Source organism: Strigops habroptila, chromosome W, assembly GCF_004027225.2.
Source record: "Strigops habroptila isolate Jane chromosome W, bStrHab1.2.pri, whole genome shotgun sequence".
Lineage (NCBI taxonomy): Eukaryota > Metazoa > Chordata > Aves > Psittaciformes > Psittacidae > Strigops > Strigops habroptila.
This window is the reverse complement of record NC_044301.2, coordinates 37,272,986-37,336,845: the sequence shown is the minus strand read 5'-3', so window position 1 is coordinate 37,336,845 and position 63,860 is coordinate 37,272,986. Positions and strand designations below refer to the sequence as shown.

At 42.6% G+C, this 63,860-nt stretch overlaps 1 protein-coding gene across 6 annotated transcripts; it reads left to right on the top strand.

Moving 5' to 3' along the window:
• Positions 1-8,500: 8,500 nt before the first annotated feature.
• LOC115619122 (mesoderm induction early response protein 3-like) lies at positions 8,501-31,534 on the top strand. 6 transcript variants are annotated; one of them, XM_030511168.1, is made up of 13 exons: positions 8,501-8,604; positions 9,329-9,353; positions 11,565-11,724; positions 14,098-14,232; positions 15,551-15,671; positions 16,862-16,947; positions 17,133-17,205; positions 20,584-20,735; positions 21,182-21,263; positions 23,672-23,766; positions 24,461-24,588; positions 24,773-24,915; positions 29,811-31,534. In XM_030511168.1, the coding sequence occupies exons 3-13, from the start codon at positions 11,626-11,628 to the stop codon at positions 30,263-30,265; spliced, it is 1,569 nt and encodes a 522-aa protein (XP_030367028.1). In that variant the 5' UTR covers positions 8,501-8,604; positions 9,329-9,353; positions 11,565-11,625; the 3' UTR covers positions 30,266-31,534. The 6 variants fall into 6 exon arrangements, with proteins under 6 accessions (XP_030367028.1, XP_030367025.1, XP_030367027.1 ...); XM_030511165.1 differs by having other exon boundaries at positions 8,514-8,604; positions 11,579-11,724; XM_030511164.1 differs by lacking the exon at positions 8,501-8,604 and adding an exon at positions 9,108-9,145 and having other exon boundaries at positions 11,579-11,724; positions 23,675-23,766.
• The last annotated feature ends 32,326 nt before the right edge of the window (positions 31,535-63,860 follow it).

Sequence of the window (63,860 nt, the reverse complement as noted above, 5' to 3'; positions counted from 1 at the left end):
ACATCGGGATTTCCGCAGCTCATCTCTATTATACATTGCTTGTATGCAAGCTGCTTTCTGTACAGCCTCAGCTAGATCAGTGTAGCTTGTGGTTTGGATCGATAGTGGTTCCCCTCTCTCCCGTGGGTCCATACCACCTGCCCAGTATGCAACTCGAGCAGTTAGGGAATAATGATGATCCCCTGGCAAGGAAGTTAAAAATACTCCGGGCCCCCAAAAACCTCCTGCTTCTTCCTCATTTAACATAACCATATCTCCTCCCTGCAGGGAGACTCGCCATAGATACTCCGTCTCAGACTCTCCTGCCCGTCTTGAGTATTTTTCCTTTAATTTCAGTAATTCTGTTGGTGACCATGGAGTGGTACGCACAATAGTGTGGACCTCCTCATCACTATCAACAGCAGTTTCAGTTTTAATCAGAGGTCGTAAGGGAATCAATTGAAAAGCAAGGCTCCCTTCCACCTCATCATCATCACTGTCAGACCAGAAATCTTCTGTCTGAGCTGGGCAACGCATTAACCTACGAATCTGCTGGACCGGAGCAGAAGGTTGCATTTTATCCAACAGTCCATTCACCTTTTCCAGTAGTAATTTAAGTTGATAATTTTGATTCATTAATCGATCAACTCGGGATCCTAAGATCTTATTTTCAACCCCGAATCGATCAGCTTGTGATATAAGTTCATCATTTCGAGCTTCTAGTTTTTCATTTTTGCTTGCAAGCTGATCATTTTGAGTTTTTAATTTTTCATTTTCACTTGCAAGTTGATTATTTCGAGTTTCTAATTTTTCATTGTTGCTTGCAAGTTCATCATTTCGAGCCTCTAGTTTTTCTCCTGTCTCCTTATGAAAAGCTAATGATGACTTCAGCACCTCATTTTCTGATTTCAGAGCTGTATATTCTACAGCAGAAATCAGATTAGGAGCAGGGGCATTTTTAGCTGCTTCTTGTGCACAAGATAAACAGGCACCTAACACTGCACAAATAACATTTTTAGCTTTTCCCACTCTGATCTTTTGTAAAGCCTGACATTGTTCAATACGTTCTACCACTTTCTCTTCATCTTTCCAAAATTTTTGGGCGCACTCCTTCCCAGCCAGGGAAGGGGCACAATCATATTTTTGCAGCAGTTTATCCATGGCAATCCGGCCGACTACGCCAATTTTCTGTTGCGTGAAAAAGGGTAAAATAATTTGGCAGAAAATAAACCCCCTTGCTTTCCAGCTGATCCTCAGATATTAGAGGGGCTGGGTGCGGCTGGGCTTAGATTCTGAGTGATGCCCAATTTGCCACTATCAGTCCGGTCGCATTCAATATGTTGAATAATCACGATTCCGGATGCACTAATAGTGCACTGCACCTTCAGTCTAATCGTGCTCACGAACTAGCACGGCCACACTGAGGGAGCTGGTCGCGTTCAGTGAGAGATTTACGATTAGCTACTTAAACAGTGCAGTTTATTAAAGCAACAGATACAGGTTCTTGTGGATTGCCGGTGATAAATACACTGTCTGCAAAAGCACGTGCAAATAATAAAGTATACAACCGCGCGACAAAGTTATGAATAATACAGCCTGGCTTTAAAGTATAAAAGTAAAAAGTAACTCTATATAGAGATTCCTAATTTTCCCGGGGAAGCACTAGATACAGTGCAAGTCTTACCCAAAGGCGTCCCTATGGGGGGGAAGAAAGGTCCAGCCCGTCGACCGGTCCCGGGAGTCGAGAGTAGTCTGCTGATGGGGTCTTCCTTGGCTCGTCCACAATGATGTCTTCCCTAAAGCCCCCCACTTTTTGGGTCATTTTATAGTACTTTTCACTTTCAAGGTGGAGCTCGAGTGACTCTAGTCATACATACCTTTATTGTTATTGGTGTAAATTTTCCTCGCTTTGCTTTTAAAGGTATATGCCACAAAAAATTCAAAGAGCATGCTCAAAGAGGGGTGGTCTCACTTTGGAGGTGGGTAGCATTGGAGGTGGAGGTGTGTTTTCATATTAAAATGCATTATAATGAAGCAAAGTTCACACAAAGGACAGCATTTTGTCAAAAGATGACAGGCCGTTGGCTCAGGGCATCAAGTATGCAGCTTATCAGTTTAAGTACCACCTAGTTCCCACCTCTGCTGGTGTTGGGACAGAGTTTGGCCGCAGAATCTCCACTTTGCTCCATCCTCCGTCAAGCAATGTTGCCACGGGAACCGCTGTGGAGTGAATTCCTGGCATACCACGTGCAGCTGCAGCTTACCCTGAAAGTCCGTTTTTCCTTTATGTGTGAGCAATGCTACATTTTTAAATATAAGTTTAATTTCTAAATCATATTCAGTAATTATCCCACAGCGCCCTACTGCTCGAGAAAGAAAATATAGGAGGTACACGCCATGGGCCACCCTATGGTTTTACCTGCGGGATCACGGAGAAGACATGAGAAAGTGGGATGGAAAACCTACCTCAGATCTGGAGCAACGGGTGCGTGAACTGAAGAGGAGAACAATGGTCAAGGATGATCCTCCCAGGAAAGCTGCTGCTCCAGTCTCTGGTGAGCAGTTTCCCAGATGGAGTGAAAGAGCTGATTTTACTCCAGCTCCTGTGATAAGGAATACTAATCCCTTTCTACAAGACATAAGTGGACAATCTTATGATCACTATTAGAGGGGCCCTGCCTCCAGCCAGGTGGAGGAGAGGGATAATCGGGTTTACTGGACTGTGTGGATCAGATGGCCTGGCACATCAGTCCCACAGAAGTATAAGGCTCTAGTAGATACCGGTGCACAGTGTACTCTGATGCCATCAAGGTATCAAGGGGTGGAACCCATTTATATTTCTGGAGTGACAGGAGGGTCCCAAGCGTTAACTATGCTGGAAGCTGAAATCAGCCTGACTGGGAGGAAGTGGCAAAAGCACCCCATTGTGACTGGTCCAGGGGCTCCATGCATCCTTGGCATAGACTATCTCAGGAGAGGGTACTTCAAAGACCCAAAAGGGTATAGATGGGCTTTTGGTATCGCTGCCTTGGAGACAGAGGAAATTAAGCAGCTGTCCACCTTACCCGGTCTCTCAGAGGATCCTTCTGTTGTGGGGTTGCTGAAGGTCGAAGAACAACAAGTGCCAATTGCGACCACAACAGTGCACCGGCGGCAATATCGCACCAACCGAGACTCCTTGATTCCCATCCATAAGCTGATCCGCAGACTGGAGAGCCAAGGAGTGATCAGCAGGACCCACTTCCCACTTAATAACCCCATATGGCCGCTGCAAAAGTCTAATGGAGAGGGGAGATTAACAGTAGACTATCATGGCCTGAACGAAGTCACACCACCATTGAGTGCTGCCGTACCGGACATGCTAGAACTTCAGTATGAACTGGAGTCAAAGGCAGCCAAGTGGGATGCCACAATTGACATTGCCAATGCATTTTTCTCAATCCCTTTGGCAGCAGAGTGCAGGCCACAGTTTGCTTTCACTTGGAGGGGTGCCCAGTACACTTGGAACCAACTGCCCCAGGGGTGGAAACACAGCCCTACCATCTGCCATGGATTGATCCAGACTGCACTGGAACAGGGGCAAGCTCCAGAACACCTGCAATACATTGATGACATCATCGTGTGGGGTGATACAGCGGAAGAAGTTTTTGAGAAAGGGAGGAAGATAATCCAAATCCTGCTGAAGGCCGGTTTTGCCATAAAACGGAATAAGGTCAAGGGACCTGCACAGGAGATTCAATTTTTGGGAATAAAATGGCAAGATGGACGCCGCCAGATCCCCACAGACGTGATCAACAAGATAACAGCAATGTCTCCACCAACTAACAAGAAAGAAACACAAGCTTTCTTAGGTGTTGTGGGGTTCTGGAGAATGCACATCCCAAATTACAGTCTGATTGTAAGCCCTCTCTATCATGTGACCTGGAAGAAGAATGATTTCAAATGGGGCCCTGAGCAACAACAAGCCTTTGAACAAATTAAATGAGAAATAGTTCATGCAGTAGCCCTTGGACCAGTCCGGGCCGGGCAAGGTGTGAAACATGCTCTATACTGCAGCTGGGGAGAATGGTCCTACCTGGAGCCTCTGGCAGAAAGCTCCAGGGGAGACTTGAGGTCGACCCCTTGGCTTTTGGAGTCGGGGATATAAAGGATCCGAGGCCAGCTATACTCCCACTGAAAAAGAGATACTGGCAGCCTATGAAGGGGTTTGAGCTGCCTCAGAAGTGATTGGAACTGAAGCGCAGCTCCTCCTGGCACCCCGGTTGCCTGTGCTGGGCTGGATGTTCAAAGGCAGGGTCTCCTCTACACATCATGCAACTGATGCTACATGGAGTAAGTGGGCCGCACTAATTACACAACGAGCTCGAATAGGAAATCCCAGTCGTCCAGGAATTCTAGAAGTCATCATGGACTGGCCAGAGGGCAAAGATTTTGGGATGTCACCAGAAGAGGAGGTGACGCGTGCTGAAGAGGCCCCACCATATAATGAACTGTCAGAGAGTGAAAAGCAATATGCCTTGTTTACTGATGGGTCCTGCTGTATTGTGGGAAAGCATCGGAGATGGAAGGCAGCTGTGTGGAGTCCCCTGCATCAAGTTGCAGAAAGTGCTGAAGGAGAGGGTGAATCGAGTCAGTTTGCAGAGGTGAAAGCCATCCAGCTGGCCTTGGACGTTGCTGAATGAGAAAAATGGCCGGTACTTTATCTCTATACTGACTCATGGATGGTGGCAAATGCCCTGTGGGGGTGGTTGCAGCAATGGAAGCAGAGCAACTGGCAACGCAGAAGTAAACCCATCTGGGCTGCTGCATTGTGGCAAGATATCGCTGCTCGGGTGCAGAACCTGGTGGTGAAGGTACGCCACGTAGATGCTCATGTACCCAAGAGTCGGGCCACTGAAGAACATCAGAATAACCAGCAAGTGGATAAAGCTGCTAAGATTAAAGTGGCTCAGATGGACTTGGATTGGCAACATAAGGGTGAATTATTTTTAGCCCGGTGGGCCCATGACACCTCAGGCCATCAAGGCAGAGATGCAACATATAGATGGGCTCGTGATCGAGGGGTGGACTTAACGATGGACACTATTGCCCAGGTTATTCACGAATGTGAAACATGTGCTGCAATTAAGCAAGCCAAGCGGTTAAAGCCTCTCTGGTATGGAGGACGATGGCTGAAGTACAAATATGGGGAGGCCTGGCAGATTGACTATATCACACTCCCACCAACCCGCCAAGGCAAGCGCCATGTGCTTACCATGGTGGAAGCAACCACTGCATGGCTGGAAACATACGCTGTGTCCCATGCCACTGCCCGGAACACTATCCTGGGCCTTGAGAAACAAGTCTTGTGGCGACACGGCACCCCAGAGAGAATTGAGTCAGACAATGGGACTCATTTCCGGAACAACCTTATAGACACTGGGCCAAAGAGCATGGCATTGAGTGGGTATATCACATCCCCTACCATGCACCAGCCTCTGGGAAAATCGAACGGTACAATGGGCTGTTAAAAACTACCCTGAGAGCAATGGGTGGTGGGACTTTCAAACACTGGGATACACATTTACCAAAAGCCACCTGGTTGGTCAACAGTAGGGGATCTGCCAACAGGGCTGGCCCAGCCCAATCAGAACTTTTATGTACTGTAGAGGGGGATAAAGTTCCTGTGGTGCACATAAAGAATTTGTTGGGGAAGACAGTCTGGGTTATTCCTGCTTCAGGTAAAGGCAAACCCACTCGTGGGGTTGCTTTTGCTCAGGGACCTGGATATACTTGGTGGGTAATGCGGGAAGATGGGGAAGTGCGATGTGTACCTCAAGGGGATTTGATTTTGGGGGAAAACAGCCAATGAACTCAATTGTCCGCTGTTGCCTGCTCTATAACACTTTTATAGCCCACCAGCTAGATATCTTCAGGTCACCAGCCGTTGACCCTGACTTCCCTCCGATCATCACCTCAACAAAGAATGAATTTTGAGGAAACCAGACGAGCTCAGCAGTGACCAGACGAGTTTGGCGGTATCATCAGCAGGCAACAACCCAACACTACATACCGTCCCTCCTGCCCTGAAAGACTATTACAAGAGATGGAGCCTGACATCATGGACTGGATGAGTTCAGCAATTTTACAGGGATTGGTCCATGGACTAGGGAATGATATCTTTCTCTGTGTGTGGGTGTGGGTGTATATATATGTGTATATATGGGACAGGGGTGATGGTGTGTTGAGAGATGTGGGATCTGAGCATGACATGAATGGTATGGAATAAGGGGTGGATACTGTCCTGGGTTCAGCTATAGCAGTCATTTTTCTCCTTCTTAGTAGCTGGTGCAGTGCTGTGTTTTTTAACTTTCAGCCTGGGAACAACGCTGATAACACCGATGGTTTTAGTTGTTGCTAAGTAATGTTTATTCCAACCAAGGACTTCCTCAGTCTCATGCTCTGCCAGGGAGGAGGGGAAGCCGGGAGGAAGCAGAGACAGGACACCTGACCCAAACTAGCCAAAGGGGTATTCCATACCACAGCACGTCATGCCCAGTATATAAACCGGGGGGAGTTACCCGGAAGGCCCAGATCACTGCTCGGGTCGGGCTGGGTATCGGTCGGCGGGTTGTGAGCAATTGTATCCTCTCCCCTTGTTATTTCACTAATCATTATTATCATTGGTGGTAGCAGTAGTGGTTTTGTGTTATACCTTAGTTGCGGGACTGCTCTTATCTCAACCCGTGGGAGTTACATTCTTCCCATTCTCCTCCCCATCCCTCCGGGAGCGGGGGGAGGAAGGGGGGGAGTGAGCGAGCGGCTGCGTAGTTCTGAGTTACCGGCTGGGCTCAAACCACGACACTGGGCCTTGAGAAACAAGTCTTGTGGCGACACGGCACCCCAGAGAGAATTGAGTCAGACAATGGGACTCATTTCCGGAACAACCTCATAGACACTTGGGCCAAAGAGCATGGCATTGAGTGGGTATATCACATCCCCTACCATGCACCAGCCTCTGGGAAAATCGAACGGTACAATGGGCTGTTAAAAACTACCCTGAGAGCAATGGGTGGTGGGACTTTCAAACACTGGGATACACATTTACCAAAAGCCACCTGGTTGGTCAACACGAGGGGATCTGCCAACAGGGCTGGCCCAGCCCAATCAGAACTTTTACGTACTGTAGAGGGGGATAAAGTTCCTGTGGTGCACATAAAGAATTTGTTGAAAGAATGTAACTCCCACAGATTGAGGTAAGAACAGTCCAGTAACTAAGGTATAATACAAAACTACTACTGCTACCACCAATAATAATAATGATAAGGGAAATAACAAGGGGAGAGGATACAATTGCTCACCACCCGCCGACCGATACCCAGCCCGACCCGAGCAGTGATCTGGGCCTTCCGGGTAACTCCCCCCGGTTTATATACTGGGCATGACGTGCTGTGGTATGGAATACCCCTTTGGCTAGTTTGGGTCAGGTGTCCTGTCTCTGCTTCCTCCCGGCTTCCCCTCCTCCCTGGCAAAGCATGAGACTGAGGAAGTCCTTGGTTGGAATAAACATTACTTAGCAACAACTAAAAACATCGGTGTTATCAGCGTTGTTCCCAGACTAAAGTCAAAAACACAGCACTGCACCAGCTACTAAGAAGGAGAAAAATGACTGCTAGTGCTGAACCCAGAACAATTTGATATAGCAAGCATGGCCAGAAGCAGAAACATGTAATTCCAAAGTTAAAAGCATGAGTCTTTATAGCCTGGAATCAAGCTGAAAACTGCCAGATTCCCACTTCCCTTGTACTGGGACAAAAACTATCACTAAAAATATTGAACAGATATTAAATTATTTCGTACATAAAAAACCTCAAGTTTTAGATAGAATAACCACTGCAACGTAAATTTCACTTTCTCTGTTTAACCCACAGCAGACAATCAACAGCAGCAAGGTTTGAAGGCTTTGGCATTTTGTTTCTGGCTTCAGACACTTAGGATGTAAGGCGTTAGCATAACTGCTAGCCCTCCTGCACACCAGCACCTAGGAAGGGCCTCGATACAAATTGAAGAGCAGGTCACACAAGCAAGTACCACTCTCGACCGTGGAGTAACGTTTCCGCAGAGTATTCCTGGTCCCGGAACAAGACTGCAAGTCGCGGCAGTCACAGACAAGCTGATTAAGACGGGCGCGGCATGGCGCTGAAACTAGGGGGTGTCCGAGTTATCTGGGCTCCAGCCAGCCTCAGGTCCCCTGAGGCAGCACAGCGAGGGCCCCAGCGACTCTCGCTCGCCTCGCCCCGGGACGGGCAGCCTCCGCTGGCCGAGGCTTTCCCGGGCGGGCGGCTGGGCGCGCGCCACTTAGGCCTGGGCTCCGCGGCTGGCGCCGAGCGCCCTCTCCGGGCGAAGCAGGCCACCTTCATCAACCGGGGCGGGAAGCTGCGGCGCCGGTGGGGTGGGGTGGGGTGGGGTGGGGTGGGGTGGGGTGCCGCGCCGCCTCCGCCGCCCCCGCCCCCGCCCGGGGTCTCTTTTTTCCTCCCTCCCTGGCTGACTCTGGTTGGCGTTCAGTGGCTGCCATTGGTTTAGTGGCTCCATCCGGGCACTTGGTGCAGCGTTGTCGCTCAACCCGATCGTCCCAATATGGCGGAGGTAAGTGGGGAAAGGGAGCTGGGGCGTTGGGGTTCAATTAGCTCCATGCGCGGCTCTGCCGCCGTCACGCTCCCCTGCACACTCCTCACCATCCCCATAAAGCGCTTCTGGGGCGGCTCGGCGGTTGGCAGCGCTGGCCTTAGCGGGGGAGCCTGCGTGACTAGGCCGTGCAGCGCGGGTGCTGGGATCGCAGTCTGCGAGCGGCCGACAAGCAGCGGCCGGACGCGGAGGGGGGGAACGGCCGTCGCGCCAGGTCCCGAGAGGGCGCGGGACGAACTGGCCGTGGCGCCGGAGCGCGGACGATGGAGAAACGTCTGGCGGTAGGGAGGAGGAGTGAGCTGGGAATGGGGAAGAGGGGGCTGGTCCGTCTCCCTTTGCCTGTCCCCGTCATGTCCCGCCGGGGCCGGACGGAGTGGGAGCGTCGGGCCGGGCGCGGCTCCTGGGCGGCTTCTGCTAGGGGAGAAGGAGGAAAAGAGAGCGGTGAGCGGGGAGCGAGCGAGCGAGAGAAGGAGGGATGGGAGAGAGTGAACGGGATGCAGCGGTGAGCAGAGCAAGGGACGGGGACGAGGCCGGTGGGGAGCGTGGAGCGGCGGAAAGGGGGGGGCGGTGGGGGAAGGGGGTAGCTGGGGGGACGGGGGGGGCGGGGACGTGAAATAGAGGCCCCCAACCTGCTGCTGGGCTGGAGGGAGCCTGTGTCTCACCTCGTTCTGTCCTCTCCCCGCAGGCTTCCTTTGGGAGTTCGAGCCCAGGTTCGTCCTTATCCATTTCCTGTCCCAGCACCTAGTCTGCTGCTCACATGCCGCTCTCTCCTTCCCGCTTCTTCTCAAAGTTGCCTCCTGTTGCCTCGTAGCTTTCCTAACACTTCATGTAACTAACCACCTGTCCGATTTTTTTAAGAGAAGATGTGCGCTGTGGAGTTCTTCCTTTAATTCTGGTCGCAGTTAGTAATTGGCTGCCTGGAACCCAAAATTAAAAAGTTTTGTAGCATTTTTAAGTCAGCATCTCAGTAAAAGCCATGTAGCCTGGAGAGAGACTGCTTCTGTTGTTGCTCATAACTGCAGGCTTGTGTAAATTTTTGACATCTTGATAATATCAGAAAACGCTTAAAATCATAATGATACATAATTGTTAAGGCTTATCTGCTGTTAAGGTTCTTTGGAATACTTTACACAAGCAAGCATATTAAACATTAGCAGGGCTACCCATGAAGAAGTATTTGGGGAATGCATTTGCTTCTGTGTAACTGCTTTCAGCATTGGCTGTTTTTAACTTGGGGGGAAAAAATTATCGAGCTTGCATTATTTTAATGTGGTTTTAAATATTTTAAATGAGATATTGAGTGCTCAGAGTTACTAAAGAAGTGGGACTTTTATCTCAAGTCTGTGAGTGGACTAGAACTTTCACTTGAGTTAAACATAAAATGAATTAGAACAGTGATTGGAAGCAGTAATCTTGAGCATACGTATATATATGTAAGTATATATTAAGGCAGTTGACAGTTCTTTAAAAGCCATAGGATCAGGATGCAATGGTCAACAGTAGAAAAATTCAACATGTGATGTCATAATTTGAGTAGTATTATCAGCTATCCTGAGACCATAATGAGTAGCATGTGAATAAAAAGCATTTTTGGCCTGAATGTTTCCCTGTGGTATGATTAATTGTCACAGTATTGTCTTAAGCTAGCTAAATAGACAAAGCTTACTTTAATTACCTGCATAGAAGGAATGAACACTTAGCATAATTGCTGAAAAATTAATTAGATGTTTTAAGACTCAGAAGTGTTAGTATATACAACTGTCTCCTTGAAGTCCTTGAAGGCTAGAAGCAGTGCAGAGAGTTACTGCTGCTTTTTTTTTTTTCCTCTTTTTTTTTTTTTTTTTAGCATTGGAAATTTGTAGTTATTTCATTCAAAACTTCTAAAGAATTCTTATGTGGAAATAATTCTTAATAAACCTTTTCTGCTTGTAAGCCAAGAATTGCAACAGAGCACAAGTATGTAAGAACTAGAAGGGGAAACCAGAAGTGAAAGAGAAATATCCTAGTCTGTTTCTTCATCCTGAAAGACTTTCTTAAGTCTTTCTTAAGTGAACATTAAAGAATGAAGTAACCCTGTATTTTAGTAATGTTCACTTAAGAACACCGACTTTGTGGTGCAGAATATTTGCATCTTTAAAACTTGTTGAGTCTAATGATAACCTTTCTAACAGTTGACAAAATGCACTTAATAGTACTTTTTTGATTACTTATGAGTATCCTCTTGAGTAATGCAAAAGTGTGTGTTGGACCACAGAGCTGTCACAATGACTTGTTAGTTTATGTGATCCATCAGAAGTGTTATTTCTGCTATATTTTCCTCTATATTTCTTGAAACTCTATGTTCTTCCTTAGATCAAGGGCTAAGAATTAAATTAGCTTTAATAAAAGATCTCATCTGTGAGGCTAAACTAATCTGAAGTGAGTCTTGCTGCTTATTTTGCTGTTAGTAGGAAGCTGATTTGTAACTTAAGTTAGCTGTTTATCAGTGAAAAACTATGCTAGTTACCATATAAATCATATAAATAGAATCAGTCTATAAATCAGTCTCTTGCAGCATCTGAAATCTTGTGACATGTGGATTTTATACGTTAACGATGGTTTCAAGGATGTTTTGTACAATCTTTTATTTAGTAAAATATTAAGTTGGGATTGTACTTTCTGAAACTTTGTTTCAGTAGTTTAGATACTTCTCCCAAGTACTCTATGCTGCAAGAGAGAAAAGTGAACCTATTACTTACAAGTACAAAAAGGAAAGGTCAGCTAAAATAGATGAATTTGTCAGGTAGTTAGGAATTTGTTCCAGTTATTCCATTGAGAGTTCTGACCCTGTATGTAAAAATTCATGCAACCTTATTTTTTTTCTGTGATGTAATTTCAACATAGTTGGTGTATATATAAAAAAGAAAAATTACTCAAATCAGGGTTGTTTTGATAGTTGGCTCTTTATCGTCTGAGGATCATGACTTTGACCCTTCTGCTGAAATGCTGGTACATGATTGTGATGATGAGCGAACTCTTGAAGAAGAGGAAATGATGGAAGAAAACAAAAATTTCAGCTCTGAAATTGAAGATTTGGAAAAGGTAAGAGTGACTTGCTCTCCTAAATGTCCACATATGTTGTACCTCTTAGTGAAAAGATATTAGTGTTATTTTAAGTTCAGATTCTTCTTTTTCATTTAATAATCCTTTCACTTTGGAAGAGAAATTACTGAATTGGGTTTTAGAGTCCTATCATCTAATTTTACTTCTAAGCTTAATAAGATGAAATTATACATTTTGCATACTATTAAGTGACAGCTAGCTGTGTTTCATTCTGTTGGTTGGATTTTGTTTTTCCAATCTGGAAATACAGTCCTGTTCTGGACATGATGGGTCACATCCATTTGCTACATAAATTGTAGTTCTGTGTCTGTTCACCAGTTTGGCATTTGGTGGATTTGAGATAACAGATTTAACCAGAGTGTATTAGAAGGAATTTATATCTGTTAACCATTGCTGGTCATGATATTGATTTATCTGTTCTCAATATTAGTTTCCGATATATGTCATGTTACTTTTGTTGCTGCTGTTAAAGACTGGTTTTAGTGTTTGTTGTGCTCTGTAGCACTTAGGAGCTTTTTTTTTTTTTTTGCCTGGGAGATTTATTAAAACACTGGTCTTGAGCTTAATCAAGTGTTTGGGCTCTGTACTGAAGACATTACTGTACTTTGGGTACCATCACATGAAGACAAGTAACAATTATACTTAACAATTATACTTCTTCCTCTGAGATGTTTCTTGAGAAGGAAATACAGAATGGCACCTTCACCACCTTCTGATGTTTTCTCCCTCATTACAATAATTTTTCAGTATCTTGAACATCCTTGTGTAGTCAAAATAGTTCTATTGGTATTTCTCAGGAATATTGTTTTGGCTTATTCCTCAATAGCTTGTTAACCTTAGAAAATGACCCAGGCCCCATGGCAGTATGGTCATGGGTGGCAAGGCATGTGGGAGAATATGGGCAGGTATCTAGAAAGCTTTTCATCTCAGGGGGTCTGGAACTTCACTCTCAAATGATGAAGTGATAGAATGTTGGGGGGGGGGGGGGGAGGACAGGACACCCTGGGTGTTCCAAAGAGGCACAACTTATAGCACCATGCTAGGGCCTGGCCTGTACTTACCAAACACTGTTTGATATTATGCAGCACCCTCGAAGAGAGGGTCTCTGGATCTGAAAACATACCAACAGACACTGTGGCTAAACCAGAGACCCAGTCTTCAACTATATCAGTCACCCCTATAACTAAAAAGAAATGGAAGCAGAAGTCAACTTGTTTAGTAAGGGATGAAGAAGCCTCTCCTAAGAGGGTGCAGGAGAGAGAATCAGAAGAGGCAGCCTGTTCTGCAGCAGAGCAGTCACAAGAACAGGAGGAGGAAGGGACTGAAATCATAAATGAGACAGAAACTACCTGATTCCTATCCCTAAGTGAGGTGTGAGATATGCAAAAAGATTCCAGCAATCAACCAGGTGAGCAAATTCTCACTGGGGATCATTAGTCAGGAATTAGAGGGTAAGGAAGCTGCCCAGCAGCTGGGATCTCTTTCTAGGGATGAAGCCATTGACAAAGGGATTGGAAAAAGGGCAGGAGTCTCTGGTGGTGACAGGTATCCCTTCAAGGAAGAACTTGCAAATTCCTGAAGCAAATTGGTGGTGGTCCATTGGTGGTGGGGGTGATCTATAACAACCTGGTTGACAGCCAGGTATCCGAAGACCTGGATGATATCCAGTGCATGCGGTCCATGTGGTGAAAGTTTGTATGAAGTGCACTGATGGTGTATGCCAACACCCTGGCAATAATGAGCTGGACAGACATGGAGGCGCTAACTATGAATGGATTGGCCAGACAACTCTGAGAATACAAAGATAATCTCACTTCCCTACAGGCCTGTGTCAGCTGTGGAGAAACTGACCAAAACTGGTTTACTGTTGTGGTGTTTTGCATACTTGTAGCTTGTAACTATATAGGACTAAAGTCTTCAAGTTTTTCTGCATTGCTTTCTTGTAGAGGAATTGTTAGTGTTTCTAGTATATCTTCTGTATTAAAGAAATATAGGCAAATCATGGTCTACAGTATGAATCAGATAGATAAAGAGCAAATTTTTAACTACTCCTTAGTTTAATCTAGTTGTCGTGGTTTCAGCCCAGCCGGTAACTTGGAACCACGCAGCTTGATGGAACTTCATTATATGCTAAGAGACATGGCTATGAATTATTTCAGTCCTGTACCTGAAAATATTTTAGATCTTTAATCAAGATTCCTGCTTTCAATTAAGTTGTTTTTTGGTTGGGGTGGTTTTTTTTTTTTTGCTTGTTTTTACTTAAGTTTTTAAAAATGTCTTATTCTTTTAGGCCTTAACTGCTTACAAGTATTTGGCAATATGTTGAAATGTTTGTAAATCCTTCTGTATTAGGAAGGAAACATGCCACTGGAAGATTTACTGGCATTCTATGGCTGTGAACCTGCAATTCCAGTTATAGCTGGTTCCAGTGCGAATAGCTCTCCAAGTGAACTTGCAGATGAACTTCCAGATATGACTCTAGATAAAGTAAGTCAGAACTGGTTTCCTCATATTATGGTTTAAGAGCAGAAATCCACGTGACCTTAAATTATATTTTGCTACCTCCTGATGTTACAAAATGCATATCTTTGTCAATTTCAATATACAATTAAGAGTTACTGTACTAGTGGAGGACTTGACAGTGTTAGGCTTACGATTGGACTCAATGATCTTAAAGGTATTTTCCAACCTAAATGATTCTATGATTCTGTGATTCTACTCTGAATTCATTCTTTTTCAAGGATGTTGAGGTTCTGAATCTAATTATAATTATTGCACACATGCATAGCAACTTTAGTGTCACTATATTACTACAAATGAGAAATTAATAAGGTAATAGTTCTTCTAAGGCACATCCAGAGAACTTTAAATAGATTTTGTTGTTGTTGTTGCTGCATAGGAGTAGGGTTTTTCTGTAGATCTGTATTTTATTTTAATGTATGCAATGTTCAGAAATAGGCATATGCAACTAGTAGTTGTTTTATAAAATCTGTAGGTAGTAATATGTCTTTTTTCTCCCCCCCCCTTTTCCTTTTTTATGCTTCCTGTAATTATAATGAAATTATAGACTCCAGAAAGTAGGGTATAATGCTGGCTCTACACATCTGATTCTCATTAGGAGTCATGATTGTGTTGAGGCTACAGAAATGTAGTTGGCTTGTTGTCCAATACAGTTCTTTCTCTCCCTAATCTCCATACAGAGGGGTTCAAACATGTCTGCTAGTGGAGGAAGTGTGCTTTTTCTGTCTTCCTTTTTTAATTTTTTTATTTAACCTACAGAAACTTTTTTGTGTGTGTGATTTGGGAAGATAATGGGTTGTCTATTATCTGTAACTCTTCTCAGCAAAATTTTACAAAAGTGCCTGGGGCTGTTCTATTTATTTCACCCCTCCCACCCCCCCCCAAGTTTAAGAGGTAACAGCCTGTTAAAGCTTTAGTATATCTGTGATGCAAAGAATGACAGAATTATAAAGATTTCTACTGGCCTTTTCCTTTGGAAGCAGTTGGAGGAACATTTGAGATTGATGCTTGCAGAGGTTAATACTTGTGCATTTATTTTAATAGAAGACAAGGGGGAAATTGAACCTTTGTGTTCAACTCTAAATAGTTATATTCTGATATTTAGGAGTGAGCTAGCTTTTTAATTGAGAGGATAGTTTGCTAAAATTACTTATGGTAAAATAATTTTAATTAATGTGACCTACAATTTGTTGAATCTAAATGCTCACCAGTCTATACTTAATTGTTGATCTGAGGTTTTATTTTTTTTTTATTTTTTTTTTTTTTTTTTATTTTAATGATACAGGAGGAAATTGCTAAAGACCTCTTATCGGGTGATGATGAAGAAACACAGTCCTCTGCTGATGACTTGACACCATCAGTTACTTCACATGAGGCTACCGACTTCTTTCCTCGGCCATTAAGATGTGGGAAACCTAATTTTAGAATAGTACTTAAAAGTCTTAGCATTTTTTATACATATATATGTATGTATGTATCTTCCTAGTTTAAAATATCAGAATTGCACGGCAGTGCTGACTTTATTGGGAATTGAGAAACAGTGCTTTGCAGGATGTTGTATGTGAATGTTGTTCTTGGTTGGTATTACCGATTACCTAAAAGACCTATGTTTAGTACTGTGCTCAAAGCACAAATACAATTAATTTTTCTACAAATACAGTAACTTTTCATAATTATAGTTAACATGTTGAGGAACACTCTTTGTGATTTTAAATATGTTAGTGAATGACATGAATATGTAACTCCTTTTAAATCAGTGTTTCTCTACTAAAACTTCCTGCTCCTTTAAGCCAGCGACTCCTCCATTCAGCCTGTGGATGTGAACTGGGATGTGATTTCTTTGTGATTGTTTCCCTTCACACATTCAACAGTTTTCCATAGGGCTTCATGAGTCAAAGTGGTTTTATATGGGATGGGGCCTATGAACCCATGATCACCAAAATTTCTCTACCCATGGAGCTATTATGGGAAAGATCCAAGAACCAGTGGTTCAGTTATCCAACCTGGACAAGATATTCTTCATTGCTCCAACTCTAGTACACCAGTGAATAAATGAACTACAATAGGCAACGTGGAGGATTTTTATCACTATTTTAATTTGATGAGTATCTTGAGCTTTTTCTGTGGGGTTTCATCCCTCTAGAGAAGGAGGATGATAAAGGGGATGTGCTGTTGTCCCCCCCTCCTCCTCCTTGAGAAGACTTGCCTTCAAAGACTTGCCTTCAACTTTACTTTCTTTGTGATTAACCTGGGGCTGAATCATAGCCCTGGAAGTTTTCTGGTTTTCTCATACCTTTTCTATAAGGTATAAAATTCATTGAAAATTCATGAAGAAAAATTATCTCATTTCCTTTCGAGTGTTAGAAACATAGCAGATTCTCTCAGTTGCAATAATAATAAATGTTTCAGTTCTGCAATATACAAGTACTAGTGCTTTCTGACTTCATGCTAGTTTGATAGAAACATAGATCAACAGATCTATGATGAGTGTCTCCCAGAATAAAATCGGGGGCTCCTTTCAAAAGTAAAGTATATATTGTAGTTCTTTGAACTGAAAATTCTTCCTAGCTAAAACCAAACTTCTTTGTGTCTGAAGCAAACACTATGTGTGATGGAGATAAGGAATCGGATGGTGAAGGCGTAGAGGCAGACAACGGTAATTCATCTGAAGAGTTGAGAAAGGTAATAACTATATCTTTAAAAAACAAGTTAAGAAAAACTTTGCTATTAAGAAAAATGCATTAAGATATTTTATAGTACCTTAATTCTGGAATTCTTTGCGAAATGCCATGTTAATGGAATTTATAATGCTTCCATACACAGAATATTTAGCTAATACCATTCTCTTGTGACTTTTGTTACATCAGGAAATAATGGTTGGTTTGCAATATCAAGCTGAAATTCCACCTTACCTTGGCAGATACCATGATAATGAAAGGGGTAAGTTCTGACTGTTTTACTTTTTATCTTATGTTTATACATACCAGTTGATGGAAAAATGTTGCTTAAATTTATAAGATAAATTATTATAATATAAATTAAATGGCTTAGTTAAAGTCTTGGAGACCTTTAAAAAAAGAATAAAAAAATCCCACAAAAAACCCCAAAGCCCTAAAAACCCAACCCCCCCAAAACAGAGAAACAAAAAAAACCCCAAACCCACCAAACAAACAAAACAAAACAAACCCTAGATGACTGAAGTAACACAACCACATAATTGTATCTCAGAACTGTGATTCTGCAACTTTGAGAGGAAATTCTCAAGAAGACCTAGGAGGATGGATTACAGTGTTAATTCTGAAGTATCTAGTAATATTAGGAGGCAACAAACTGTTTCAAGAAGGAAATAACTGGGCTATGCAATTTAGCTTACATTGAAGATCTTCAAAACAGTATTTTTCTTTGCTTGTTTTTTGGCAAGCATAACAGCATGGGTCACAAAATGAATATGAAAAACAAAGCAATAAACTATTTTAAATTTTCATAGAATGAGTAGATGATGTAGGTCCTGATATACCTTATCTTTTAAAAATAATATGATGATTTAAGTATGATGTTCTTCCTGTGTAAATTTAGTTTAAAAACTGTAATTGTGCTACAGTAGGAAAAAAAAAAAATATTAAATAGTTTTATTTAGTATCTTTAGAAACCTTCGTTGTGAGAAAAGTATAGCACACATAGCTGTGGAATTAAAAAAGTAAATATTGAAAGAAACTTCCTCATGGGTGAAACAGCTGTGAAATCAAGGAACGGTTTGGGGGGGATATGTTAATAAATGAAGGCCTTCTGTTTTTTCTTCTGCAAGTTAATTGTGTTCAAACTGTAAAATTTTGTGGGAATATAATTCTAGTGAAGTATATCAAGTCTTTTCACCATTACTGACTGCTTTTTTGAAGAATGATCCTTTGCAATAGAGAAGAACGTTTAGCATGGATGGATCTGGAAGCATTAGCAAGTGAACATAGAATCATAGAATGGTTTGGGTTGGAAAGGACCTTAAGATCATCTAGTTCCACCCTCCCTGCCATGGGCAGGGATGCCTCACACTAGACAATGTCACCCAAGGCTCTGTCTAATCTGTCCTTGAACACTGCTAGGGATGGAGCATTCACCAGTTCTTTGGGCAACCTGTTCTAGTGCCCCACCATCCTCACAGTAAAGAACTTCTTCCTTATATCTAATCTGAACTTCCTCTGTTTAAGTTTAAACCCATTACCCCTTGTCCTGTCGCTACAGTCCCTGATGAAGAGTCTGTCTCTGGCATCCTTGTAGGCCCCCTTCGGATACTAGAAGGTTGCTATGAAGTCTCCATGCAGCCTTCTCTTCTCCAGTCTGAACAGCCCCAATTTTCTTAGTCTGTCTTTGTATGGGAGGTGCTCCAGCCCCCTTATTGTCCTCGTGGCCCTCCTCTGGACTTGCTCCAACAGCTCCATGTCCTTCTTATGTTGAGGATGCCAGAACTGCACACGGTACTCCAAGTAGGGTCTCACAAGAGCAGAGTAGAAGGGCAGGATCACCTCCTTCAACCTGCTGGTCATGCTTCTTTTTTTGATATGGTGCTGTGAGCGCACACTGCTGTCTCATGTTCAGTTTCTCATTGACCAACACCCCCAAGTCTTTTTCCACAGGGCTGCTTTGAATCACTTCGCCCAACCTGTAGCTGTGCCTGGGATTGACCTGACCCAGGTGTAGGACCTTGTGCTTTGCTTTGTTGAACTTCAAGAGATTGCATTGGCCCACCTCTCAAGTGTGTCAAGGTCCCTCTGGATGGCATCTCTTGTGTTGCATAGGAGACCTAGGGAAGTTTCCCATTTTCTAGGATTCAAGTGTGTTGCTTACTGGTTGTAAGAAATGGAGGAGTAAGAACCAGATTTAACTGGGTAGTCCTTTTACTATTTACACATCTTGACTTCTCCTTGGCTGAGGACTAGAGAAGGGCCAATATCCAGAGAATGATCAGAAAGGTGTTAATCTGACAACTTTCTCTGAAATGGACTGGTGCTAGAGAGAACTGGTGAGAGTATTGTCTGCTGGCATGGTCAAGAGCAAAGAGAGAGTTCCCAGATGGGAGAACTTGAGGAGCTCCTCTTGAGAATATTGGGCATGGACTCCAGCAGGAAGTGCTGGATTGTCTTGGTTGATAAGAGGTTGAAGCTGAGTGTCAGCAGTGTTTGGAGAGGTTGGACCTGGCTGTATGGGTGGAAGTTTCTGTGAAAGCCTCTTCTGTGCTCCCTGAAGAGCTTGTGATGACAAACAGGGGTTTATATTTCTGCTATGTAGTCCCAGCTACCAGAATTGTGCTAGAAGGCAGTTGTGCTCTTCTATAAACCTTACACTTGTAATGTGTGTGTTTAAAAGCTTTCCATGTTCTTAAGTCATAACAGAACTTTCAAAGGAGATGCAATTTTATTCCTTACCTTAATAATCTTTCCTGCAGATTTATGAGAGGTTTGAGAATATTCATCCCTTCTACTGTAACTGCCATTATATTTGTGTGTATTAGAACTTAACTCTAATTTTGTATTGCCAAGAGAGTACATGAAGCATTATGTGTAATGTTAATCACATCTACTGATCAGAGTAAAGGATTTATAGCTTAATCTAGAATTTAAATGTGTGCACAGACAAAGGTTCAGGCCAACTCTTGAATGTTTCCAATATATTGTCTTTCAAATAAGCTATTTAAGAGGTGCACATACAATTTCAGTATACTATGAAGGAGGACTCTATATCCTGATTGCTTGTAAAATATAGAATGTACAGGTTGCATTTGGTTGTTAGTGAGCAAAAAAAGAAATTACGATGTTGAGACCTAGATTTCCATTCTGTGAAGTAAGTTTTGGTGAATTTCAGTTGAAAATGACCAGTTAGTATATATATTTAAAAAAAAAAGTAGCTATTTGAAATATTAAACTAATATCCTGCACTCTTTTATCGTAAACTATAGTTTATTTGTTGAAAACAGCTGAATATAACAGAGTGGTTTTGCTAGTTTATTTATATGAAGATGATGAATACATATGCATAAATTGACTTGATTCATCTAGTTGTCAACAAGCTGCTCCTCCTCCGTAAAGACTCTTTTGAGTTCAGTCTCTTATTCTCATGGAACCTGAATCTCTTTGCCATACCACACTACAGAGTCTGTCTCTTAACTGAGGCTTTTGGGGGAAAAAGTGAGTTGCCAATTTAAAAATGGCATGATGGTGCTTGATTTGATTATTTCTATATTCCTGTTCCTTGTCTTTGTGAAATAGCTTTTTATTGTCGTACCTTAAAAATGTCACACCTGACATTGATGTATTTCTGGTTTAACAGCCTATGAAAATGAAGACCATTTACTTTGGAAACCTGATGTGATCTCAGAAAGTAAAGTTAAAGAATACCTGTTTGAAACCTCCTTAAGAACAGGAAATGAAAACATGATATGCAGAATTCCTGAAGGACTACATACACGGGACAACGAACAAGTATGTTTTATATTGTGTTCTGTTTGTGATACATTGCTTTGTAATTGATGTGTGTTCTTTCTCTGCCTTGTGTTATAAAGCTAGCAGTATTCAATTCCTCTCTCTCTCTCTCTTTTTTTTTTTTTTTTTTAACATTAGATGTTATTGGGGTTGTTAAGCACATACTTAAAATTATGGGTATTTGAATGTTGGCAGTGTTGTGATGTTTGATTGCCATGCTGTTGACAAATCCAGCTTTTCTAATAATTTAATGTTTTACATTTGCTTAATTAAACCTTGCCTCACTTTTGGATGGTTTTGCTTTTGGTTGTTTTCAAATTTTTATCCTGTATAAAGATAAATCCTCTTTTTTACATTAGATATGCTCACTGAAAGGCTAGTTTCAGAAGTTTAGATTGGATATTGGCAAACTTTGACTCTTTCTAAAGATGACTTCTATTTTGTAGGCACTGTACGAACTTCTCAAAAGTAGCCATAATGTTAAAGAAGCAATTGAGAGATACTGCTCAAATGGAAAGGCATCTCAGGGTAAGAGAGAGTAACTGCTTTTTTAAGAAATGTGCATTTGGAGGGGAAAAAAAAGTGTAGGAAAACCTTGAATAAGATTAAGATTGACAAGCACATATCTTTCAATGATGTCTTTAGCACAGATTAGGTATAATCTGACTGTTGGACAGACAGAAACTTCTGCTAGAGAACTTTGCAACTTGTCTAAAGGTTGTAGGATCAGCTTTTTACATCTTTTCTTCCCTTTTCCTCCATTGCCGTCTTAAGAACGGCCCAGACTGAGAAGGATGGGGGGAGTTATGATTTTGCTCCCATAAGGCAGTTAACACCCACATTACAGTATCTTTTTGAGATCATGATCAATTGTAATCTTGTTACCGTAAAAGTCGGTTGGAGAAACTCTCTAAGACTCAATTTGGAGTTTTAGAAAGCAGGCATTCTTTGTTGCAGCACTGGGTGCACACGCAAATCGTTTCACAAAGGTGAGCGCACCCATTACTTGCCGGCAGCAGCTATATGTTTAGCGTACTCATGCATATTCATAGCTTTTCCAGGAACTAATTAGAATATTTGCATTCTAATTACGCATGTGTGTTTTTGCTGAGTGGGGGTCTCTGGTGGTTGTAGATAGTCTTCTTCACTGTGTTTACTGAATGACCTCAGTGCTTGCGCACGCTTGCAAGGTCCTAGTGCTGAGTTAGCAGTTGGCATGTCCTTGCTTCTGTTCTGTTCCACGTTGGGTGCCACTCTGCTATCTCGAAGGCTAGCATCCTTGGTCTTATTTACTGTCTCCTTAGTTGTTATCAGTCCCGTGATGTTCCTTCCCCCATCAGCCAAACATTCCTTTCTCTGTACATGTTAGCAAGTTAGAACAGTTTGCTGTATTTTACTATGTTAGTTTAAAGGCACACACACTATTGTTAGTTTAAGCCTACAATCTGATTACTTTTATACCAGAATTAGGAGAACATAGCTGGCTACGTAAGTGAGCCCCACTCTTCATCACTGTGCTAACATTGTGCTATGTCAACCCTAAGCTGGTTCTACTGTATAGTTCTATAGGTCCTTAGTAGGGTGTGGAGAGATTTGTTCAAGTTTACAGTGGAAAATGAGTTTCCATCTTGTTAGTCCCTAACTTTATTATTCCCTTTAAAAATTAGAGTTTATAATTTAGCAAAGATGATTCTTTGTCCTGTATTTTAACACGTGCTGCATAAAGCAGAAATGGCCTATGAGCCCTGGTATAAGTTGGTATTTTACGCAGAACTGGATCCAAAGGGAATTTGATTGTTTACAAGTTAGGCACTGTGAAAACTAAGTATCTAAGGTAAAGCTGAAGGGAACATTAAGAAATATCAGAGCAGTGCTTCAGAAAAAGCTCTTCTACAAGAGATTGTGTAGAGCTAAACAATAAGGAAGTATCAGTTGCAGGGCTGTATCCTAAGCCCCATACCCCTCTAGGATTTAGTTTCTTGTTTTAGGATTGAAAAATACCTCTGCCCCAAATTCTGTCCTAAGGACTAGTACTCACTACCACCACCACCCCCTGCCCCAAGTCAGGTGGGATTTATACCCTCATTAAAAATGGTAAAGGATGATAATATTGTTAGGGCCTGTTTCTTAGAGTAACCATTGTGCTATGATCTACTCTACCCACTGAAGTTCACTGACTTTACATGGGGATCTTCTCTTCTCTTTGAAACTTGAGATATCTGTAGTAAGGAGTGAAAAATTAATGGGGTGAGAAAGGAAATAGCCTTGTAGTGGAATGATTATCACCTTCACCTGGGAACAGAAAAGTCTTTGTTCTAGTGTCTGCTTCCAGAGATGTTTTGAAATGTGTTTGTTGGTGGTTTTTTATTGTTCTTTTTTTTTCATTTATTTTCTCTATCAGCTTTAAATGATAGCTGAACAGATCACTATTATGAATGCAAGATGCCTAAAATATCCCTTCTTTGAGATATATATATAGACACAAAGCCATAATCAAGATAGTATAGCAACAATACTTGAGACAGAACTGACCTACTCAAAAAGTTCGAGCTACTTTGGTTTAAAACTCTTATTCTTAGTGACTTTTTTGATTTTGTTTTGATTTGTAAAACTAAAATTCAGTTTTATCTTAAAGAGATTGTTCTTTCACTCTTTTTTTCAACAGCCACTGTTCTTTGTATCTGGTGCAAGAAGAAATAGTCAGAAAAATAATCTTGCTGCCTTTTTTTTTTTTTTTTTATTGGTCGTTATAAACAAGAACATTAGATTTCGGGTAGGATATCTACAGTAGAAGAAAGAACATGGACCTAAGTAACTGAACTATTAAGGTTTATTTAGAGCGCATTTGGATATTCATACATTAGCAACACAAATTTTCTCTGTAAAAGGTTAGTGAATGAAAATAAGTTTATCATGCTACTTTTGCAATTGTCTAGAAGAGATGACAGCATGGACAGAAGAAGAATGCAGAAGTTTTGAACATGCACTCCTGATTTATGGAAAAGACTTTCATCTCATACAGAAAAACAAGGTTAGTATTTTACAGTTAAATGGAAGAATTGATAGATGATAATGATGCTGAAAATGTGTAAAAGCAATACTTTTTTCAGAAGCCATGCAGAAGAGTGAAATAAGAACCAACATTAAAACCAGCTTGGCATTTCTTGTGTTAATTTTTCCTTTATCATTGGAAAAGCTAGGTTTTGCAAGATGAGTCAATATATTATCTCTGAAATTGACTCCTGTTGATATTACTTCCTTTTATGTATTTATATTATGATTTAGTTTAAATGTCTTCCTCTCCTAGAAGTATAGTATTTCCATAGCATTCCAAACAACAATAATGCATACAATACAACAAATGTAATACTTAGAATATTTCAGTTGGAAGGGACCTACAACAGTCATCTAGTCCAACTGCCTCACCACTTTAGGGTTGACCAAGTGTTAAAGCATGTTATTAAGGGCATTGTCCAAATGCCTCTTAACCACTGACAGGCTTGGGGCATCAACCACATCTCTAGGAAGCCTGTTCTAATGTTTGACCACATGCTTGGTAAAGAAATTTGAAACTATAGATCTCTTTCTAAGTCTCCTGATTTAATTGGTTTGTTCCAGATACTAGAACACTAAAACTAACAATATTGCAAGAATAGGGGGGTTTGGGAGAGTACAAAACATACTTTTTTGCATTAATCTTGTCAATTCTTCTTGCCTCCTTTTAGGTAAGAACCAGAACAGTTGCTGAGTGTGTGGCTTTCTATTACATGTGGAAAAAGTCAGAACGTTATGATTACTTTGCTCAGCAAACAAGATTTGGAAAGAAGAGATATAACCATCATCCAGGAGTTACGTAAGTAAAACATTCTTGGAATATGTTTTCTGTTGCAAATGGTAAATGTAGAAGATATAGTTTTTAATTCCCGTCATTGCAATGTAATGCTGTAGTGCCTATTACAAATGAAATTAAATCCATCATAATTTTTAGGCCTTGTTTTTCTGTTAAATAACTCATTATGAATGCCATATTCTTTAAGGGACTACATGGATCGTTTGGTAGATGAAGCAGAAGCCCTTGGAGAAGTACATTCTTCAGCCTTAACATCTCATACTCGAACAGAAACCATTCCTGATCAACAGCTAAGCATTCTGAACTCTATTACTGCTAATGAGCTGACAGGTAAAGCAAGGGGAAAAAACCAAACCACCCCCCACAAAACCTTTCTGTTTGTCCTGGTTTAAACCTAGCCAGCAACTAAGTACCATGCAGCCACTTGCTTGCTCCCCCCTACCTTCCCCCCTGGGTGGGATGAGGAGGTGAATCGGAAGAATGTATAACCTGTGGGTTGTGATAAGAACGGTTTAATAATTAGGTAAAATGATAATAGAAATAATACCAACAATAACAATAATGGGGAACAACAACAAAAAAAAAAAAGAGAAAATGAAAGTGATGCACAATATAGTTGCTCACCACTCATTGACCAATACCCAGCCTGTACTGAGCAGCGATAAGTCCCTTCAGGGTAATTCCCCCCAAGTTTATATACTGGGCATGATGTGCTGTGGTATGGAATGCCCCTTTGGCTAGTTTGGGTCATGTATCCTGTCTCTGCTCCCTCCTGGCTTCTTGTACCCCTCCTCACTGGCAGAGCATGAGAGACTGAAAAGTCCTTGATCAGGGTAAGTGCTACTTAGTAACAACTAAAACATCGGTGTGTCACCAGCATTATTCCCAGACTAAAGCCCCAAAACACAGCACTGCACCAGCTACTAGGAAGAAAATTAACTCTATTCCAGCCAAAACCAGGACAGTATCCACCCCTTATTCCATACCATTTATGTCATGCTCAGGTCCCCCACTTTATACCATCACCTTTTCTGTCTCATTATTTATTTTTTTTTTTTACATATATATATATATATATATATATACACACATACAGATATCATTCCCTTAGCCTACAGACTATCCCTATAAAAGTTTGCTGAGTTCATTCAGTCAATGATGTTAGGCTTCATCTGTTGTAACAGTCTTTCAGGGCAGGAGAGATGGTGTATGGTGCTGGATTGTTGTCTGCTGAAGCCAGTTCTGATTTCATCACCACTGTGCTCATCCGGCTTCATTAAAGTTCATTCTTCGTTAGTGATGATCGAAAGGGAGTTGGGTTCAGGCCCCAATGTCCGCAGTGCTGGAGGTGACTTCTAACTGCTATAGAAAACTTCTAGCGCTATATAAGACTTCAAACTGCTATGGAAGTGTTATATAGCAGTCAACAGCATAAAATCGAGTTAATTGGTGATATTTACCCAAAATCAAATTCCCTTGAGGTACACACTGGATTTCCCCATTTCCTGCATTGCCCACCAAGTGCACACAGGTCCTGGAGCAAAAGCAATCCCACAACTGGGTTTCCCTTTGCCTGCAGCAGGAATAACCCAGACTCTTTTCCCCAGCATATTCTTTATGTGCACCATAGGAACATTATCCTCTTCTAGAGTATGTAAAAGTTTTGATTGGGCCAGGCCAGCCTGATTGGCAGATGTTGACTAACAAGGTGGCTTCTGCTAAATGTGTGTCCCAGTGTTTGAAAGTACCACCACCCATTGCTCTCAGTGTAATCTTCAACAGTCCGTTGTACTGTTTGATTTTCCCAGAGGCTGGTGCATGATAGGGGATGTAATATACTGACTCAGTGCTGTGCTCTTTGGCCCAAGTTGTTCTGGAAATGAGTCCCGTTCTCTGACTTAATTCTTTCTGGGGTGCTGTGTCGCCACAAGTATTGTATTCCAAGATCCAGGAAGGTGTTCCTGGCAGTGGTATGGGGTACAGAGTATGTTTCGAGCCATCTGGTGGTTGCTTCCATCAATGTAAGCAACTTGCTGCTTGCTGGGGCAGGTTGGTGGGAATGTAATATAGTCAGTCTGCCAGACCTCCCCATATTTGTACTTCACCCATCATCCTCCATATCAGAGAGGCTTTAACCACTTGGCTTGCTTAATTGCAGCACATGTTTTGCATTTATGAATAACCTGGGTGATAGTATCCATGGTCAAGTCCACCCCTAAATTACAAGCTCCTCTATATGTTGCATGGCTTGAAGTATCATGGACCCATTGGGCTACAAATAATTCACCCTTATGTTGCCAGTCTAGATCCACCTGAGCCACTTCAGTCTTAGCAGCCTGATACATGTGTTGGTTATTCTGATGTTCTTCAGTGGCCCAACTCTTGGGTACATGAGCACATATGTGGCGTACCTTCACCACCAGGTTCTGCACCCGAGCAGCGATATCTTGCCACAATGCAGCAGCCCAGATGGGTTTACTTCTGCGTTGCCAGTTGCTCTGCTTCCATTGCTGCAACCACCCCCATGGGGCATTTGCCACCATCCATGAGTCAGTATAGAGATAAAGTACTGGCCATTTTTCTCGTTCAGCAATGTCCAAGGCCAGCTGGATGGCTTTCACCTCTGCAAACTGACTCGATCCACCCTCTCCTTCAGCACTTTCTGCAACTTGTCACAGGGGACTCCACACAGCTGCCTTCCATCTCCGATGCTTTCCCACAATACAGCAGGACCCATCAGTAAACAAGGCATATTGCTTTTCACTCTCTGACAGTTCATTATATGGTGGGGCCTCTTCAGCACGCATCACCTCCTCTTCTGGTGACATCCCAAAATCTTTGCCCTCTGGCCAGTCCATGATGACTTCTAGAATTCCTGGACGACTGGGATTTCCTATTCGAGCTCGTTGTGTAATTAGTGCGGCCCACTTACTCCATGTAGCATCAGTTGCATGATGTGTAGAGGAGACCCTGCCTTTGAACATCCAGCCCAGCACAGGCAACCGGGGTGCCAGGAGGAGCTGCGCTTCAGTTCCGATCACTTCTGAGGCAGCTCGAACCCCTTCATAGGCTGCCAGTATCTCTTTTTCAGTGGGAGTGTAGCTGGCCTCGGATCCTTTATATCCCCGACTCCAAAAGCCAAGGGGTCGACCTCGAGTCTCCCCTGGAGCTTTCTGCCAGAGGCTCCAGGTAGGACCATTCTCCCCAGCTGCGGTGTAGAGCACATTTTTCACATCTGGCCCGGCCCGGACTGGTCCAAGGGCTACTGCATGAACTATTTCTCGTTTAATTTGTTCCAAGGCTTGTTGTTGCTCAGGGCCCCATTTGAAATCATTCTTCTTCCGGGTCACGTGATAGAGAGGGCTTACAATCGAACTGTGATCTGGGATGTGCATTCTCCAGAACCCCACAACACCTAAGAAAGCTTGTGTTTCTTTCTTGTTAGTTGGTGGAGACGTTGCTATTACTTTGTTTGTCACATCTATTGGGTTCTGACAGTGTCCGTCTTGCTATTTTATTCCCAAAAAGTGGATCTCCTGTGCAGGTCCCTTGACCTTACTTTGTTTTATGGCAAAACCAGCCTTTAGAAGGACTTGGATTATTTTTTTCTCTTTCTAAAACCTACTTCTGTTGTATTGCTTCACACAATGATGTCATCAATGTATTGTAGGTGTTCCAGAGCTTCACCCCATTACAGTACATTCTGCATAAGTTTGTGACAGATGATAGGGCTGTGTTTCTACCTCTGGGGCAGTCAGTTCCAAGTGTACTGGACTGCAGTGTTATGGGGATGAAAATAGCTGTGCTGCCAATTGCTGGAGTTTGTGTAGCCATGGTACTGGTCATCAGAGTTTGTGCTTCTTGTGGAAATTGAAGTGGCTCTAATGCTTGTCGCTAGGGTGTGAGTTGCCATAGTTCTTGCAATTGGGATTTGAGTAGCTATAGTGTGTGTTGCAGGGGTTGAAGTAGCCACAGTCCTTGTCGCTGGAGTTTGAGTAGCCACGGTGCCTGTCACTGGATTCTGAGTCCCTCTTTTTCTCCTTCAAGCCACAGTGCTGCTTACAGTGGTTGGAGTAGCCACGTCTTGCTGTTTTAACCCTAAGCAAGATCTGAGCCATATTCAACAACGTGCTGGTTCCTAGCAAAAGAACCATGCTGGTTTCAAGGCTATACAAAGGATATTCAAAATATTTAAAATATACGGGTACTGCTGTAATTATCCCGGAGGAGGATATAGGAAGCTGAAGGAAGATGTTTCTGTTACCAGTTGGCTTTCAGGGGAGAAAAGGCCAAAGGTGTAATCATTAGTAGTTCCCACCAGATGGCTCCCGAGGGACAAGGGTGATGACAATACTGAGTGCACATACCACATTAGTCTCATGACCAGCAATCCTGTCATCATAACCCAGCACTACAGAGTATAACAGAATTATAACCTAAGACCAAGCCCCATGAATAAACATTACCACAGGGACCACATATGACAAGAGCAGTATTACATAGCAAACCAGTGAGCATGAACTCTGAGAACAAATGAAGCAACATTGCGACCAATGACTATTACAATACAATGAATGCTTATAACAAATTTGTTTTAACACACTCTGGTCGTATCCATCTTTATCTCAACCCTTTGAGCCCCATGTTGGGCACCAAGAAGGACTGTCATAGTTGAAACCCAGCTGCTAACTTAAGTACCAGGCAGCTGCTTGCTCTCTCACACACACCCCTTTCCCTCCTCCCTGGGCGGGACGGGGAGGAGAATTGGAAGAATGTAAAACTTGCAGGTTGAGATAAGAACTGCTTAGTAATTGAAATTGAGTAAAATATAATGATAATAGAAATAATACCAACAATAACAATGCTGATAATAATGATAGGGAACTCCCCTCCCCAGTTTTATATAAACTGGGCGTGACATGCTATAGTATGGAATACCTGTTTGGCTAGTTTGGGTCAGGTGTCCTGTCTCTGCTCCCTCCCGGCTTCTTGTGCTCCTCCTCACTGGCAGAGCATGAGAGACTGAGAAGTCCTTGATCAGGGTAAGTGCTACTTAGGAACAACTAAAACATCGGTGTGTTACTAGCATTATTCCCAGACTGAAGCTAAAACACAGCACTGTACCAGCTACTAGGAAGGAAATTAACTATCCCAGCTGAAACCAGGACATTGTTGTAACTCTATAAACAACTATCTTGTTTACATTTTGTGTTCATCTTTTCTAGCATTGACAAGCAGTGTAGCTACAGTCTGCCATGATTCAGATGTGAATTGCCTGGATGATGCCTTTCCTCCTATGGACAGCTTACCCCGAGCACCAGTTAATCATGTGCCTGTTGGAACAGAGGAATTGCTAAACTTGCCTAGCAGTGGTGAAAGCGATTGTTTTAATTTATTTGAGACTGGCTTTTATCATTCAGAGTTAAACCAAATGAACACATGTAGTGAGGAGACAGAAAGACCTGCGAAGAGATTGAAAATGGGAATTGCTGTCCCAGAATCTTTCATGAATGATGTCTCTGTAAATAATCTTGGTGTGGACTTTGATAACCATACACACCATATTACCAGTGCCAAAATGGCTGTTTCAGTGGCCGACTTCAGTTTATCTGCAGATGAGACAAATGGTTTTATCAGCACCCATGCTCTTCACCAACATACTGCCCTTCACTCAGAATGACTGTGGAAAACTAAACAAACAGTGGGTGCTTTATGCAGTAGTAGTAAACTTAATGGGAGCTATCAGGTTTGCTTAGTCTTTCACTGGAAGTTTGAATTTTGACATCAGTGATGTCTCTTTATGTATAGAACTATATCTTGATTTATCAAGAGTAATTTCTTTTTTCAGTCCATAAATGTGGAAATGTTCAGCAGAATTTGGGACTGTAGAGAGAGGCCACCATTTCAAAACCAGCACAGAAGTTCTGAACTGATTGGAGTGGCTTTTTAGTCTAAGTTACTTTTGCCCTAACAGATGCAGTGTAACAACATTTACAGGTACAGATCCTAATATCTGCTCAATGTAGCTCCCACCCTCTTATAAAGGCAGGGATGGGTTTCTCTAACTTAAACTGCACAAACATACAAGGATGTTTTTTTTAAATGGAACCTTCTCTCATGTGATACTAGAGTACTTCAGTTTAAAACCCAGCAAGTTCATCTTGGTGGAAGCTAGCACAAGGGACTTAACATAAGTATGAAGACCTATACTTGGATGCTGTTGCAAAGTTATAGGCCATGGCTACCTTACACAGAAGTAATTATGCTGCCAGTTATCTGTGTACTTTAAGCTTACTAGCTTAAACAGATGCATCTTAGGCTATTGTATTCAGATGGGGTTTGTCCGCAACTTTAAAGATTAATGCACCTGTATAACTTAACTTTCCTAAGGCAGCTGATGTATAAAAGCTACAGTCTGCACAGACTAGGATTTTTAAACAAACAGTCTACGTTTTGGAAGACATCTTAAATGGTTTGGAACACTGCAGTTCAAAGTGTTACAGTTTTGAGGGACTATCTCATTTTTATAAAAATAGTAGAACATTGAAGTATGTATCCAAGTTTTTCTTCAGAGTGGGTTGCATCTATTTGTTTTGGCAAGTCACTGGCTCAAAAATGGCACTTCACTACATTGGTCAAATAGGAAAGGATGAGTAAAAATGTTTCCCATAAAAGCAACTATTTAACTTGAGTAATCTTTTACTTTAAACATTGAGTGCAATTTAGCCATCCACAAAGTTTGTCTTGCAAGTGTTTTTTCCAATTCTTGTGGGAGAACATTAATTCAGTAGGATGACCTCTTTCCCTCCATACTTTTTCTTTGCACTGTTTGTATTACAAATTTAATTGCTACTAACTTGTTTTCATTACTGAAATGATTAAGTTTGTGTTGGTGATATTTGCAATAGTTGCTTCAAGGTTATGCTGAGTAATTAGAAAGTAGTGACTTTAATATTTGGAAGGGAAGAGGGTATTTATTATGCGTACTGTGAACTGTATTGACATCCTGAGTTTCAGATGCAACATATGGAGCTTTCTTTACAGCACTGTAATGAAGATTGCCTTGAAGCATTTATGCAATAGCACACTTACCATGTTAAAACAAATTAGTTTAGCACAGAGGACATAAATAATTTTGTAATCACTTCTTAGCATATACATCTGAAATATGTAATTCCAGTAAGTACACAGTAAATAATGGGTAGCCTTGGCCCTGTGTTGTACTCTTGACATTTTTAGCCAAGTTGTCAGCTTCTTGTTGCTGTGTTTTGTGCTGAACTGCATAACTTGTTTCTTTTGTTTATGAATCAACGCATTTTATGTAATTTTGTAAAATACTGGCCATAATCCTTCATTGTTATACATTCAAATTTATGGGTTTACAGCAAGTGGCTGGTCTATATAAAAATCATTATACAAAGATGACTGAATGCTTATACCAGTTGCGCTTAAATGAACATGCCCATTCTCATTAGCTGATGCAGTAATATATTCAATTTATCATCTATGCATTGCTGGGCTCTTAATGTAGATGGAGACTTGTTTAAGGTTTGGGTTGTCAGCAAGTTGAATGGACACTTTAGTTATTAAATACTTTTGACCAAAATTCAGAAAATGAGAGAAAAATGAATTCCAGCTAGTCTAATAGATTTTTAGATGCTGATCATATTTAGCCTGTTGGCTAGCTAGCTGATATTGTTTACTTTTAATTCCTTGTTAAAATGAGGCAATAATTTGCAAGATTTTGTAAATATGTAAATTCTTCTTCTCTTTTTAGATACCTGTTTCAATATTTTCCGACTACTTCTGTGTATAGTAGCATTTTTGTGTGTGCTTGATGTGACATTCATAAATTTGTACCACTATGACTTTATCCATGTAAAATAGCTATTTATTGAGTTTTTCTTTCAGAAGCTGGACTTAATTATTTTTCTCTCAGTTTAAACATTTAAAATGGAGAACTTGTTGCTGTTTATTAAAAGAATTGTGTTTTGAAAGTCAGCATGAAGATAAATGAATTGCAACCATATGAAGAAATTATATTGCCTTGGTTCTCTGATGGTGAAGCACAATTCTTATAACAAACTGTGATGAATTCTTTGTCCTCTGCCATACTTTTTCTTTATACAAACAAACCAAAAATCCATAATGGGCAATTGCAGCGTTGGTAAATATATCCTTTTTATATACAGGGAATCTGAAGAGGATAGTTGATTAAAAGTGTAACTTGATGTTTTGATTATAGCAATACTTTTACTTTGGTTACATGTATGTCATCTTTTCATGCTAGGTTTTTAAATGTTAAGTTTTCCTCTTGTTATGGTCAAACTGCTGAATTTACTTGAAGGATACTAAATTGTGTACTATTAGGTCAATGAATTGTGCAATTGTTTCCTGGTTTGAATTTTTAAAACTGAGGGTCAAAAATGTAGTAGTGATACTACTAATTTAACCAAAGTTTTTAGGTGAATATTTCAACTTTGAATGTAAACTAATAGATAAACTGACCAACAGGGACACTATTTGCCCAGCACTACAAGCACATTGTCTACAGATGGGGAAACTAAATACAGTAATTTATAAAATAATGACAAGGTTACTATACTATTTTCTTTTTTTTTCCCTTTTTTATTCCTAGTTTTCATTGGAAGAAGGAAAATACTATCAATTGTAAAATACAGTAGGTATGGTTATAGTCCTCTTAATAAAACAGAAATTCCAGTTATTCAAAGTACATACCCTGTGCATAACATCTTTAGTGACAATCGGAACATGTTTTTAATATCAGATGTTCAAGAGGAAGTCACTGTTGTTGCATTGGTTTTAATATTTGAACATAAACACTGATTTTTTTTTTATTTTTTTTTTTTAAAGCATTATTTTGTATTTGTTGTGTTTTAATACCTGGTGTACAATTCCAGAAATAAATGTCTGGAAACCTTTCTTTACTTGTAAAGCCTTTCATGCATCTGCATTATGTCTGCTACTTCCTTTTCAGATTTATTTAGCAATAACTGAACATGTTTTAAGATACTTGTGTACTGTTGAAGTGCGCGCTACCACTTGACCTAATGTACAGATGAAATATTCTATAAGCAGCTGGGAGAAGTTTCATGATTGCTAGCACTTGTTCTTGAAGGGGACTTCAATTTTCAAGATGTCTGCTGGAAATGCAATACAGCAGAGAGGAGAACAGTCTAGGAGGTTCCTGGAGTGTAAGATAACTTTCTGACCCATCTGGTGAGTGCCCCGCTGGACCTGTTGTTTGTGAACAGAGAAGGACTTGTGGGTGATGTGATGGTTGGAGGCTGTCTTGAGTACAGCAATTATGAAATGATAAAGTTTTTGATTCCCAGAGAAGTAAGGAGGGGGGGTTAGCAGAACTTGGACTTCTGGAATGCAGGCTTTGGCCTGTTTAGAGGCCTGGTTGTAAGAGTCCTTTGGGAGGCAGTCCTCAAGGACAAAGGAGTCCAGGAAGGCTGGACATTCTTCAAGAAGGAAATCTTAAAGGTGCAGGAGCAGGCTCTCCCCATGTTGCCAAAAGACAAGACAGCATGGAAGATGACCAGCCTGACTGAACTGAGAGCTTTGGCTCGAAGTTGGGGGGAAAAAAATAAAGAGTTTATAACCTTTAGAAGAAGGGGCAGGAAACTCAGGAGGACTACAAGGATGTTGTGAGGTTATGCAGGGAGAAAATTAGAAGGGCAAAAGCCCAACTCGAACTTAATCTGGCTACTGCCATAAAAGGCAATAAAAAATGTTTCTATAAATACATTAGCAACAAAAGGAGGGCAAAGGAGAATCTCCCTCCTTTATTGGATGTGGGGGAAAACAATGACAAAGGCTGAGGAAAAGGCTGAGGTACTTAATGCTGCCTTTGCCTCAGTCTTTAAGACTGGTTGTTTTCAGGGTACCCAGGCCCCTGAGCTGGAAGACAGGGGCACGGAGCAGAATGAAGCCCCCATAGTCCATGGAGAAATGGTTAGCGAACTGCTACACCACTTAGACACACACAAGTCTATGGGGCCAGATGGGATCCACCTAAGAGTACTGAGGGAGCTGGTGGAAGTATAGGATGAGCAGGTGATCAGGCCCAGTCAGAATGGGTTTATGAAAGGCAGGTCCTGTCTGACTAACCTGATCTCTTCCTATGACAAGGTGACCTGCTTAGTGGCTGAGGGAAAGGCAGTAGATGTTGTCTACCTGGACTTTGTAAAGCCTTTGACACCATTTCCCACAGCATTCTCCTGGAGAAACTGGCTGCTCATGGCTTTGACAGGTATTCTCTTTGCTGGGTAAAAGACTGGCTGGATGGCTGGGCCCAAAGAGTGGTGGTAAATGGAGTTAAATCCAGTTGACAGCTGGTCACAAGTAGTGTTCCCCAGGGCTCAGTATTGGGGCCAGTTCTGTTTGATATCTTTATCAATGATCTCAATGAGGGGATTGAGTATATCCTCAGTGAGTTTGCAGATGACACCAAGTTAAGTGGGAGTGTTGATCTGCTTGAGGGGAGAAGGGCTCTACAGAAGAATCTGGACAGGCTGGATCCGTGGGCCAAGGCCAATTGTATGAGGTTCAACAAGGCTAAATACCAGGTCTCACACTTGGGTCACAATAACCCCATGCAATGCTACAGGCTTGGGGAAGAGTGGCTGGAAAGCTGCCTGGCAGAAAAAGACCAGGGGGTATTGGTTGACAGATGTCTGAATATGAGCTGGCAGTGTGGCCAAGAAGGCCAACAGCATCCTGGCTTGTATCAGAAATAGTGTGGACAGCGGGACTAGGGAAGTGATTGTTTCACTTTACTTGGCACGGGTGAGGCCGCACCTCGCGTACTGTGTTCAGTTTTGGGCACATCACTGCAAGAAATGCATTGAGGTGCTGGAGTGTGTCCAATGAAGAGCAATGAAGCTGGTGAAGGGTCTAGAGAACAAGTCTTATGGGGAGTGGCTGAGGGAACTGGGGTTGTTTAGCTTGGGGAAAAGGAGTCTGAGGGAAGACCTCGCTCTCTACAACTACCTGAAAGGTGGGTGTCAGTCTCTTCACCCAAATAACAAGTGATATGACAAGAGAAAATGGCATCAGGTTTTGCCAGGGGAGGTTTAGATTGGATATTAGGAAAAATTTCTTCACTGAAAGGCTTGTCAAGCATTGGAACAGGCTGCCCAGGGAAGTGGTGGAGTCACCATCCCTGGAGGTATTTAAAAGATGTGTAGACATGGTGCTTATGGGCATGGTTTAGTGGTGGACTTGGCAGTGTTAGGTTAATGGTTAGACTTGATCTTAAAGGTCTTTTATAACCTAAATGATTCTATGAATGGGAAAAGTGAAAATGTAACATACAGAGATGCAGGTAAAGTAGTAAGAATTTCTCTCAAGCACTAAACCATTATGTCTTTAGCATAGCAAAATCTTAGATGGGACTTAAATGTAGCTCCAGAGTAACGGATCACAGCAGTATAACCCAATTTTCAAACTACATCATAAACTCTGGAGAATACATTCCTGTTCTTTTGTGTAAGAAAACCTGCTCAAATCCTTAAATCCATTTCAGATTAGACTATTCGAAATGCATTGTTTGGTGGTTTTTCTTTTCCTCCTTCAAGAAAATTGCCACTAATCTTGGACCCTGAAAAGCACTGTATTATTTCTAAGATCTTACATACCACTTCTGTCAAAGGACAGAACTATTTACTTCTATGGTTTCCTAGGCTAAGCATGCTTGTTTTTGCAATGACTGGCACAATAACTCTTCATGGAAATTATTTATTTGTTAAAGAGATAGGAGGGCAAGCTGATATAAATCAGAACAAGAAAGCAGTAATTTGCCAACTAATTAAAATGAACTTTGCTTCCCTTTTTTCAGGAGCTAAGATGAAGAGATGCAAGCTAAGTGTCTTCAATGATGATTGATACAAGATGCAAAACAAAATACCTATCCAAAATACCTACACCTCCCTTTTTCCAGTTGTTTAGCATAAAGATCAATCAAAACAAATCATAATGACTAACCCTAGCTAGTCCTTTCTTGTTTTGAAGCAATTAATTGTTAGCCATGCAATTCTGGAGTCATAAAAATGGTTTTAGTATATTAAGATATATATATATATACACACAATGTAAACTTCTGCAAAGATTTTTAGTTCATCTCTTGATCATTCAAACACCTGTTTTCCTGCTATCCCAAATCAACAGGGATTCCAGTTAACAACTTCCTGGAGAATTACAATTGACTTGTGCCAGCAGCTTTGCCATTTGAGCTAAAAAGTCAAAAGTCAGAGCGTTGCAGACCAATTTTCTTTAGAAAAGCCTGGTGAGAGCAGCTGAATGTCTCTTGATGCAATATCATTTATGCAAAAATCTGATTTCACTATCTGAACAGCAGCAGGCCCTCACGGTTTCCAAATTGATACTGTAGTGTGAAAGGCTCCATCCTCCTGCTGAGGAGCACATGGATTCAGCCCAACCTGCTAAACTTCTCAGCCTCTCACACCCCCACAAGTTGGCAAGCTGCATGAGGATGATAAAGGGGCTGGAGCACCTCCCATACAAAGACAGGCTGAGAAAATTGGGGCTGTTCAGCCTGGAGAAGAGAAGGCTGCGTGGAGACCCCATAGCAGCCTTCCAGTATCTGAAGGGGGCCTACAAGGATGCTGGGGAGGGACTCTTCATCAGGGACTGTAGTGATAGGTCAAGGGGTAATGGGTTTCAACTGAAACGGGGGAAGTTCAGGTTAGATAGAAGGAAGAAGTTCTTTACTGTGAGGGTGGTGAGGTACTGGAACAGGTTGCCCGAAGAAGTGGTAAATGCTCCATCCCTGGCAGTGTTCAAGGGGTGACATAGTCTAGGGTGAGGCATCCCTGTGCATGGCTGGGGGGCTGGAACTAGATGATCTTAAGGTCCTTTCCATCCCTAACCATTCTATGATTCTATGCAATCAGGGGACTCCCTCACTGGCAGCACCAGGACTGCCAGGACATTTACCACAGGGGCGAGGAGTGAGTTTGGACAAATCCAGGAAAAATAAGCCTAAAACTCTCCATGCAGTAGCGAGTCTTTCCCTTTTCCCCCACATGCTCCTGTTTTTGCTTTTATGTTGGTGAATCCTCACTGAGGATCCAAGCCGGTACATCACAACTGACAACATATTTAAAAATATGAATTGGCTCCTGAATTAGTACAATTTTTTAACACGTGCAGACTATAGGAGAAGGGCTTTACAGACCTGGCCTATAACTAGGCCTATAAGTTGAAACTACCTACGTTTTAGTTTGCTTTTCCTTCTTCTACCACTAAGTGTACAGGCATATAGAGGTAGAGTTAGCCAATGAAGTCCCTAATTTTAGGGAATGAAAATTACCCAGGCAAATCATCTTTTAAGAGAAAGATTGTAATGAATAGTTTATTATTATTAACAAACAATAAATAGATTGTATGGGTGTCGTGGTTTAAATCTAGCCACTTACTTAGTACCACGCAGCCACCCTTTGGCTAGTTTGGATCAGGTGTCCTGTCTCTGCTCCTTCACAGCTTCTTGTGCCCCTCCTCACTGCCAGAGGATGAGACACTGAAAAGTCCTTGATCAGGGTAAGTGCTACTGAGCAACAACTAAAACATCGGTGTGTTATCAGCATTATTCCCAGACTAAAGCCAAAACACAGCACTCGTACCAGCTGCTAGGAAGAAAAATAACTGTTACAGCTGAACCAGGACAGCAGGTATTTTTACTGGGGCATTAATTAGATTGCACATTTCATCTGAAATAGTCAGAATGAGTCCTCCTCTTAGACACTGGTGGTGTCTGTTTGGTGGTAAGGAACGAACACCCAGGGAATTAGAATGACTTTCAGCTTTAACATAGAAACAAGAATCTAAAGACAACAAGGAAAAGTCTGATATACCTGAAGCTATTTCCGTAGGCACTTTACTGGGACCATTATTTCCACTCTTCCATTTTCCTCTCTCCTGCTTAGTCACCATGTTGTGCTGCTTCTTGCTCAGAAGTACTACCTGACTGTACTGCCTCCTCCTGACGGTGGTGTGTGTGGTTTTTTTGGGTTTTTTTTTTTTTTTTTTTTTTTTTTTTTGCTTTCTATAGCCACCAGCAGACCAAAAAAAAAAAAAACAAACAATTGCTGTTGCCAGTTGCAGGCCAGGTCTTGCGTTCCCTCATGTATGAGCAGTCTCTGAAGCAAGTTGTCAGGTTTCAGTATTTCAGCAAGGAGAAACCAGTCTGTGTGTCCTCTTAGTGATATGCAGCCTGCATTTCAGCATTGTAATCCTCTGCTACTGTGCAGCATTCACATCCAGGAGGCAGCAAGTGCAGTAAAGCAAACCATTCTCAATAAATGAGATTCTCTTCAGCAGCAGTGTTGGGCCCCAGGCCTTGGGATCAAAAATCCAGGTTGACGCAGACACAGAACCACCATCAGTGGAGGAAGAGTTATGATGTGAATTGTTACAGGAGCTTGACCCCTACAAATCGATGGGCCCTGACAATATCCACCTGAGGGTGTTAAGAGAGCTGGCTGATGTCACTGCGAGGATGCTATCCATAATCTTTGAGAAGTCATGGAGATCAGGGGACATCCCAGAAGACTGGAAGAAGGCTAATGTCACCCCAATCTACAAGAAGGGCTCAAAGGAGGATCCAGGAAATTATAGGCCCATAAATCTTACCTCAGTCCCTGGGAAGATTGTGGAGCAAATCTTCCTGGGGGCTATCACAAGTTAAATCAAGCATATGATTGGGAAAACCCAGCATGGATTCACTAGGGGCAAATTGTGCTTGACAAACCTGATTGCCTTCCACATCAAAGTAATATCTGCTCAGTTGATGTGGGGCAGAGTGGTGGACATTGTCTACCTGGATTTCTCCAAGGCTTTCAATACAGTTTCCCACCACCTCCTGTTCTGCTGACAGGCAGGGTATGCCACAAAATGACCACATGCTAGCTATATAATATGCAGAGTTTATTAAACAAGCACGCTAAAGCCAATAAGCACACTAAAGCAAACAAGCACACTAATGTGAATCAGGTAAATATCTCTATGTAGTAAATAAGTACAATAAAGCAAATCAGAGATATAGGTATATAAGTAAAGTACCAAAGAAAGTTAGCAATGCATCAAATCATTACTGCATAGAGAGAACAGAGATTAAGAAGAAATACATCACCAATTACCACTGAATCATCATCCAGGCCCACACTTCAAGCTGGGAAGCCCCATTGCAGCCAATTCCAGGAGTCTCAGGTAATTGGGAAAATTCCTACGCAGTGTGTCCACCCATAGGTGAGGCTTCTCTCATGGCCACAAGAGGGTCCTGCTTTTATACCCTTAGAAAAATAACCAACTTGATGCCAGATCTCTAATTGTTTACAGCGCAGCTGTGGCAAAGAAAGCCAACAGGATGCTGGGTTACATCAACAAGGGCATCACCAGCAGGGATAAAGAAGTCATTATCTCACTCTACTCAGTGCTTGTCAGGCCACAGCTGGAACACTGTATTCAGTTTTGGTCCCAGCTATACAAAAATACGTGGACAGGCTGGAGAGGGTGCAGAGAACGGCCACAAAGATGATCAAAGGTCTGAGAAGCTTGTTGTATGAGGAAAGGCTGAGAGAACTGGGTTTGTTCAGCCTTGAGAAAAGAAGGCTCAGGGGAGACCTTATCACCATGTTCCAGTATTTAAACGGTGGCTCCAAAGAAGATGGAGACTCCCTTTTTACAAGGAATCACATGGAAAAGACAAGGGGTAATGGGCACAAGTTACTCCTGGGGAGATTCCAATTGTACACAAGAGGAAAATTTTTCACAATGAGAACATTCAGCCATTGGAATATTCTTCTCAGGGAAGTGGTGGACTCCCCAACATTGGACACTTTTAAGATTTGTCTGGACAGGGTGCTGGGACACCTAGTGTAGGTCCTGCTTTGCCTAGAAAGGTTGGACCAGATGATCCTTGAGGTCCCTTCCAACCTGGTATTCTATGATTCTATGATGTTTCTATGTAATGAGTTGTAAACCTTATTTCCACAGTTGTCAGACAGAAATGTACTTTCAAATCCAGACATTTAATAATTATTAACAAGTGTATAATGAGACAGCTGAAGTAATGCCCTTGCATGACAGCATCTCAGCCTGGAGAAACAGCACCTGCCTTTTCTGGCATACTGAGACTAGTATCCCCACCTACCCCATAAACCCTGATCTGTTGAGCTAAGCGACACTGCAGGCCCCCTGACAACCATCCTCCTCTTCAGATATCAAGAGATGCCAAATAACCTCCTCCCAGAGAGAGCTGGGAAAAAGGCCAAGCTCAGGAGAGAAGGGATACTCAGAGTGATGGAGGAGGAGGAGCATCCTCTTCAGTAGACTGGAGATCACCACCTGCCCTGATCTGTTGCCACAGTTAAGACACAACAAGGACTGCCACTAGAAGTTGTCCCCAGCATCTTCATAAAGCTTGTACAACCCATGCTGAGCCACATGCCACTGTCTCATAGCTCTGATGTTTAAATCTTAAATCAGTGGGATGGGGAGAGACTTGGAAAAAAATAAAAGTAAAATTTGTGGGTTGAGATAAAGACAGTTTAATAGGACAGAAAAGGAAGGGACAATAATAATAATAGAATTATGAACTTACCACCCGCCAACTGATGCCCAACCAGTTCCTGAGCAGTGGCCCCCAGCCAGCTTTCCCCCTAGTTTATATACTGACCATGATGTCATATGGTCTGGAATATACCTTTGGCCAGGTTGGGTCAGCTGTCCTGGCTGTGTCTCCTCCTACCTTCTTGTATCCCCCAGCCTGCTTGTGGTGGGAGAAGCTGAAAAGTCCTTGATTTAGTGTAAACACTGCTTAGCAACAACTAAAACATCAGTGTGTTATCAACATTATTCTCATACTAAATCAAAAAGCCAGCTCTATACCAACTACTAGGAAGAAAATTAATTCCATCATCCCAGACAAAACCAGGATAAGGATATGTAGATAAAACCATCCCTTTCAGTACAAAAATTAGGTAACAAAGACTCCAGTTCCAGCAGGCACCAGGGAACTTTGGTCTTGAATACTGAACCCTAGCATATTTAGCAGAACTTACCGAGGGAGCAGGCAGATGTTGTTACTCTGCCGCTCTGCATCATCTTTGAACAATCATGGAGAACGGGAGAGGTGCCTGATGACTGGAAGAAGGCCACTGTTACTCCCATCTTCAAAAAGGGCAAGAAAGAGGACCTGTGAAACTACCAGCCAGTCAGCCTCACCTCCATCCCTGGAAAGGTAATGGAACAGGTCATTCTGGAGGTCATCACCAAGCATGTAGAAGAGAAGGTGGTCATCAGGAGTAGTCAGCATGGATTCACCAAGGGTAAATCTTGCTTGATTACTCTAATAGCCTTTTATGATGACATGGCAAGATGGGTTGACGAGGGGAGAGCAGTGGATGTTATCTACCTTGACTTCAGCAAGGCTTTTGACACTGTCTCCCATAATATCCTCATAGGAAAGCTTAGGAAATGTGGGTTAGATGAATGGACAGTGAGGTGAACTGAGAACTGGCTGAATGGCAGAGTTCAGAGGGTTGTGATCAGCAGAGTAGAATCCAGTTGGACGCCTGTAGTCAGTGGTGTTCCCCAGGGATCAATACTGGGTCCAGTCTTCCACTTGTTTATCAATGACCTGGATGAAGGGATAAAATGTGCCCTCAGCAATTTTGCTGATGATATGAAGCCAGGGGGAGTGTCTGATACACCTGAAGGCTGTGCTGCCATTCAACATCACCTTGATCAGCTGGAGAATTGGGCAGAGAGAAACCTAATGAGGTTCAACAAGGGCAAGTGTAGGGTACTGCACCTGGGGAGGAAGAACCCCAACTACCAGTACAGGTTGGGGGCTGACCTACTAGAGAGCAGTTCAGCTGAGAAGGACCTGGGAGTATTGGTAGATAAGTTGACTATGAGCCGGCAATGTGCCCTTGTGGCCATCAGGGGCAATAGTATCCTGGGGTGCATTGGGGGGAGTGTGGCCAGCTCCCTCTCTGCTTGGCCCTAGTGAGGCCACATCTGGAATACTGTGTCCAGTTCTGGGCTCCTCAGTAAAAGAAAGAAAAGGAGCTACTGCAGAGGGTCCAGCAGAGGGCTACAAGGATGATCAGTGGTCTGGAGCATCTCTCATATGAGGAGAGATTGTGGGAGCTGGGCCTGTTTAGTCTAGAGAAGAGAAAACTGAGAGGGGATCTCATTAATGCATATAAATACCTCAAAAGTGGGTGCCAGGAGGATGGTGCCAGACTTTTCAGTAGTATCCAGTGACAGGAGCATTGGCCATAAGCTAAAACACAAGAAATTTCACCTTTCCAACCCTATTGATTTGTAGAACACATTAAGAACTCACCAACGAAGTTTAAGTTGACAAGTATGATTTCCAATTCCAATTGCCAATCAATTTCTAATTTCCTGCTGATTTCTTGCAACAATTTTGCACTGAAATGCGAGCCTTGGTCAGAGGAGATAGTCGCTGGTACCCAAAAATGAGGTATTATTTCATTTAATAGTGTTTTAATTATTTGTCTCACATTATTCACTCTACAAGGGAATGCTTCTGGCCAGCCTGAAAAAGTGTCTGTCAATACCAACAAATATCGATAACCTCCTTTCCTAGGTAATTCAGAAAAATCTATTTGCCACTGTTGTCCCAGATAATTTCCTTTCCCAATTGTCCCAATCTGATTCTTGTTTTCAGTTTTAGAATTATTTTTCAGACACAACTGACACTGTTTTGTTACCAGTTGGACTGTGGTATATTGTCCTGGGTTCAGCACTAGCAGTCATTTTTCTCCTTCTTAGTAGCTGGTGCAGTGCTGTGTTTTTTAACTTTCAGCCTGGGAACAACGCTGATAACACCGATGGTTTTAGTTGTTGCTAAGTAATGTTTATTCCAACCAAGGACTTTCTCAGTCTCATGCTCTGCCAGAGAGGAGGGGAAGCCGGGAGGAAGCAGAGACAGGACACCTGACCCAAACTGGCCAAAGGGGTATTCCATACCACAGCACGTCATGCCCAGTATAGAAACCGGGGGGAGTTACCCGGAAGGCCCAGATCGCTGCTCGGGTCGGGCTGGGTATCAGTCAGCAGGTGGTGAGCAATTGTATCCTCTCCCCTTGTTATTTCCCTTATCATTATTATTATTGGTGGTAGCAGTAGTGGTTTTGTATTGTACCTTAGTTACTGGACTGCTCTTATCTCAACCCGTGGGAGTTACATTCTTCTGATTCTCCTCCCCATCCCTCCGGGAGCAGGGGGAGGAAGAAGGGGGGGAGTGAGCGAGCGGCTGCGTGGTTCTGAGTTACCGGCCGGGCGTAAACCATGACATATATAAATTTTTTCCTACAATTTGTCAGTCTAAATATTTATACAATGAGTTAGCACCCCAATGAGTCTTATTATGTTCTTCCCTTATTAATTTCCACAACTACAATTCGCCCGTCAGATATTTGAACCCAACCTTCTTTATTTTCTTCTCCCTTCAAATCCTCAATTAATTTCTTATCTTCCTTTGAATATCTGGGTCTAGTCTGTTCAACTGTTGGTTTACCGTCAGGAATTAAGGACATAATTTCGGCCTGTTCTGCATCTCGTTTCGCTTCATGATCGGCCAAATTATTTCCACTTTCTTGATCAGAATTACCTCTTTGATGTCCTTCACAATGCATAATGGCTACTTCCTTAGGTAGTTGCACAGCCTCTAGCAAGTGCGGGATTTCTGTTGCATGTTTAACTTGCTTTCCCTGAGTAGTTAAGAGTCCTCGTTCTTTCCAAATAGCACCATGTGCGTGAACAACACCAAAGGCATATTTAGAATCAGTCCATATATTTATCCGTTTATCTTTTGCCAATTCCAAAGCCCTAGTCAGGGCTATTATTTCAGCCTTTTGCGCCAACGTATTAGAAGGTAATGGTTTAGCCTCTATTACCTGTGAAGTTGTGGTTACAGCATATCCTGCTTTTCATTTACCGTTTTTCATGAAGCTGCTGCCATCGGTAAACCAGGAATCTGCACCTTCCAAAGATTCCTCCTTTAGGTCTGGTTGACTTGAGTATACTATCTCTATGGTGGTCAGACAATCATGGACCAGCGGTTCAGTAGGGGTTTCCTTAAGAAAAGATGCTGGATTTACAACATTAGTGACCGCAATTTCAATATCATCTTGTTCCACAAGGGTGGCCTGATATTTCAAGAAACGCGATGGAGATAGCCAATGAGTTCCTTTTTGTTCCAGAACTGCTGATACTGCATGTGATACCAGTACAGTAATTTTCTGTCCCAAAGTAAATTTGCAGGCTTCTTGGATGTTAGTGATGACCGTGGCCACTGCCCTTAGGCATCCTGGCCAGCCTTTGCTCACTTCATCCAATTGTTTTGAAAAATAGGCTACTGCCCTTTTATAAGGTCTTAATTTCTGGGCTAGGACCCCTAGAGCTACTCCTTGCTTTTCATAGGAGTATAACCAAAAGGGCTTAGTCACATCTGGAAGTCCCAAAGCCAGAGTTCTCATGAGTTCTATTTTTAAATGTTCAAACACCTCCTTGGCTTGATCAGTCCATTCCAAAACAGAGGGGTTTTCTTTTAGCAGTTTGTATAACGGTCTTATTAGTATACCATAATCATGGATCCAGAGTTGGCACCATCTAGTCATACTCAAGAATGTTCAAGGTCCTTGGTTGTGGATGGCCTTGGTGTTTGACAAATGGCTTCTTTTTGGGATGTTCCAAGTTCTCGAAGTCCTCCTGTTATTTCATATCCTAGATAAGAGACTCGAGTTTGAATTAATTGTGCTTTCTGTTTGGACACAGGGTATCCACTTAGTCCCAGAAAATTCAACAATTCAACAGTCCACTGTACATATTCTTCCTTAGTTTCAGTAGCAATTAACAAATCATCAACATATTGTAGCAAAGTTCCTATCTGAGTGGGCACATTCCATGATTCTAGTTCTCACGCTAATTGGTTTCCAAAAATCATTAGACTGTTTTTAAATCCTTGAGGTAACACTGCCCAAGTTAACTGAGTTTTTCTTCCCATATCAGGGTTTTCCCATTCAAAAGCAAACAAATTTTGGCTTTCTTTGGCTAAGGGCAGGCAGAAGAATGCATCCTTTAAGTCCAGGACAGTAAACCATTTTTGGTTATTGTTCAATCTGGTTAACAAGGTATATGGCTTAGCCACTACTGGATGAATATCCTCCACAATTTTGTTGACTGCCCTTAAATCTTGGACTAACCTATAACTTTTTCCATCGGACTTCTTTACTGGTAAGATAGGGGTGTTATATTCTGATTCACACTCAATTAACAATCCATATTCTAAAAATTTATCAATGATTTCTTTGATTCCCTCCCAATCCTCTAATTTTAAGGGATATTGTTTTATTTGAACTGGGCGGGCCTCCCTTTTTATTTCCACTTTAACAGGCAAAGCATTTTTCGCCTTACCTGGAACTTCAGATGCCCATACCCCCGGATATACCTGATTAAAGACTTCTTCTATTTCAGGGAGGTCCTCTTTTTTGCTTTTCTGTTGAATTAAAGATAAACTCAGGATTTCAATTAATTGTTCATCCTTAACTCTTAATTCCATTTCTCCTTCTTTAAATGTTATAGTTGCTTCCAAATGTTCTAGTAAATCTCGCCCCAACAAAGATTTTGGAGAATTTGGCATATATAAAAACTTATGCATTCCTATTTGTTTTCCCAATTTGTATTCTAAAGGTTTCAGAAAGAATGCTTTTTCTTGGCAGCCAGTAGCTTCCACAACTGTAACAAATTCTTTTCCTAATGGAATCAAACTCTGATTTAACACCGAATAGGTTGCTCCTGTATCCACTAAAAATTCTACCTCCTTTTCTCTAGTCCCTAGCTTTAATTTAACCAGTGGATCCGCTAGGGTAAATTCCCCAGGTCCCTGTCAGTCTAGTTCCAATTCAGTCACTGGAGCCACCTGGAGATTCTTTAGCTTAGGGCAGTCTCGCTTCCAATGTCCAATTTCCCTGCAATATGCACACCGATCCGGTCCCAAAGGAGAATTTACTCCTCCACCCCTGCCTGACATTCCTCTTCTGCCTCTGCCTCATCCTCTCATATTAGTCCCTCTACCGATTTCTACTTGTCCCAAAGCTGCCACCATAGCCGTGGCTATGGCATGACCCAGCTTTTTCTTCTCTACCTGTTCCCAATTTCTATACACTCTCCACGCTTCTTCTATCAACTTTTCTATATCACGATTATCTGGTTCTTTAAACTTCTGAAGCTTCTTTCTAATATCTTCTGATGATTGCCCTAAAAATAGATCGGCTATCTGGTGCTTCCCTTCCTCTGAGGAGGGATCTAATGTAGTGAACTCTCGCATTGCTTCTCTCAACCTGTCCAAAATCTCAGTTGGTGTTTTGGCTTGCCCTTGTTTTATAACAAATAGGGCTGACCAATTTACTGGTTTTGGAATTGCATTTTCCAATCCAAATTTTATCCAATTTTGATATCTTTTCAGAGCAGCATAATCCGCAGGCTCATCATAATCCCAATCTGGTGTTGTGGTGGGAATATGATCTTCCACTCTGCCTGCTAATGCCCCTGCAGTAATCTGAGCACTCACATGAGTGCAGGCAGTTTTTAACACCAGCTGTTTTTCTGTTTCAGTTAATGCATCCAGCATTACATCTATATCTCCCCAATCAGGATCTTGGCTTTTAACAATCAACTCAAACCTTTTTGCCACTCCTATTGGATAGTCTTTCACAGCTAACTTCCAAGCATCTAAATCCTCCTGCTCGGTTGTCAGCAACAGCAACCCCCTCCTCCTCGTCAGTATCAGAAGGATTCAGAGCAGGGGACGTTCCTCTTGGAGGTCTTGGTGATACATAATTTTCTACCCTATCTTCCTCCTTTTTCCTTAAACGCATTTCTCCAATATCACGACCTGAACAACACCTCTCTAATTTAGGTTTCTGTTGGGTTTTTTTTGTTTGTTTGTTTGTTGGTTGGTTTGGTTTCTTCCCCCCCCCCCCCTTTTTTTTTCCTGTCCCTTTCCAAAGCTAAAATGAAGGGATCTGGTGGAGCTATATTAATTCTGCATTCCTTCTGCCACTCCTGGTGGTTTCTTAAAGTGAAAAACATATCTGCATACATTACTTCATCCCATTTTCCTTGTCGTCTTAAAAACAACATCAACTGCAGTAACATATTATAGTTCAATGTTCCATTTTTAGGCCATTTTTCCTGATCTTCCAGAGTATACAATGGCCACCACTGATTACAATATTTTACCAATGTTTTCTTATTGACTGAACCTCCTGGGAATCCTTACAGTTCTTTCCAATGAGCTAAAATACACCCTAAAGGACTCTTTTTCAATATTTCATTGCTCTGTTGATTTCCCATCATTAATTTTACACATACACACACAAGGGATCCCACAAACACACTCCACACAGCTACAATACCTAAAACACAAACAGAATCCAATTAGACAAACAACTATTAATGACACAATCACAGCATACAGTACAGCCTTAACCATATCATATCGTCAATACCAAAATCGTTACCATGATAGTCCACAAAACTAGGTCAAATACTGGCAAGTCACAAACAGAAACAAATCCAAATGTATACCAATCGAGTGCTAGCAGCTGGGTATACGCCTTGCCTACGAGATTTCTATATCTCAATTTATGGAAGGCTCCAAACAAAAGGTTAACCCACCAAAATCCAAACTTCAAACAGACTCCCGCGCAGGACATCTCCTACGACTTACGGAATGTTAACCAAAACAAAATAATATTTACAAAAGAATACCTTCTTAAAGATGGTCCTTGTCTGCTCCCGCAGTGATCCGAGTGAGTCGAGGGGTCCCTCCAGGAAAATTCCCCAGGGGCCCTAGGGAGCCCTGTTCTCAGCGGGTCCTGCAGCCGAGCAGAGAGGGTCCCACCTGGGTCGCCAAATTGATTCGTAGAACATGTTAAGAACTCACCAACTAAGTTTAAGTTGACAAGTAGGTATTCTTTATTGCAGTGCTGGGAGACACAGGGGATACCTCCTCCTAATGTGTGTCTCGTTTAAGCATCAAACAGACCGTGATTATATTGTTGCTTAACATACATATTCATTACATTTCCGATAAACATCATACATATTCATTAGTTGTCTGAGAATCGTTTTACATAATTCCATGCCCATTTTTGCATGCGCATAACAACATGGTAGTGGTCTTTTTGGTGGTCATTTTACTTCTTCCAACAATCTTCACCACTTGGCCATTCCTTGAACTCTTGTTCTGGTAGTCTTTGAAGCATGCGCAGTAGATAAATGCTTACACCAGCTTAATTAGTTCGGTAACACCACTGACATAAGTGAGTGATTTCTCCTCATCCTTCTACTTATCAGTTAACTTAGCTACAGCACCTCCTGAACATCTGCTAGTTTCAGATACTCTTTATCTACAGTCCTGTTTTGCTTACAAAAATTTTGTACGAAGGTCATAAGGTTCTAAAACCATGTCAGCTACAATGATTTATCTTATACAAGGATCCTTATTATGTTCTTTCGGTTGGGATTTTTAAGTTTGGAAAGTTTTGTTGTTATGTCAGCAACCACTAGTCCAGTTTTGGCTGATTATTATGAAATATTCACCTAAGATACTTTCCATTGCTCTTGTTACAAAGCCACCAAGCTTAACGTTACTTAGAACTGAATTTTCTTATTTACAAAGGATTATATTTCATTTTGTACTTCCTTGTCTCACTATTCTATGAGGAAGAACTTCTTTACATTGAGGGTGGCAGAGCACTGGAACAGGCTGCCAGGGAGGTTGTGGAGTCTCCCTCTCTGGAGACATTCAAAACCCACCTGGATGTATTCCTGTGTAACCTGCTTTAGGTGGCCCTGCCTTGGTGGGGGGGTTGGACTAGATGATCTCCAGAGGTCCCTTGCAACCCTAATGATTCTGTGATTCTGTGATACTCGACTAAACACATATCTACTCTGATAGTTATATGAATTTACTTTTGATTGCTTCTGCTGAACAGTCATTAATTCAAGATATTTACATTTAATTTCTAGAAGTAAGGCCAAGATATGCATTTGTCTACTGAAATAATTTATGAACAGATTTAAGTATTTTTCAGTAGTGTTTGAAAGACAACATCAGAGATGATAATTTTATCTCGGGAGCTTTCAGGAACATATCAGAGGGTTCTGTAAAAAATAAATAAATAAAAAAAATCTTAAGATTACATTTTTCCTGAATAAAATGCAGGAGAGTCATTTTACAGAAGCAAGTTATATGCACTATTGTTTTAAACAAACCTAAACTCTAAAGAATATTCTTTCATGTGGGTCTTATTATAAAATCATCATCTGATGTATTTACAGCAACCAAGTATGTTAAATCCCACTGAGCTTTTAGTGACAAACATACCAAAAATCAAATATATATATTAATATAAATTTTTATAATTAAATATAAGTTAATTACACTTAATGAAGAGGGGACAAATATGCTGACTAGTGACATTTTAATTTATGGCACTGACAACATGTCGTGGTTTGAGCCCAGCCGGTAACTCAGAACCACACAGCCGCTCGCTCACTCCCCCCCCCACTTCTTCCTCCCCCCGCTCCCGGAGGGATGGGGAGGAGAATGGGAAGAATGTAACTCCCACGGGTTGAGATAAGAGCAGTCCCGCAACTAAGGTATAACACAAAACCACTACTGCTACCACCAATGATAATAACGATTAGTGAAATAACAAGGGGAGAGGATACAATTGCTCACCACCCGCCGACCGATACCCAGCCCGACCTGAGCAGTGATCTGGGCCTTCCGGGTAACTCCCCCCGGTTTATATACTGGGCATGACGTGCTGTGGTATGGAATACCCCTTTGGCTAGTTTGGGTCAGGTGTCCTGTCTCTGCTTCCGCCCGGCTTCCCCTCCTCCCTGGCAAAGCATGAGACTGAGAAAGTCCTTGGTTGGAATAAACATTACTTAGCAACAACTAAAACCATCGGTGTTATCAGCGTTGTTCCCAGGCTGAAAGTTAAAAAACACAGCACTGCACCAGCTACTAAGAAGGAGAAAAATGACTGCTATAGCTGAACCCAGGACACAACAACATCCTATTCATTTAAATTCAAGTACTACTTTTACTTTTGAAAAGATGGGTGTGGGGATGTGGGGGAATATCTATCTGGCTACTTCCAGCTATGGCTTTAATGTTAAATACCATTCTAAAGTATCCAAGTATTGGAGTTTTACACCAGCAAAGTGACATAGAAGGCTGAAACACTTACAAAGCAGCCACGTACCAGTGAAAAACTCAAGTTAGCTCCTGTGGTAGCCCAAATCACTCCTGAGAAGCAGGGGTAAGTGGGGTATCAGACACGGCAGCCCCAGAGGGGAGCTCTCCCCCAGCTCCAGCAGCTACTCAAGACTGGAAAATCCTGCAGGAAACCCACCAGACAGTGCCCACTGCCGCCTCACCCCACTGGAGGGCAGAAAGGGTAGTGGGGTGGGCTTCCCCCCAAGTGGCTTCACTGCTGCCTGGGGGAGCCACTGCTTACCTAGATCCTGCCCCTCTGCCTCACCTGTGGTTGTGGTGAAGGTTGAGGTCCAACCAGGGCATGAAACACTACCTGGTGTTTAGGTACCTAGTGTTTAGGTACCTAGTGTTTAGATGCTTTCACCTGTAGGCACCCCAGTGCCCCTTCAGGGCATGCAGCATGGTGCCAGGCATGGTGGCCTGTGCAGTCAGCCCAACTAATCTCTGCTCCGGACATGTGGCCTTATTTGTGTGCCAAGCAGTCATTGGCAGGTGGGGTGTGCAGGATGAGCAGCCCATGGAGCTCCATGCACAATACCCAGCTCAACCCAGGCAGCGATCCCACCCTTCCGGGTAACTCCCCCCAGTTTATATACTGGGCATGACATGCTGTGGTATGGAATATCCCTTTGGCTAGTTTGGGTCAGCTGTCCTGGCTATGCTCCCTCCTGGCTTCTTGTGCCCCTCCTCCCTGGCAGAGCATGAGACTGAGAAGTCCTTGATCAGAGTAAGCATTACTTAGCAACAACTAAAAACATTGGTGTGTTGTCAGTGTTGTTCTCAGGCTAAAGTCGAAAACACAGCACTGCACCAGCTACTAAGGAGAAAGATGACTGCTACAGCTGAACCCAGGACAATTGTTTATAAACCTTGACATGAGTGCTAATACAACCTGGACTACCAAGCCTTACTTGGTGTTCTTATGAGCAAAGCACTTTGTTCAGAAAAAGCCCCCCAAATTATTCTTTACAAATCATAAGTTTAGAACCTGTTAAGAGATATCAAGATAAGAGTAATCTTATGATCTCTTTGGTCACTGCAGGGAGTGACTCGGTCTCCCTTTTCTGCTTAGATATCTACTTTCATAAAACTTGCATTTTTAATGCTGCTCCTGATCTACAATTTTAGTTAAAGTCTGCCAGCAAAGTCAAAAGTTATTGAGAAAACAAGACAGATCACGACAGTATATATCTTTCTTAGAAAACAAGCTTAATAATCATAAGCTGCTAGTGTATGAGAATTGTTTTTCAGGTGAATAGAAAAAGCAAACCTCAAGTCACCGTCAAGGCTAACTCCTAAGTCTGGATCTGAACTCTTGCCGAGAGTTTGGGATTTTGAGCCAGACCCACTAAAGCAATGAAATAAGCAGTAGAATTCACTTCCCATCTCAGAGCCTTGCAAATATTTATAAACTGGCTTTTGATGTACTCTATATTCACTAAATCTATTGTTGGTCTTGCACATTTTTCCAAGAACAGGAAGTAAGCAATGATATACTGCAAACTGAAATGTCACAGTACATCAGGGTCCACCCTGGACTTCAGGAGAGCAGACTTTGGCCTCTTGAGGGATCTGCTTGGTGGAGTACCATGAGATAAAAGCCTGGAAGAAAGAGGGGCTCGAGAACACTGGATAATATTCAGGGATCACCTCCTCCAAGCTCAGGAGCAATGCATTCCAACAAACAGGAAGTCAGGCAAGAACGCCAGGAGGCCTGCATGGATGAACAAGGAGCTCCTGGACAAACTCCAGCATAAAAAGGAGGCCTACAGAGGGTGGAAGCAAAGACAGGTAGCCTGGGAGGAAATTGTCTGAGCAGCCATCAATCAGGTTAGGAAAGCTAAAGCTCTGACAGAATTCTGGCCAGGGACATTAAGGGCAACAAGAAAAGCTTCTATAGGCACATTGGGGATAAAAGGAAGACAAGGGATGATGTAGGCCCTCTCTGGAAGGAAACAGGAGACCTGGTTACCTGGGACATGGAGAAGGCTGAGGTACTCAATGACTTTTTTGCCTCGATCTTCACCAGCAAGTGCTCCGGTCACACCACCCAAGTCACAGAAGGCAGAGGCAGGGACTGGGAGAATGAAGAACTGCCTGCTGTAGGAGATATAATCACATTCAAGATCATCTAAAGAACCTGAAGGTGCACAAGTCCATGGGACCTGACAAGATGCATCCGCAGGTCCTGAGAGAACTAGCAGATAAAGCGGCTATGCCACTATCCAACATATTTGAGTAGTTGTGGCAGTCTGGTGAAGTTCCCACTGATTGGAAAAGAGGAAACATCACCTATTTCTGAAAAGGGAAAACAGGAAGATCCAGGGAACTACAGGCTGGTCAGACTCACATCGGTGCCTGGCAAGATCATGGAGCAGATCCTCCAGGAAACTATGCTAAGGGGCATGTAAAAATCAGGAGATGATTGGTGACAGCCAACATGGCTTCAGTAAGGGCAAATCATGCTTGAAAAATTTGGTGGCCTTCTACGACAAGATGACAGCATTGGTGGATAAGGGAACATCAACTGACATCATCTACCCAGACTTGTGCAAAGCATTTGACACTGTCCTGCATCCTTGTCTCTAAATTGGAAAGACATGGATTTGATGGATGGACCAGTTGGTGGATAAGGAATTGGATGGATGATCGCACTCAAACAGTTGTGGTCAACGACTCAATGTCTAGATCAGTGATGAGTGGCATTCCTCAGTGGTCAGTATTGGGACCAGCACTGTTCAACATAGAATCATAGAATGGTTAGGGTTGGAAAGGATCTTAAAGTCATCTAGTTCCAACCCCCTGCCATGGGCAGGGACACCTCCCACAAGACCAGGTTGCTCAAGGCCCTGTCCAACCTGGCCTTGAACACTGCCAGGGATGGAGCATTCATAACTTTCCTGGGCAACCTGTTCCAGTGCCTCACCACACCTCACCACATCTTTGTTGACAACATGGACAGTGGAATTGAGTGCACCCTCAGCAAGATTGCTGATGAAACCAAGCTGTGTGGTGTGGTTGACATGCTGGAGGGAAGGGATGCCATCTAGAGGGACCTTGACATGCTTGAGAGCTGGGCCCATGAAAACCTCATGAAGTTCAACAAGGCCAAGTGCAAGGTCCTGCACCTGGGTTGGGGCAAGCCCAATCACAAATACAGTCTAGGCAGAGAATGGATTGGGATCAGCCATTAGGAGACAGGATTTGGGGTAGTGGTTGACGAAAAGCTCAACATGACCTGTCTGTGTGTACTTGCAGCCCAGAAAGCCAACTGTATCCTGGGTGCATCAAAAGGAGCATGACCAGCAGGTTGAGGGAGGTGATTCCCCACCTCTACTCTGCTTTCATGAGAGAAAGAAATCTGGAAAGGGACTTTTTACAGTGACATGTAGTGATAGCACAAGGGTGGAATGGCTTTAAACTGAAAGGGTAGATTTAGGTTAGGTAAGGTGGTAAGGCACTGGAATGGTTGCCCAGAGAAGTTGTGGATGCCCCATCCCTGGAAGTGTTTAAGGTCAGGCTGGACAGGGTTTTGAGCAACCTGCTCTAGTGGAAGGTGTCCCTGTCCATGGCTGGGGGGTTGGAACTTGATGATCCTTAAGGTCCCTTCCAACCCAGACCATTTTATTGAAGATAGCAATTCACAATTGAAATCCTGCATTTCAGCAGCTGTGTGCTTTAATGGACAACAACAAGCATGTTTGTCACAGTATATGTATATATTCACTCCTAAAAATCAAGACTGTCAGATTCATAATTCAGCTCAGCAAGGAGCACGAAGCAATGAGTGAAAAGTTACTAAGTGACATAATGTCTCAGTAGGCGGGCACAGTCAGGGCAGAACAGCCACATATGAGTTTGCTCACTCAGATGATAAAGAAGAAATACATGAACGTCATGAAATTCCAACATGCTCTGAAAGCATTACCTTTCAATGAGAACTTGCAAAGATGAAACACTGTCGATACTTTAATCTATGAGTCGTGTAGAATACCACGTAATATTTGCACCAAAGAAAGCAAAATGTGCATAACTTACTATTTGCATGTGGAAGAACTGAACATATCCTTTGCAAATGAAGACATTTGTTTCCATAAATATGTCTGACATTTACTGCCAAATGCTGGAGACAGGTGATCTCTGCCATCCCTTGTTCTTTTAAAGGAGACTGAAACATTATACCTACTACAGAGTACTGTAAAATTCAGGAGTTTTATAGTAAATCAATGAAGGAAGACTATCTTACACAATTTATCTTTTATTTAACCCTCACCATTTGTTTTCCTTGACATTTCAGTTAATATATTTTTATGATTTTTAAAATCAGGTATTAGAATTTAACTGAAGGTTGCTGCTGCCAAATATTGCTGGTGAATCGATATGTTCATCTCTATTTGCAGAAAAATCACATAAGTAATGGAGAATATAAAGACTGATCCTTCAAATGTTAAAATGAAAGTATTTAAATGATTTTCAAAACTTTCAAAGGGGGGAAATGTTGCAGATAATCTTAAGTTTTACTGAATCTTTCTATATTTTGTGTTTGATTATGAAGCAGTTAACTATAGGAACATCTTGATTTAAGAAGTTAGCCTCTATGTTAGCACGGGATGCTGTATTAGCTTAGAAATTAGACGCTGTGTTGCTTGAAGACCCTGTTCTCTGTGACATGCTAAGCCTTAGTCCTTGCTCTCTAGAGCATAACCAAAGCACCTGAGGTCTATTGTATATAGGATGAGTTATGTGACAACCTGGCAAGGTAGAAATCTAGCTGGCCAACTTGGCAACAAAACTTACTTTTAAGGTGACCTGAAGCAAACTGCCTTCATTATGATGCTAAAAACCACACCCAAAGATCAAGAAGACCCTTGCCCAAGTGAAGACCCTTCCCCCCCACAAGCATAGTAGCAGAAGAGAATGACACTGCAGATATTATAATTGTATGCAAATCACTAACCAATCATTGTGACTGGGAGTGTACTACCTTGTAATTTTTGTGTATAAATGTAAGGATGAAATCAGCATTGGGTGTGCTTGATTTGTGGAAATTCCACCTAGCACCCAGCACTGCAATAAAGAAGTGCCTGCTTCTTAATGCTACATTGGTGTTAAGGAGTTTTATTCTCCTGACTTTCGGTGACAGTTTTTGGCGACCCAGATGGGACCTTGCGAGTGAGACTGGAAGAGGTCGAGTGCCGATCAAACTCTGGCCGGCACTGAGGAATTCTTGGGGAGGAACATCACCCTCGACTCATAAAGCTCCTTACAACGTTCCCTGGAGAAAAAAGGGTAAGGCACTTCTTTCGGAATTTGGTTTGGAAAGCCTGCCTGTAAGGCGCAGTGGAAGCTGTGCAGGGTTGGGGCTAAGAGGGTACCTGTTTGCATTGAAAGCCTAGGCGTCTGCCCGTAAATCATAAGCGAAAGCTATTGCAGGGTTGGACTTTGGTTGGTAATTACTGTTGCATGTTTTGTGATTACTGTTTGCATATTTTATTGTTACTTTAGTAATTGCCGTTTGCATGTTTTGGTGATTACTTTTGCATACTTTATTGTAATTTGATAATTACCATTTGATTGTTTTGGTAATTACTGATTATATATTTTATTGTAATGGCATCAGGATTTGTAAAAGTGTTTAAGAGTAAAAGTTCTGGAAATTTGATCACCACGGATGAAAGGATACCAAAAACATTGCCATTAGGATGTTTGTTAGCACATTGGGGTGATTTGCATGATGATTTATGCAAAAGCCAGATGATTGAATATTGTAATCATTGGTGGCCTTTGTATGTTTCTGAGACCTCACTTGGAATATTGTGTACAGTTCTGGTGTCCTCAACATAAAAAGGACATGGAGCTGTTGGAGCAAGTCCAGAGGAGGGCCATGAGGATGATAAGGGGCTGGAGCACCTCCCGTATGAAGACAGGCTGAGAAAGTTGGGGCTGTTCAGCCTGGAGAAGAGAAGGCTGCATGGAGACCTCATAGCAGCCTTCCAGTATCTGAAGGGGGCCTACAAGGATGCTGGAGAGGGACTCTTCATTAGGGACTGTAGCAATAGGACACAGGGTAATGGGTTCAAACTTAAACAGGGGAAGTTTAGGTTAGATATAAGGAAGAAATTCTTTACTGTGAGGGTGGTGAAGCACTGGAATAGGTTGCCCAAGGAAGTTGTGAATGCTCATTCCCTGGCAGTGTTCAAGGCCAGGTTGGATGGAGTCTTGGGTGACATGGTTTAGTGTGAGATGTCCTTGCCCATGGCAGGGAGGTTGGAACTAGATGGTCTTAAGGTCCTTTCCAACCCTAACTATTCTAAGATTCTATGATTCTATAAGGAAAAGTGGCCAAAAAACGGAACTTTGAGTTATAATACTATTTTGTAGTTAATGTTGTTTCGTAGAAAGGAAGGTAAATGGAATGAAATGCTGTATGTAGATTTATTCTTTTACTTGAGACAACGAACAGATTGGCAGAATGAGTGTAAGCTAATCATTTGAGATAATTCGGTGATGGCATTAACTTCGGAAAATAAGAAAACAAAGGGTTGTTGTTCAGCTTGTGATATTGGAAGGAGGTGTATTAAGTGTCTAGTACCAAGAGAGGATGAAATGGAATTAGAATTAGAAGTAGCACCCCCACAGGAGGGACAGAATTTCCCTCCTTCCCGTATAAGGGAAAGAAGTGTTGAAGCAGAACCAGATAGTAGTGGAATGGGGGATGAGATGGAAGAAGTAGTAATTCATACTCCAGTGTCTCAAAGAAGCAGTTACATCCCAATCGTTAGCCCCTTTGAGGCAGGGAGTAGGACAGAACAGGCCAGTATATGTAAAGGTGCCATTTTCAATCACAGACTTGATGGCATGGAAACAAACAGCAGGGGTATACAGAGAGGATCCAGAGAGGGCAAGAAGGGTGGTGGAGACAATTATTCAAACTTAGGATCCTGATTGGAATGATCTACAAGTAATATTGGATAATTTATTGGATAGCACTGAGAAGCAGATGGTATGAAAAGTTGCAAAAGCACAGGCAGAGGCAGCACACATGAATGAAACTCTCCCTGGAACTTTGGAGTAGAATTTTCCTTCAGGAGATCCCCAGTGGGATCCAAATAACATAGAGCATAGAAGAAGGCTAAATTGATATCAAAAATGGGTGCTGTATGGAGTAAAGCATGCAATGCCAAGGGCTTTAAATATGAGGTAAAACAAGATAAGAATGTTTTTGGAAAAATTAAAGGAGACTGCTAGAAAATATACTGACTTAAAATTGGAAACTGAGGCAGAACAACAATTGGCTTTGATTTTTATGGGACAATCAGTACCTAATATAAAAAGAAAACTCTAAAAATTAGAGGGAGAGGATTCTACAAATTTAGATAAAATACTTGAAGAAGCATAGAAGGTTTATAACAATCAAGAAAAGGAAGAAGATCAAAGAAAAGAAAGAAAGAGGTAGAGAGAGCAGACTAATAGCTCTTTTAACAGGGAATGCAGTAAAGGGAAGAGGATGAGCCAGAGGAAGAGGAGGTTTTAGAAACTTTGGTAACTGAGAACCTAATACACCCCTAGGGATGGATCAATGTGCATATTGCAGGGAGGAGGGACATCACTGGAAAAAAGACTGCCCTAGACTAAAGGCAAGTCAGCAAGAAGCTGCAAGGATGATGACCCTAGATGACTGAAGAGGACCAGAGGGGAACCCAGCTGAGCCTCTGGTTATAATTAAGCTGGGAGATGATAAGGGTGAATTTTTAGTAGATACAGGTGTAACATATTCTATTTTAAACACTTGCAAGGGGAAATTAGGAAATAAAATGGCCAGTATAATTGGAGCAACTGAGAAGCAAGAAAATAGGCCATTTCTTCAACCCCTAGGTTTGAAATTTGGAAATAAGGCAATTACACATGAATTTTTGTATGTACCAGACTGTCCGATACCTTTGTTGGGGTGAGATTTATTTTCCAAATTAAATGTGCAAATAGTGTTTGAGAAAGGAGAGATTCTTTTAAAGATACCAAAATCAAAGATGGGGGAAATATTGATGATACAGGAGAAAGTTAAGGAACAAATACCACAGGAGATAGATCAGGCTGTTATACCTATAGTCTGGAATACAGACATGCCTGTGTCCTGGGTTCAGCTATAGCAGTCATTTTTCTCCTGCTTAGTAGCTGGTGCAGTGCTGTGTTTTTTAACTTTCAGCCTGGGAACAACGCTGATAACACCGATGGTTTTAGTAGTTGCTAAGTAATGTTTATTCCAACCAAGGACTTTCTCAGTCTCATGCTTTGCCAGGGAGGAGGGGAAGCCGGGAGGAAGCAGAGACAGGACACCTGACCCAAACTAGCCAAAGGGGTATTCCATACCACAGCACGTCATGCCCAGTATATAAACCGGGGGGAGTTACCCGGAAGGCCCAGATCACTGCTCGGGTCGGGCTGGGTATCGGTCGGCGGGTGGTGAGCAATTGTATCCTCTCCCCTTGTTATTTCACTAATCGTTATTATCATTGGTGGTAGCAGTAGTGGTTTTGTGTTATACCTTAGTTGCGGGACTGCTCTTATCTCAACCCGTGGGAGTTACATTCTTCCCATTCTCCTCCCCATCCCTCCGGGAGCGGGGGGAGGAAGAAGGGGGGGGGGGGGAGTGAGCGAGCGGCTGTGTGGTTCTGAGTTACCGGCTGGGCTCAAACCACGACAGTTCTTTTTGGCGCCCAACGTGGGGCTCGAAAGGTTGAGATAACGACAGATCTGACCAGAGTGTGTTTAATCATATTTGTGATAAGCATTCATTGTTACTACTCATCACAATGGTGATTATTTGGCTCTCAGACTTGTTGCGCTTGATCTCAGTGTTTCAGCATGTTGTACCTTACTTACAGCCACTATTTGCTGTTTTAGCGTTTATCGGCTGGGGGGCCTGGGCTAAGGTTCTTGCTTCACTGTACTTCATGGTAATGACTTGTAATACAATAGACTCATTGATCATGAAACTGGTCTGGTTTGTGCTTCCGGTGTGGCCATCACCACTATACATTGGGAGGTATATAATGAAATATTTTAGCAATTGCATATCTTTTTTTTTCTCCTCGGGGGGTAAACTTACGAAGGAAGCATTCTCTTTCACCCCCCGTTCCCCCACCAGCCTATTTGCAACAGCAGTTGAGAGTTCTGAAGGTTTTAGATGGCCTTTGAATACCCTTGAAACCTGCCTGCTGATTGTGCTGGGGATCAGCATGTTGGCAAACATATGGAGTGTGTTTTACCCACGGCCATCCCGTCGTAGGAACATCCTATTTCGTTTAATGTCAAAAATTCAGCAGTATCAGGTTCGAATCTGGTCTAGGGTTAGACGACGATATAGGAGGACCACCAGGAGATTTTCCCTGAGGCTGGACAGTTATGAGTGGCAGGGTGTGTGGGATAGTATGGGCAAGTATCTAGGCCAGTGGGCCCCTCCAGTGCTTTGGAACTTCACCACTGAACAAGTGCAACATCCGGAAAAACTAGTAAAACACTTAAACGAGGTGTGCTGTCGTCCTGGTTATACCAGAGAGGGACAAATCATGGCAACGTGCTGGGGCTTGGCCTATGCCTACAGAGCCCTGCTCAACACTATCCAGCACTTTCAAAGGGAAAAAAATGTCTCTGGATCTGATGGCAAAGCAACAGACAACGCAGCTATGCCAACTACAAGCACAGCAGCTACTCAGACCCTGACCACAACAGTCAACACAGCTACTCCAAGTACAGCAGCTACATCAACCCCAGTGACAAGCACAACAGCTACTCAAACCCTGATCACAACAGACAATGCAACTACTCCAACTTCAAATACAGCAGTTACACCAACCCCAGTGACAAGCACAACAGCTACTCAAACCCCGACAGCAACAGACAATATAGCTACTCCAAGCACCGCAGCTACACCAACCCCAGTGACATGCACAGTAGCTATTCAAACCCCGACAGCAACAGACAATGCAGCTGTTGGTGTTACTCAACTCCCAAGCACAACAGCTGCACCAACCCCAGCAATAGACATTGCAACCACTCCAATCCTAGTGGCAGACACTGCAGCCACTCCAACCACAGTGACAAACACCGCAGCTAAACCAAATGGCCAGTTTGTGACAATGTCTGTTGCCCCTGTAAGCAAAAGCAGATGAGAGGCACAAAGAGCAACCCGCGAAGCAAAGAAAGATGAAGACCCAATGCCATTACTACATGCAACAGCATCTGAACAAGAGTTACTACTACGTGGGTCAGAGGAAGAGGAAGAAGAAGAAGAGGTCACTTCTCGACCCCGGACCTCAACCGAACTGTGGAATATGCGAAAAGATTTCACCCGTCTTCCAGGGGAGCACATTGTCACCTGGTTGCTCCGATGCTGGGACAATGGGGCCGATGGTCATGAACTAGAAGGTAGGGAAGCCAAGCAGCTGGGATCACTTGCTAAGGAAGGAGGAATTGACAAAGCGATTGCAAGAGAGAAGCGAGCCCTCAGTCTTTGGAGGCGGCTCCTGGCAGCTGTGAAGGAAAGGTTTCCCTACAAAGACGATATTACGAATCGCTCAGCCAACTGGACCACGATAGAGAAAGGCATCCAGTCCCTGAGGGAATCAGCCATTATAGAGATGATCTATCGTAGGCCGGATTCCAGGAACACATCTGTAGATCCAGATGAAGTCGAATGTACACGACCCATGTGGCGGAAACTTACACGGAGTGCGCCATCATCATATGCCCACACATTGGCATCAATGACCTGGAATGACGGAGTATCACCAACAGTGGATTGCCTGATTCGTCAACTCCGAGAGTTTGAAGACAATCTCACCCCTTCCATCATTTCAGCTGTGGAAAAACTGTCCCAGGAGTTCAAACAATTGAGAGACGATTTATCCGATCTATCCAGCTCCCCACGCGTACCAACCCATGTCTCAGCTATTAACAGAAGGCGCCCTACTGCTCGAGAAAGAAAATATAGGAGGTACACGCCACGGGCCACCCTATGGTTTTACCTGCGGGATCACGGAGAAGACATGAGAAAGTGGGATGGAAAACCTACCTCAGTTCTGGAGCAACGGGTGCGTGAACTGAAGAGGAGGACAATGGTCAAGGATGATCCTCCCAGGAAAGCTGCTGCTCCAGTCTCTGGCGAGCAGTTTCCCAGATGGAGTGAAAGAGCTGATTTTACTCCAGCTCCTGTGATAAGGAATACTAATCCCTTTCTACAAGACATAAGTGGAGAATTTTGTGATCACTATTAGAGGGGCCCTGCCTCCAGCCAGGTGGAGGAGAGGGATAATCGGGTTTACTGGACTGTGTGGATCAGATGGCCTGGCACATCAGTCCCACAGAAGTATAAGGCTCTAGTAGATACCGGTGCACAGTGTACTCTGATGCCATCAAGGTATCAAGGGGTGAAACCCATTTCTATTTCTGGAGTGACAGGAGGGTCCCAAGCGTTAACTATGCTGGAAGCTGAAATCAGCCTGACTGGGAGGAAGTGGCAAAAGCACCCCATTGTGACTGGTCCAGGGGCTCCATGCATCCTTGGCATAGACTATCTCAGGAGAGGGTATTTCAAAGACCCAAAAGGGTATAGATGGGCTTTTGGTATCGCTGCCTTGGAGACAGAGGAAATTAAGCAGCTGTCCACCTTGCCTGGTCTCTCAGAGGATCCTTCTGTTGTGGGGTTGCTGAAGGTCGAAGAACAACAAGTGCCAATTGCGACCACAACAGTGCACCGGCGGCAATATCGCACCAACCGAGACTCCTTGATTCCCATCCATAAGCTGATCCATAGACTGGAGAGCCAAGGAGTGATCAGCAGGACCCGCTCACCCTTTAATAGCCCCATATGGCCAGTGCAAAAGTCTAATGGAGAGTGGAGATTAACTGTATATCGTGGCCTGAACGAAGTCACACCACCATTGAGTGCTGCCGTACCAGACATGCTAGAACTTCAATATGAACTGGAGTCAAAGGCAGCCAAGTGGTATGCCACAACTGACATTGCCAATGCATTTTTCTCAATCCCTTTGGCAGCAGAATGCAGGCCACAGTTTGCTTTCACTTGGAGGGGCGTCCAGTACACTTGGAACCGACTGCCCCAGGGGTGGAAACACAGCCCTACCATCTGCCACAGACAGATCCAGACTGCAACTGGAACAGAGGCAAGCTCCAGAACACCTGCAATACATTGATGACATCGTCGTGTGGGGTGATACAGCGGAAGAAGTTTTTGAGAAAGGGAGGAAAATAATCCAAATCCTGCTGAAGGCCAGTTTTGCCATAAAACGGAATAAGGTCAAGGGACCTGCACAGGAGATTCAATTTTGGGGAATAAAATGGCAAGATGGACGCCGCCAGATCCCCACAGACGTGATCAACAAGATAACAGCAACGTCTCCACCAACTAACAAGAAACAAACACAAGCTTTCTTAGGTGTTGTGGGGTTCTAGAGAATGCACATCCCAAATTACAGTCTGATTGTAAGCCCTCTCTCTCACGTGACCCGGAAGAAGAATGATTTCAAATGGGGCCCTGAGCAACAACAAGCCTTTGAACAAATTAAACAAGAAATAGTTCATGCAGTAGCCCTTGGACCAGTCCGGGACGGGCAAGGTGTGAAACATGCTCTATACCGCAGCTGGGGAGAATGGTCCTACCTGGAGCCTCTGGCAGAAAGCTCCAGGGGAGACTCGAGGTCGACCCCTTGGCTTTTGGAGTCAGGGATATAAAGGATCCGAGGCCAGCTACACTCCCACTGAAAAAGAGATACTGGCAGCCTATGAAGGGGTTCGAGCTGCCTCAGAAGTGATTGGAACTGAAGCGCAGCTCCTCCTGGCACCCCGGTTGCCTGTGCTGGGCTGGATGTTCAAAGGC

Bases quoted from the DNA above. Each gene is read 5' to 3' on its own strand.
- LOC115619122 (XM_030511163.1), top strand. From the start codon at position 9,119: ATGGGAGAGAGTGAACGGGATGCAGCG. The intron at 9,354-11,578 runs GTTCGTCCTTAT...TTGTTTTGATAG, and splicing joins CTTTGGGAGTTCGAGCCCAG to TTGGCTCTTTATCGTCTGAG. The intron at 21,264-23,671 runs GTAAGAGAGAGT...GCAATTGTCTAG, and splicing joins AAATGGAAAGGCATCTCAGG to AAGAGATGACAGCATGGACA.